The sequence below is a fragment of the Gymnodraco acuticeps genome, unplaced genomic scaffold, assembly GCF_902827175.1.
Source record: "Gymnodraco acuticeps unplaced genomic scaffold, fGymAcu1.1, whole genome shotgun sequence".
Taxonomy (NCBI): Eukaryota; Metazoa; Chordata; class Actinopteri; order Perciformes; family Bathydraconidae; genus Gymnodraco; species Gymnodraco acuticeps.
Window position 1 is genome coordinate 735555 of NW_022991705.1, and position 72089 is coordinate 807643.

General features: G+C 43.9%; 2 protein-coding genes across 25 annotated transcripts; both read right to left on the bottom strand.

Annotated features, from left to right (window-relative positions):
• Positions 1 to 6810: 6810 nt before the first annotated feature.
• On the bottom strand, positions 6811 to 21093 carry LOC117534610. 4 transcript variants are annotated; one of them, XM_034198851.1, is made up of 5 exons: positions 21067 to 21093; positions 10536 to 11560; positions 10243 to 10395; positions 9641 to 9733; positions 6811 to 7574 (listed from the first exon to the last, which is right to left on the bottom strand). In XM_034198851.1, the coding sequence occupies exons 2-5, from the start codon at positions 11109 to 11111 to the stop codon at positions 7461 to 7463; spliced, it is 936 nt and encodes a 311-aa protein (XP_034054742.1). In that variant the 5' UTR covers positions 11112 to 11560; positions 21067 to 21093; the 3' UTR covers positions 6811 to 7460. The 4 variants fall into 4 exon arrangements, with proteins under 4 accessions (XP_034054742.1, XP_034054741.1, XP_034054740.1 ...); XM_034198850.1 differs by lacking the exon at positions 21067 to 21093 and adding an exon at positions 20735 to 20940; XM_034198849.1 differs by lacking the exon at positions 21067 to 21093 and adding an exon at positions 11811 to 13483.
• A 3288-nt stretch (positions 21094 to 24381) lies between these two features.
• Positions 24382 to 36164, bottom strand: LOC117534612. 21 transcript variants are annotated; one of them, XR_004567259.1, is made up of 10 exons: positions 36034 to 36164; positions 34182 to 34339; positions 33825 to 34101; positions 33218 to 33360; positions 32981 to 33098; positions 32817 to 32864; positions 31679 to 31729; positions 31553 to 31597; positions 26067 to 26134; positions 24382 to 24534 (listed from the first exon to the last, which is right to left on the bottom strand). XR_004567259.1 is itself a non-coding variant. In XM_034198854.1 (9 exons), exons 2-8 carry the CDS (start codon positions 34308 to 34310, stop codon positions 31563 to 31565), a joined length of 801 nt encoding a protein of 266 aa, XP_034054745.1. In that variant the 5' UTR covers positions 34311 to 34339; positions 36034 to 36164; the 3' UTR covers positions 26072 to 26564; positions 31553 to 31562. The 21 variants fall into 21 exon arrangements, 9 of the variants coding, with proteins under 9 accessions (XP_034054751.1, XP_034054745.1, XP_034054750.1 ...); XR_004567260.1 differs by lacking the exon at positions 24382 to 24534 and adding an exon at positions 26252 to 26564 and having other exon boundaries at positions 26066 to 26134; XR_004567261.1 differs by lacking the exons at positions 24382 to 24534; positions 26067 to 26134 and adding exons at positions 27384 to 27836; positions 27994 to 28093 and having other exon boundaries at positions 31417 to 31597.
• Between the last annotated feature and the right edge of the window lie 35925 nt (positions 36165 to 72089).

Below are 72089 nucleotides of genomic sequence, written 5' to 3' on the forward strand. Positions count from 1 at the left end.
TCTCTCTCACTCACACACACACTCACACACATACACACACACACACGTGCAAGCATTGTGCCTGCCCTGTCAACTGAGCGGTCCTAGCGCCCTTCGCATACAGCGGCACACAAACACACGCAGCCAGACACACTACATTGCGCGCAAACAGAATTTGTTTTTCCTTTACACAGGAGTCCGGGACACGCTCCTTTTGGCTCAAATACGGGGCGTCCCGGCTAATACGGGACGGTTGGCAACCCTAGTGCGCAGTGACCAGAATGTGCACAGGGGAGTCTCCCACTGCAGCCAGTTGGCGGAGTTTTGGCACAATTCTGTTGTTCATACTGACGTTAACACTGTCTGTGCACACGGTGAACAACTCTGTCGTCCAGTGATCTAAGCCTCTGCCTCCTGTAAAGCTTCACAGGTCCGTCGGTTATGTCCTGCGCGGCACCCAGTTCAATCAGTCATAGATAGAAAGTCCAAAGATTTTTAGCAGGGAGCGAAACGGCAACGTAGCTGCTTAATGACATGTCAAGTAGTTTACTCCATGAGTGTTGACAAGAAACACGTGTAGACGAAATATGTGTTTTTGTTTTGATGTTTTGAGGTACGCAAAGGCGCGTAGTGACACAAGTGACGTTACGCAATTCAGATTTTTGCCACGCATGCATACCTGCGTACCAGTTATGTGCCCCCCTGATTATATCACTAACCGTTGAAGATAATTAAATTAATATATTATAGCAGGAAGTTTAATACAGTGTAATTTTTGGTATATTCATTTTAATGTCCCCTGATATATAAGAAGTGTGTTTTTATATATTCATGTGTGTACTTAATTACTTTGTATTTAATAGTAGCAGTTTATATGAACAAGAAGCTGGAAAGATGAGAAGTGAAAACTTCCCTGTCAGGAGAAGGAGACAGAGAGGAAATACCCTTATATAGACATATGCTATAGGCAGCAGAGTAGGATGTGTGTGTGTGTTGCAGTAGCCATCTGGCTGTATCATAACTGCTCAATTATACTGATGCTTGTGTTTTTATTGATTTCTTTCTGTTTGATTCTTTCATGTTGTGAGTATTAAATTGCCACAACTTTGTGAGTAGTTGGCTTAAATGTGTTTAAATTACTTATGTGAAATAAAGGAGCAGGTTGGCATGACAGGAGACTGGGGATGTGGGGAGAGGACACATTCTTATCTAAACACAGAATGCCAAGTAGCTAGAACATACATGTCTAAAATATATGTGTGTGTTTAATTACTGTTACAACCCGGCTCCTGGGCTGCAACATAAAGCGGGGAGGCGAGACGAGGGTTATGATATAATGTTCATTTATACAAAACAAACAAACAACCAAACAAAAAGAACCAGCAACAGGTCCCTGACGCTGGCACAGGTAAAGTGCCCAGAGGAGACAGAGCGACGTAACGGCTGGGCTCCTCCTATATCCTTTTCCTTTCCAGGTGCAGCTCATCAGGCAGGTATCCTCCCACCGGTGCGACTCATCAGCCATGAACCTGTGAACACCCACAAAGCACACCCACATCCAGACGGCACCCCACGTGGTGTGGAGGGGTCGTCACATTACTTTGTATCAATAATAATAGGGAGTTGGAAATATGAGTAAAACCATTATTTAAAGTAAAAGGTGAGCAGGGGAATGCCCTTATTTGAAGATAGCTCAGATCTCTGAAATGAGTGTGCGTTATCTGTATATGTTATGAAGGGTCCGTGCAGGACCCCCAATGTGTCTATGTTACCTTAAATGGTAAAAGAAGGGAAATGAGTGTGTGTGAAACCTGCTGAAATACCAGATTTGTTTGCTTCAAACTGAGACTGTTTTCGGGTTCTCTGCTGGCACGCGCTGATTCGCTGTGACACAGCATCTTTTGCATCTCCCAATGAGATGACCTGAAAAGATGACCAGCTGACCCAACCCCTCCTGTTTTATTCTTGTATATCTCCTGTTGAGTCCTGGCTCTCTTTCCTCCAGCTGCCAAGACGAGTATGTAAGAGTTCCCAGCGGAGGACAGGGCCGGAGTAATCCGGATTACTTCGTGATGATATTGTATTTGTATCTTTTACCATTAAATCAGCATATTTGTCTTAACCTTACCAATGGTTGCTGTGAATTCTTCCTCTGTTAATCTGACCCATTCACAAAAGGACGCGTGGAGGCAGAGGGGGGCCTTAGAGCCCCCACCAAAGAATGACTCTGTCACAACACCGTGTCACATTAGACAAAAGCACATCTGATTTGTTTGACTGATAACGTTAACTTACCTGGACAAGTTGAAGATCCAAAACCTTGTTTATTCTGTCCTCGATCAAGGAGTAGGTGCCATATTTGGCACAATGGCCAGGGGCCTCATTTATAACGCCGTGCGTAGGATTCACGTGGGAAGGTTACTTACGTAGTAGAAATCCAAAAAATAGGTACAGAAATGTTCCGACATTTTCCGATTCACCAAACATTGCGTACCGGCGAGGAAAGTGCGTACAGCACTTCCTACGCCGGTTTCCCTTTATAAATCACAACCGACTCGAAATGCGGTGCAGCTTTTGCGGGCTTCACGTAACGCCCATATTTACCTATAAATAGTCAAAGAAACGCCCATTCATTCATTCTGACTGACTTTATGAAGAAGATCGCAGGAAATGACGACAGAACAGCTAAAAAAGACATCTCACCGTGTCAGATTTGGGTTATTTTGGGGAGGTGGAGATAAATCATATTGTTTGGTGGATGCAGTTTGAACCAGAGTAGCAGCATGGAGGTCGGATCGTCACCAAAATAATTAAATAAGAATGATCGGGGAATCCCTCCGGAGTGGAGTCATGACGACTGGATCTGAATTATGTTTTTGTATTTGGTGGTTTGTATTCCAGCTGTCGATTCAAACATATTTTTATATTTTCTTTTTTACATTGGAAAAACCTTGATATAAAATACATTAGTTTTGCATAACATAACATGTTTTAAATTAATTTTAAAATGTTCCAACTTGTTTTACAATTGGTTGATGTTGAGACGAGACACCTCTTCTGTTCAGGGTCAAATTGACCCGTTCACTTAGAATCAAGCCAAATGAAACATGAGGATTTGTATTGAAAGTGTTTTATTGTAACAGCAATTAAGAGTGTGTGTGTGTGTGTGTGTGTGTGTGTGTGTGTGTGTGTGTGTGTGTGTGTGTGTGTGTGTGTGTGTGTGTGTGTGTGTGTGTGTGTGTGTGTGTGTGTGTGTGTGTGTGTGTGTGTGTGTGTGTGTGTGTGTGGTTGTGGTGTCTGCACACAAACTTGGAGGATTGAGGGACCCTGTTCTTGATCACCAGCATTTCGGCAGGGAGTTCCGTTCTTTTCTTTCGTACAGTTCCAACCATTGTTAGCTTTCTCTTCAGGAGCTCCTGACCCAGGTTGTAGGACGTGAATAAATTGTCACAAGTTATGTTGTGACCCCTGAGACCATGTGCCATGTCGAGCACAACCATCATGCCCTGATTCCTCTCTGGGGCTCCTCCAACTGGCTTTCCAGTGTAAACCTGCAGGTTTAATGCATAGCTGGAGTTTGCATCACATGCTGCCCATATTTTCAAGCCATATTTTGCCGGTTTCGAAGGCATGTATTGCTTGAATGGGCAACGACCTCTGAATGCCACCAGCCTTTCATCCACTGTGACATTAGGTACTGGGTTGTAGAGAAGTGGAAGCCGCTCTACCCACTTGTCCCACACTGTCCTTATAGCTGCCAGCTTCTCTCTCTCACGTCTGCCAGCTCTTGTGTCACGATTATCAAATCGGATCACTCTTGAGAAAATGTGGAAAGTCCCCAGAGACATTGTGGCTCGAAATATATTCCTGCCTGTGTCTGCGTCCCACAGGCTGGCTGTCGATTCATCCTTGGATTTGTAGACCCCAGCCAAGATGAGGAGACCCAAATACGCATGTAAATGCATTTCATCCAGCTCCTTCCACTCCTCCCCATATACACGTCTCCCTTCCAGATTGGTCATACCCAGAACGATCTTCAGCACTGTGTTCGAAATTACCAGCTCAAAAGCAGACTTGATGTCTGTGACACGAGAGACTGCCATCCTGGTGGGCCCTGGCACTGCCTTCATTATGTTTGCTGCCGATAGTGTTGCCTGGCGTCCATTAGGGGATGAGGACCACTGAATTTCACCATTTTTGGACATGAATGTCTCATCTGGGCAAATATCAGTTTCCTCATCTGATTGATCATAATCAGAATCTTCATCGTTTACCTCAAGGTAGTCTTCATCCTCGGAAACGTTCTCCTCTATCTCGCTGTCGTGATCCTCCTCAAGGATGTATTCCATATAGCCCAGGGCTGTCCTCTCTTCACTTGCGTTGCTCATTTTGTCTGATAGTATTGTGAGTATACTGTACGTTAAGTGCATGTGGGAGGAGCTTACCCATTACACATTTGAGACTTGAACCATCTGACCCCTGTTAGAAATTAAAATCAATGTTTTGATGGGATAATGTACCTTAAATGTACCTTCAGTTTAAATGCTGTTTTATACTGAAAAACCAGAAAATTCTTGTGCACAACCAGTTGTTAAGCTTTTATTCTGAAAATCCTTCATCTCCGGTTAGCAGTTAGCATGTGGCTAGTTTACCATTTCTTATAGAGGTTAATTTAGTAGCGAAATGACATGGAGTGATGCACACCGAAACCTACTGATTTTAACACTGCAACTATAGACGTATTATTATTGCTGAATATTAAATGAAGGTACAGTTTATTTGAAAAAAGTTATTGTTTACAGACGTGGGTAAGATGTGACAACATCCGGAATGACCAGAAACCAAACCAGCCGTGAAGTATTTTCTGTATTTTTTTGAATATTAACTACAACGTTTAGAATGTGTTAAAGGAAAAGTGATGAAAGACAATATGAGGAGAAGAGGCGTGTTTAAGTATATATTGAATGTACAATGCCTGAATCCTCTGTTTAACGTAACAACGGACATTAAGATGTGGAGGGCCGGCCCGCAGGGAGGAGCCTGCAGAGGATATATAACAGCTGCACCTGAGCGGTTCGGCCTCTTTTCCCTCTGCTAGTGAGAGCCAGAGACAGCTGCTTTTCTGTCGGAAAATATCCTGTTTGTGACTTTACCATGCTTTTTATTAATTAAAGTACCAATTTGAAAACATCTCAGAGACTCCATTTAGTCTCCTTTTTAAGCTTCTCTTTCCTGGACGCGAGAATAACCATCACAGTTAACACCCCCACTTTCACTAACAGGTGCAGTGTGTATTTGTGTGGGTATTGTTAGAGATTTAAAGGGATATCTGGTCCGCTTTTCAAATCTCCGCGCGTTCCTATCAAGCTGGTTATAATACAGGAAGAAATCCAGAGCTACCAAGTAAACAATAATCTACTTTAATGGTAATATGACAATACAATACAATCAATACAGTACAAATTCAATACAGTTAATCTTTGGGATCCCAAATTTACCTGCACGTGAGCCAGCCAGAGGAAAGAGGCTGAACACCGCGTGTGTGTCTGTGTTTATACTCTTTAACAATGGGAGGAGTTATCAGATCCTCCCCTTTGGACCTCCTTGATTGGCAGCCCCAAATATCACTAACACCTCAAATCTTAGGTTTCCCCAATCACTGTAGCAAGATCTAAGGTGAATGCAAATCAAGACATGCTCTCCCCTTCCTCCATCTTCCTTTGTCCTCAAAAACACATGTCAACAGTTCCCAAATCCAGCTCACAGTTTTACCCAAATTATTCCCATTTTAAGCTTATCCATAGTTTGCTAACATGAATAAATACAAATATTTCACTACAGTATTTGTGTCTGTCTATCTGTCTTTTTGTGTGTGGAAAATGATGATATATATATATATATATACTGTATATCGCATTTGAACCCTCTGACCCCTTCTAGCCTCCACTTTCACTGGTGTGTGTGTGTGTGTGTGTGTGTGTGTGTGTGTGTGTGTGTGTGTGTGTGTGTGTGTGTGTGTGTGTGTGTGTGTGTGTGTGTGTGTATTTCTGACCCCTTTTAGCCTCCACTTTCACTGCCCGAATACCATCTCTGTGATATAGACATGTAGGGGGGGTTCCAAATGCATGACATGAACCATTTTCATTTTACTTGTTTATTACACTAATTAAGGTAAGTAGAAGAAGTTTCATACAAAAAAAATACTTGAAAGTATTTTTCGTAGATTTTCAAACTTTCAAACGGGTCAATTTGACCCTGAATGTAACAGGAGGATTAAAGGAAATACAACTAATGTGTTGTGTTACATCAGCTGTACAATTTACCACATATGGTGTCTTAGCTTCCATACCTCCTGTGTTTTACGAGCGACTTATCAAGTCTTGGCAAACGGCATAAAACACGATTAAACGTGATAGTATATAAAACCATGCTCGTATCTACACGGATAAAAGTATTTCGTTCAACCAATTTAAAAAATGTAGGGTAATGGTTCACATCTATACTCTATAGCTTGAGCCAATGAAAAATAAATAACTTGCCTCAAACAATATTTCTTATGTCCATGGAAACTATTATATAAGACTTGGCACAAAGTATATTTTCTTGTTGAAGGAAGTCAATTAATTTAAATTCTATATTTAATCCAAACAAACAAATATAGATTTTATCAAACAGTTTTTTCTCGTTAAAATTAACTAAATATTATTTGTTTTATCCAATCAAAAATGTATACATTTTGTTAAACTATAATTTTCTCATTTAATCTAATCCAAAAATATATAGATTACATCAATAATTCTCATTACACATTGTGATATTTAATAACGGGTTTATTACTTATAAAACAAACATATTTACAGGGTATCTGCATTGTTCAAATAAAATGTAACAATTTAAAATACATAGAAAAACTGTACCGCAGTTGTATGCCTAAAGGCATAAAAATGAAAAATAATTCTTGCCAGAAAACAGTCAAGCTTCTCAAGGGTCAGATTGGAACTTTGAAGAGCTGGCAGCCAAACATATTGACCTTTGAAACCAAATGCGTACGCAACTTGCGTACTCTACCAGCCAGAGCAGAGCCCATCAGTGCCACAGGGTAATTGCTATGACAGTTTTTATATTTTCAAACAGTTGAACTTCAGAATGACGAACCATAACTAGCCACACAACAGGTGTGTAACCTTTTCATTCTCCAGGACAGTCACATACGTTTTCTGTGACTTGTTATTGTCTTTATCATTTTCCATTACTGGAAAACTTGGACGTGTAGGAAACCTGAACTAAGCTCTATTGTAGAGCTGGTCATAGAGCTTCTTGACCTTGGTGGCCATGCCTTTCGGGTCCAGCTCCATGAAGACTTTCTGGATATATTCAAATGTCAATTTTAATGTCTTGGGATATTCCAGATTGAGAGCATAAAGGAAGCCCAGGAGAATGGCGACAGCATTTGCAACAGACGCCAACTTATTCACAACCTCTTATCCCTCAAGAATGATGCCAATGTCTTCGGTTGCGGCTTGTGCATCTCTGATGACGAAGATTGCGATGGTTTCCCGCTGAAGAATTTGTCCAGCCTCATCCTTCTCCGACACCTGGAAAATAATTTAGGAAAAAAGAATCTGAAATCAATATAGCTCGGGTTTCCCCCCAGATGAATAGCCTAACTGTTAAGACATATCGTGGACGTCCTGGAAGGCCATAATTGGCTGTAAGAAGGAATTGTATCGTGATGCATAGCTTTGGCTCTTGTCTGTAGCTATTGTCTGAGCCAACACATCCTCACTCCCAGGTCGGCCTATGTTGACGTTATGTCAAGTCCCCTGTCGGCTTTTTCCAACGCAAGGGGGGGGCCTTAGAGTCCATTTTCAACGCAAGGGGGGGGCCCTTAGCGTCCATTTTCAACTTTCCGGGATGTCCATATGCTTCTATGGACGCTCATGGAAGCACGGCATTCGTTTGTGTCGACTGCCCTTAAAGGCAATGAGAGCGTCCATTCTCATTGGATAACGGAGAATTGTACACCCGGAAGTAAGTATTCCCATTACTGACGATTGATTTTACAGTGATATCTGCACTACTCGTCGACTAAAAAACACCAGATTATCCTTGTTAATTACACAACATTGATTGGTTTAAATTGTGTGCAATGCTTTTGTATTTTTCCCTTTCGATTCGGAGAAACAAATCTTTTTTCGGAGTAAAGGATGGCAGAAGACACTACACTACCCAGAATCCCCAGCTATCGTTTGGACCCACGCCATGTGCTCTGTTTAACAAACCCCGTGATAGTCCTCAAGCTCTGTGATTGGAGAGTGTGCTCCGAGGGTTACCGAGCCTCGAACAGCACTTGAAATGGGATGGAACCACGGCAGACTGTTCAAAACTGGATTTGAACGGGTCCACCGCGTCCCCCCCTCCCCCACCCCGTCCCCAGAACTACACATGCTGGCTATTCTGTTTCTCAACATGTTCTCTATATGGCACGTCTCTACTGGGAGTTGTAGTTTTAAAAGACGTTTTCGTATTTCCCATAATAAGAAGTTGCCAGTATTAAACTGTGTACATCCCTGGAGGTTTAGGGGATAGGAAACACTCACATTTAACATATAATTAATAAATGGGTGAAAATTGCTCGTGCCCATAATGGGCAGCATTAATATACACACATGCCAGCTAAGGTCAGAAGAGCTTTATTTAACAGCTGGTCTTATGTTTGTGACCCCTCCTCTTGTTCATTGATAACATTACATTACATTACATTAATTGATAAGCCTGAAACATGCACTTGTCTGAAACATGACGCGGTGGACCCGTTCAAATCCAGTTTTGAACAGTCTGCCGTGGTTCCATCCCATTTCAAGTGCTGTTCGAGGCTCGGTAACCCTCGGAGCACACTCTCCAATCACAGAGCTTGAGGACTATCACGGGGTTTGTCAAACAGAGCACATGGCGTGGGTCCAAATGATAGCTGGGGATTCTGGGTAGTGTAGTGTCTTCTGCCATCCTTTACTCCGAAAAAAGATTTGTTTCTCCGAATCGAAGGGGAAAAATACAAAAGCATTGCACACAATTTAAACCAATCAATGTTGTGTAATTAACAAGGATAATCTGGTGTTTTTTAGTCGACGAGTAGTGCAGATATCACTGTAAAATTAATCGTCAGTAAGGGGAATACTTACTTCCGGGTGTACAATTCTCCGTTATCCAATGAGAATGGACGCTCTCATTGCCTTTAAGGGCAGTCGACACAAACGAATGCCGTGCTTCCATGAGCGTCCATAGAAGCATATGGACATCCCGGAAAGTTGAAAATGGACGCTAAGGGCCCCCCCCTTGTGTTGAAAATGGACGCTAAGGGCCCCCCCCTTGCGTTGGAAAAAGCCGGCAGGGGACTTGACATAACGTCAACATAGGCCGACCTGGGAGTGAGGATGTGTTGTCTGAGCACGTCTTTAAACACTACTAGGACTGCCTATTGGTTACTCGCTGTGTTGGTGACATTTGAATTTGACTTGTACTCCTATTACACTTGTTGTTAGTCACTCTGGATAAGAGCACCTGCTAAATAACTAAAATGTTATGTAAAATGTAACACACATCATATAAAATGGACAGCCTTAGCTAGAATTTTAACACCTCAACAGTAATCTTGCCTCACCAGGAATTCTTTGATCAGGTCCTCCACCGATTCTCCCATGTTGAGGATGAGACATTTGAGAGCAATCTCCCTCTTTGTAGTGATGTCAGTATCCTGCATGAAGACAGTCACAATAATTAATGTTAATTGTTCAGTTCGTCCATTCAATCAGTGCGAGTGTGCCACGGTTTCTTAATGTGGGATTGAGAGCTAGTGTATGAAGGAATGAATGCATGGGAATGAGCTTTAGGTGATAAATGAGTAAGGATGCATTTAGACAGTAGAGACATGAAAAAAGAGCATAGTTTGGCGTGAAGGTAGGGCTGGACACTTTCATATCAGTCGATAAAATAATGATTACAATATCAGTCAATTAGTGTGTCAACCATATTAAGGCCATGAAAAAACAGCCAAGAATTCCCATTACGCCAAAATGAATGTCTAAACATGTAGATGAACATGAAGAATGAATGTGCCAAGTCTATGAAACCTCTGGCTAAAAGGTTGCTGTGTCGGATCAGTGACCAATGCTATAAATAATTGATTATGTATTGAAAGATATATCTATTGTTATTGAGGCATATATGTAAGTGAGCAGTAAAGTAAAAAACATCTGTACATACCGTTTCCACAAATGGCAGGAGCTTTGTCTTCTCCCGGATAGCTCCACCCTTCTTTCTGACGACTTGAATCAGTTCACTGCACTTCTCGTCAAGTTTCTGCATGAACCTTGCTTCAAGGGGTATTGTGGTTACTCTGATGAATTCTTCATTCACCTAGGGAATATAGGTAGTATAGCTATATATATCAAAAACAGACAAAGGATATGTGCCTCATGCAAAAGCATGTGATTTAGCTTTACGTACATTTGATTACACACACATATACATACATACTATGAGTAAAGTTAGTGTACCTCTTGAACTTCGAAGAGTGCTGGCCATCTCTCGATCATTTCGTGCAAAGATGTTTTCTTGTCGACAATTTCTTGCCTCTGAAATGCGAACGTCCGAGCCATCTTCTGTCTTATTGTTTGGACATTGTTCCTTTTCTTTACCTCAGACAAGAGGGCCACTCTCTCTTGCTCCATGGACTCTGGTGTCTCGTTGAAAGGCAGAGATGGGTAATGGTTAGACTCAGCTCGCCTAGGTTTCTTTATGTTCTTTGCTGGGTGGGCATCCGTCAGCAACTTTCTTTTCAGAGTATTCACAGTCAGCTCGTCAGATGATGAACTGTGTGATTTCAGGTATGTGCGATAGTTGTACATCTTCGTCTTGAGTCTCTGTTTCCATCCGTAACTGTGGTTGAAGGACCCAGGTTCTTTCAGACAGGGGTATGTCTGTGTGAGTGCCTCTGCCACTTCACTGAAGTCTGCATCGCTAGGATAGGATTTGTATGAATAGACTTTGTCAGCGAGCGTTTCCAGTATGTTGGAAAGCATTTTAGAGCTGGGAGTGAGTAACCTGGCTTCTCTGGTACTCTGCATTTCCATCCCTAAGTTGTGTTTCTGTTGAATGAGAGAAAGTAGGGATGAGGAACACCTTGGGCCACTGCTCCTTTCTGTAGGTGTCCGAAGAAGGGCTGCTTACGGGTAATGTGTCACCCGAGCATGCAGATGAAGACATACTGGAATCATCTTGGCGTTGAAAATTAGCCTTATCCACTGGCTCTAAGAATAAAGTCACACTGGGTACTACATTAATAACTTTCAAAGTGGCAAGATCCTTGAGTTCTGAAGTTGAAGTTAAGTTAACCCAAGTGCCGAAATCAGGGTCATTGTATTGAAGCCGTATTTCATTAGTTAGACCACAGGAATTCGTTATTTCTTGGATGACTTTGTCAACCGAGGAGGGGATGCCATTAGGAAGCTCCAGCTTGATGCGACTGTCCTCTTCTAAAATCACCAGGAGCCGCGTGACGCCCGCCATGTTTGGAGATCCTCTGAGTGGGAGGGAAAGAAAGCAGGGTGGGGTTTGGAGAGAGAGAAAGAGATATTAGAGATGTGCTTTGTTCATGGTTGACTAATGATTGTGTGCTATGAACAAATAGTTTTACGTGCAACATTAGCTTTGTTGAATTTAAATGATATGATCATTCATGTTAATTACAATGAAAACAAAATTAACCTGCATAATTCATCACATCCACTTTGCTTCTGACCCACCCCAAACAGATATTACTTTATGCTAACCTTAACCTTGAATATATCGCTTGAGTGTAATAAGCCGCATGGCCCCAACTGTGTAGTCTGCTAGGGGGTAAGGATCGGTCAGTTGAGATGCCTCAAAAACTTCAATCTCCTTTGAAGGCGAGATTTCGAGTTGATAGGCTCTGTAGTGTTCCATGTACCAAGAGCTTAGTTTCCGAACAATGAAGACCAATTCCTTTTTGAGAACCACCATCTGGATGATTTCCGTGAATGCAGGCATCCCTCTGATTGATCCACGAGCAAGGATCATTCCAAGTCTGTAGTTAAATCTGTTATAGATGACATTTTCGGCCAAAGAAACTTCCTTCACATTTGGGTTCTTGTGTTTGACAGCCTGTGCAATATCATCTTTCAGGACGTCAATGCTAACAGTTGAGAACTTTTTCACTTCCAGTAGAGGCTTAGGAAATCTACATGAGTAGAGCTGGTGTGCCATGGATAACTGGTGTCTCTCTGCCAAGGACAACAACAAGTTTTTAAAGCAGCTAGTGTGTCTACAACTCTCTTAAAAAAGCTATGCTTGGCTTCAAATCTTAAAGTCCAGAGAGAAACTAGAGGACCAAACTGATAGATTAGCTGTGGGTAGTGTTCCAAGAAGTGATGCTTAGGAAGCAAGTTGGAGTCTGGGAAAACCTCCTTAAACCGTACTCTATGCTCAGAGATTTTGAAATTCAAATAAGCTATCGTTTCGTCAGTGTGCACCGGTGTGACAACAAGGTCAACTATGTCCTTCAAGTCAGTGAGGAGATTCCAGGCAGGTTCATCAGCAGGCACTTCTGTCCCAGGAGGAGCGGCAAAAACCTGATCAAACTCCAATTCTCGTGAGAATTGCCACCAACTGTTCTCCTTGTTGCATAGGTAAGAGGCACAGGATGGGGACAGTTTGTTTTATCTGTCCACTTGAAGGGGAACGTTTTTATAGAGTCATTCAAAAATTCCAAAGTAAAGTACTTCTTCGAGGTGAACACAGAGAGACAAAGAGCTATTTCACGAGGAACAATTCCTTCAAATAGATCATGAACGATGTCTGGAGGAAAGCCAGTTGTGACATTAAAATGAGCAAGTTTTTCCGACAAAACACACCTCCTCTTAACACCAAAACAATTGGCCAATGATTCTTCCTCAAGTGTTTTAAGATGTCTTGCGTGACCCTCCTCTGTCCTCAAAGAGAATGCTCCACTTCCTACGTCCCTCGTTTGAAAATCTAATTTCCGAGCTGTACAAAACCTACAAACATAAGCACTCGAAAAACTCTCCACAAAACCAGCAAGACTATGAGCACCTAGGTTGTCAGCAGCAACACATTGCACTGTTCCCTTTACAGATTTTCCTAACTTGGCCACAAATATTCCATGTTGCTCTAAAATAATGATGTCATTAATCAAAGGTTCAAGAACTGCCTTGTATCCATACAACTTTACATCATCACTTTTGATCAATGCAGCCAAGTAGATTGATGACAATGAAGAGTGTGAACCAGGTGGAAGATTGCCTAAAATCCAGTATATGGCACAGATTTTATGTATTTTGCGCGAAGTCCCAAGGGGATTACAAACCTCAAAATCATCTATGTACAGAATTAATGAAACTGCACACTCATTTGATAAAAGACTGTTTTCTTTAAAGTTCGCACCATCCCAGAGACATCTGTATACCTGCCTCTCACTTAGGGTGGCCATCTGTCCGGTTTTAGGTCGGACAGTCCGGTTTTCAATGTCTGTGCCCGTCTGCCGGCGCAGCCTTGAGCCGGACGCTCATTTGTCCTCCTTTTGAGGTCATCCCTATTTTATACTTTTAGGCAATTATACAAAGAAATACAAAAAATAAGTGATGTGTAAGTATACAGTATACCCCCGTAAGACTTGTGGTCTTACAAATTATTGGCTGAATGCGATGTCAAATAAATATCTTGTATTTCATTGGTTAATAAATGTAAACAATTAGCCATGTGCTTCTCGACGTCACATTCACGCCAGGGCACTGTGGCACAGAGTGATGTTAGCGCTAGCCGACTAGCTCATGAGCCAACTCCACCTAGTTAGCGGTAGGGTTAAACCGCAGAAATGCCGAAACGAAAGACTTCATTTCATCCTGAATGGTCGAAAGCATGGCCGTATCCACCATTGAGGTCACCGAGATTTTTTTTCGAGCTGTGTATATAACTAAACTTGTGAAATAATTGCACTAAAGTTAAACGGTGTTATTTGTAGTACTTCCATTTACTGACGATGGGGGCGCTGCATAACTACGTAGCCTCGATTAAAGCAAACAGAAGAAGACGACATGTATCAACAAACCACCGCAGCTAGGACTTGTACTGGATCAGCGGAGGAGTGATGAGGTATCTAGATATCTGAGTCCAGTGGGCTGCTTGTGTTTCTGTTCATCAGGATATCATATGACCAGCAGATCCTGTGTGAACGCTCTACGTTAGTCACTGGACGTCCGACAACATGCACACTAACTTATATTGCAGATATGGGCTATACTTTGGTTTAAATTGCGTGAATAAACTAGCTAGAGAGCTAAAGTTAATTACATTCATCCAATGTCAGAAGGATTACCTTTTAACAAACATTGTAATGCTTTTCTTTCATTTCAATTTGAGTAAAACATTGGAGATATAACATTGTGTTGTTTTCTTTTTACACTGACTCAGATAATGAAAAGACTACGTCAGTCGAAGCTCAGCTTTGGTAAGGATGAGACAGGACAGGCAGAGAGAGAGAAAGTGATGGAAGTCAGGGAGGAACTGGAGTCACACAAAATAATGTAGGCTTACTAACCCCATCTATCCATCTATCCATCTATCTAGAACAGGGGTGTCCAACCAGTCGATCGCGGGGAGATTCCCAGTCGATCGCGAGATGTGTCTAAAAATAGAACAACAATATTCAGTTTTATCGTTAATGTCCTATAACATAATCTTCCTGTGCCAGAATAATGCACTTGAACGCATCAAAGCTTTGTGATTGGCCGGCGTGATCCCATGTGTGGGGGGGCGTGGCTGGTGGGCAGTTGGCAGTGGCAGTAGCAAAAAAGCCCAAAATATATAATTTTCACTCCGAGTGGGAGGATGATTATTTTTGTATCTATTCCAATTCAAAGTCCATCTGTCTCATCTACAATGCGAGCGTGGCTTTATCGAAGAAGGGTCATTTAGGAGCGGCATTTCAAAACAGTGCACAAACGCTACGAGACGGAACTCCCTCCTAATTCTGCCTTACGCTCCCAAAAGGGGAGGGGCCTGAAAGGACAGCTAAATGCACAGCAGTCCATTTCCACCAGGCCCAACAACAAGAGCAAGGCTGCTACCAGAGCATCTTATCGTGTCAGTCACGTTCTTGAGAAACACATGAAGTTGTGAAAGAAGCATTCTTGGAGGCTGCCGAGTAGGGCTGTCCCGAATACCATTTTTCGGGCTCCGGATATTCGGTAGTAATCAGCAGTGAATATTTGAATATTCGGTGCGGAGAGATTTTTTTTTTTTTTTAAATAACTTTTTTTTTTCATAACACGCTCCGAGACACCTGACAACACGCTGTTAAGCAGAAGCGCAGTAAGAGCATACTATTACGATTTATATTTATTTATTGTCTCAGTACTCGCATACATTAAAACTAAATGTGTCCTCTGCATTTAACCCAGCCGCAATGCAGCGCCCGGGGACCAAATCTGGTTCCAAATTCCGTATATAACGTTTTACAACCTGAAGATACAAAACATATATTTCTGTTATAACAACAATACTTTTAATAACATAGCCGTAACAATAGGCCTAACAAAGTAATACTTGTTACCGATACAGTAAACAGTATTTAGGCAAGGCAAGGCAAGGCAAGTTTATTTATATAGCACTTTTCAACACAAGGCAATTCAAAGTGCTTTACAAAAAATGAAAGAGATTAAGAAAATGGCATTTAAAATCAGTCATTAAAAAGAAAAGCTAATAAAATAAACATTAAAAGAAAAAATACATGGATAAAAGTTACAGTGCAATTAAACATTAAAAGAAAAAAGTACATGGATAAAAGTTACAGTGCAGTCTAAGATATGAATAGTTCAATTAAAAGCAGCGACAAAAAGAAAAGTCTTCAGCCTGGATTTAAAAGTAGTCAGAGTTGTAGCGGACCTGCAGGTTTCTGGGAGTTTGTTCCAGATATTTGGAGCATAATAACTGAACGCTGCTTTACCATGTTTAGTTCTGACTCTGGGGACAGAAAGCTGACCAGTCCCTGAAGACCTGAGAGATCTGGATGGTTCATAATTTAGCAGGAGGTCAGAAATGTATTTTGGGCCTAAACCATTCAGTGCTTTATAAACCAGCAGCAGTATTTTGAAATCTATTCTTTGACACACAGGAAGCCAGTGTAAAGACTTCAGAACTGGAGTGATGTGATCCACTTTCTTAGTGTTAGTGAGGACTCGAGCAGCAGCGTTCTGAATTAGCTGCAGCTTCCTAATAGATTTTTTAGTGAGACCTGTGAAGACACCATTGCAGTAGTCGAGTCTACTGAAGATAAAAGCATGGACAAGTTTTTCCAAATCCTGCTGTGACATTAGTCTTTTAATCCTAGATATATTCTTTAGGTGATAGTAGGCTGATTTAGTAACTGTTTTAATGTGACTGTTGAAACTCAGGTCAGAGTCCATGACTACACCTAGATTTCTGGCTTTATCTGTTGTTTTGAACATTGCACACTGAAGCTCAGCGCTAACTTTTATACGTTCTGCCTTGGCTCCAAAAACCATTACCTCAGTTTTATCTTTGTTTAATTGGAGAAAGTTCTGACACATCCAGTCATTGATTTGTTCAATGCACTTACTCAGTGTTTGAATTGGAGCATAGTCTCCTGGTGAAATTGTTACGTAAATTTGTGTGTCATCTGCATAGCTATGGTAACTTATTTTGTTGTTCTTCATTATCTGAGCCAGTGGTAGCATGTAGATGTTAAAGAGAAGAGGCCCCAAGATGGAGCCTTGAGGAACCCCACATGTCATATTTGTCAACTCAGATGTGTATTTACCTATAGAAACAAAGTTGTTTCTGTCCTTTAAGTAGGATTCAAACCAATTCAGAACTGTTTCCGAAAGTCCCACCCAGTTTTCCAGTCGGTCTAGTAATATGCTGTGGTCAACAGTGTCAAACGCAGCACTGAGATCTAATAATACTAACACTGAAGTTCTGCCACTGTCTGTGTTTAAGTGGATGTCATTAAAGACCTTTACAAGAGCAGTCTCAGTGCTGTGGTTTGGACGAAAGCCTGACTGGAACACATCAAAACAGTTATTTAAATGCAAGAAATTACTCAACTGTTGAAAAACAACTTTTTCAATGATTTTACCTAGAAATGGGAGGTTTGATATGGGCCTGTAATTGTTCATTACTGAAGCATCTAGATTATTCTTTTTTAAGAGCGGTTTAATGACTGCAGTTTTCAGGGCCTGTGGAAAAATACCTGAGTGAAGAGATTTGTTTACTATATGAAGTAGATCTGAGGCCATGCAAGGCAAAACATCTTTGAAAAATCCTGTTGGAATAATATCAAGGCAGCAAGAGGAGGATTTCAGAAGTTGAATAATGTCCTCTAGGTTTTTATCATTAATCTGATGGAATTGTGTCATGATGTCTGAATTGATGTTAAGTGGAGATAGGGACAACACATTTGCTGTTCCTGATGCAGAGGCACTGACTGCTTGTCTGATTTTCTGAATTTTGTCAGTGAAAAAGGAGGCAAAATCATTGCACGCCCTGGTGGATAGAAATTCAGAGGCTACTGACACTGGGGGGTTAGTTAGTCTGTCGACGGTAGCAAACAAGGCACGTGCGTTGTTTTTGTTTTTGGTAATGATGTCAGAGAAGAACGATTGTCGTGCGTTTTTCAATTCCAAATTATAAAGGCCAAGTCTCTCTTTATAGATTTCAAAGTGAACCTGGAGATTTGTTTTTCGCCACCTGCGTTCAGCTTTTCGACATTCTCTTTTTTCTGTTTTCACGGTCATGGCCTTTCTCCATGGAGATATTTTCTTGCCAGACACTTCCTTTACCTTAGTTGGAGCAATGGCATCTATAACATTTTTAATTTTTGAATTAAAATGATCTACTAGCTCATTTACTGAGATGTTGGCAGGGGCAAGTGTGGAAGAGAAATTCTGAGTAAACATTTCCCTAGTATTTTCAGTTAAATATCGCTTTGTGGTTACCTCTTTTTGAACATTTTTGTGAACAGAAATAGAGCTCTCAAAGAAAACACAGGAATGGTCAGAGAGTGCAACATCTGTCACCACAACCTTAGAGATATTCAGACCCTTTGAGATAATTAAGTCCAGAGTGTGCCCCTTATTGTGCGTGGGCTCCGTCACATGCTGAGTCAGTCCATAGCTATCAAGAACACAAAACAGTTCTTTAGCCCCTCTGTCCTGGGGGTTGTCAACATGGATGTTAAAATCACCAACAATGACTAGACGGTCAAAGTCAATACACACTATAGACAGCAGTTCAGTAAAGTCATCAAAAAAGCTTGCACAGTATTTGGGTGGTCTATAGATATTTAGGAACAGAGCTCGAGAGGAGCATTTCAGCCGAAGGGCCACATATTCAAAAGAATCAAAGTTTCCATACGATGTCTTCCTGCATTGAAGGGAATCATTGAACAGAATAGCAACTCCACCCCCTTTCTTATGCATTCTTTCCTGACTCATAAAACTAAAGTTGGGAGGGGTTGATTCGATAAGAACAGCTGCACTGTTATTTTGTTCAATCCAAGTTTCTGTTAAAAACATAAAATCGAGATTGTGCTCAGTGATTAAATCATTGATTAAAAATGTTTTTCCTGCCAAAGACCTGACATTTAATAAAGCTAGTTTAAGTTTGTTAAACACACTATCAGTCATGTTTTTTGTAACAAGCTGTGGCTGACATGGAATCACTGCTAAATTAGATACACTCACACAAACGTTTGAGCGCTTCCTGTTTCTATGATTCACCGCTCTTAATCTATTACCTATCAACACAGATATCGGCAAAGCTACTGGCAGGCAGGGCCCCGACATGTCCTGGAAAGAGTTGAGAGTGCCATACGCCCTTGAGCCTGGACCCATCACATATCAGTAAGAGTTTGTTGTGTTTTGTACACACACATCCTTATCAGGCTTCGGAGACTGCAGAAGCCCCCTCGAAGGGAGGGGAGGTGGTCGACGTAGGCACGGTGATGGAGACGGGCTAGATGGTGCGGGGGTAGAGGACATGCTGTCAGGGGGGGGAGGTGGTTGACGTAGGCGCGGTGATGAGGACGGGGGAGATGGTGCGCGTCTCCGCGGTGATTTTGGTGGGCGTCGTTGAGGAGCGGGGGTAAAAGACATGGTGCCAGCCCTGCGTATCGCCTTCGTTTGGTCTTTGAACTCCAGGAAGGAATCGGTGCCAACCCTCTGTATCTCCTTTGTGTGTTCATCGATCTCCAGGAGGGTGGGCGAGGGTGAAAGGGTGAACGGAGTATCCTCAAAGGCGTTGACAGGGGGGGGAGGCAGTGGAGATTCCTCCATGTGTCTCATATGTCTCCCATAATCAGAACATTCCTCAGGCGGGTGCAGTGATAATTCTTCAGGGTTTTCTGCGTGATGTGTTGTGTCTTTCTCGTGTTTTGATTCCTCTTGCCGCTTGTCCTTGGCAGAGGGAACAGATTGATGACGCAGGCAGTTGAATATGTTAGAGATAAACAATTTCACTCCTGACTTGTTCAGGCAAACTCCATTTGCCTTGAAAAGATGTCTGCGATCCCAGAAAAAGTTAAAATTGTCAATAAAATGAACAGAATGGTCAGTACAGGCCGTTGAAAGCCAGGTGTTCAGTGCAAACAATCTGCTGAATCTCTCCACTCCTCTTCTGACTGGCGGTAGAGGGCCACTGATGAACACCTCTGCATTTAGAGAGCTGGCAGTTTCCAACAAACATTTAAAGTCTTCTTTCAGCACTTCTGACTGTTGTTTCACAACATCATTTGTTCCAATGTGCAGTACCACATTCTTCACAATCGGATGTTCAGCCCCAATATGCAGGATCTTCTCAGCCAAGTCAGAGACCACATCCTTGGGAAAACAGAGTACTTTGGTGTTGTTCTTATTACACAGACCTTTTACATCTCTTACAGCAGAGTCACCCACAATCAGAGTTTCAGGCCCAGTCGTTAGCTTTCCCTCTAGCCTTTTACTTTTAGAGTAGCTATTGGTCCTTACCCTGCTGCGTGAAGAGGACAGGTTATCCAGGTCATCAGATCTCCGGTTCTCGGTCAGCGGAGCGTATCTGTTCTGGATTGGCACACTTGGTGGTTTAGGAGGATTGTTTGTAATTCTCCCTTTAGCAGCTGTCCACTGCTGTTTCCTAGTATGAATAGGGGTTGAAGAGGCGCTCTTCCTGGGTGATAACAATGCAGGCCAGCCGGTCGCATCACAGATTTCGGAGCTCTGGGCTCTGCCTGTTATCCGTCCTCCCAAATCCCATGGAAGTGATTTACTCTTAGGCTTTGCACCCAGAGAGTTCTTCATTTAAATAAATGAAGAACGAAAAATAAATGAACGAACTGTATGCCAATAATTGCCTTAGCCCCAGATGTTCCCACATTGCTCCTATTATTTTCACTATTCGGATAAAATTGAAAAACTAATATAAAAAAAAAATTCGGTTGCGTGCTTGCAACTATTTTCCAAGCAAAGCAAGAGCACGATTTTATCATGTGTAACGTTACTGTTTAAACGGCGGATAAAGCAGCTTCATCATGGCAACTTGACAACAGCTAAGCTAAGCTAGGCTACTACTTAAGTAGTAGCATCCAGGTGACTTTTCAGAGTTGTTGTGCCACCGTGGTAGGCCAGTTTCTTGTCGCATATTTGGCACACTGCCTTCTTCTTACCGTCGTCCAATTTAAAATGGTCCCACACAGCTGAAGTCTTCGGCATTTTGTGTTCAGGTGTGTGAAACGAGGTGAAGCGAGGTGAAGCGTGCCGTTTGTGTTCGTGACTGTGTGTGAACGCGATGTCAGGAGCACAGGCTGAGATTGTATTCTTTCACACACACATACAGGTTTTGGGCCGAGGGCGACACCGTACTTCCGGTATCCACCATTTCACACGAGGTGCAAGCAGAATATCATAGTCTATTGCCTTAATCAATATCTAGTCAACTCTAAAATACCACATATATGCAATGGCATGATATTATTATTGTGACAAGTGGGGTATTCACCTGGTGTTTCCAGAAGATAGACGTAGATGCTGCCAAAATCGACCGAAGGCCACTTTCGAGAGTCGTTTTTCCATACATCTGCAGGCAGTCTGTAAGGGCAATCGGACAACCCACACAGCTCTAGTTTACGCTGGTAACGACCTAGAGCACACCCCTCAAGTCCAGAGATGTAATCCGAAGACATGCAGCGATTTCTTCGGTCGTTAATTCAGAAAAAAAACCTAGTGCGCTCTGCCTGGCTACGTTAGCTAGCTGTTTATATTAGCACCTCCAGGATATTAGCACCTCCAGGAAAATGGCGTATTTCTATATAGATATATGGCGCGCGTTGCATTGTGGGTAGCTTGTGACGTCACTGTGTGTGAAAGAATATATTTCCGCATTTTAACAGTGCAATTCAAAAGTATAAATATAGTATAAGAATATGGCAATTCGCCTTTATTGATAGCATACATTTAGGAAGAAAAAAATATTTAAAAAAAGAATATCCGAATAATGAAATTGAAACCCGAATAGTTGGCCAACGAACGAATATTTTAATAGTCGAATATTCGGGTACAGCCCTACTGCCGAGGCGCTTTTTGGGGACAGTAACAATAACAGTAGCATTTCAACAGATTTTTGACATAATAAAAACTCAAGTTAGATACCGTTATTAATCAGCTGTAAGTTTTAGTTTGTTTGAACTTATTCATTATAATTATTGTACAAAATGGTATAAGAATGCAAACTTAAATTGATTATAGTCTATTATCAATTCAGGTTAAGAAACTAGTGTTGCTTGCATCCTATTTTAAAGGCATTTATGTTTATATTCTACTAAAATGCATCAAAAAAGGGTTTGATTCTATTAATTTTGTCTTTTTTATTGCACTTTGGCAGCAGATTCCTGTGTAGCTTATTACATTATTATTATTATTATTATTAGTAAGCCTAATTTATACTTTTGTGAATAAACTCCAACTCTGTATCAACAACACTGTTGTGCAACTTAAGTTCAATACTTGGATTTGTACTTGGATTAGAAAGAGGTAAGATAAAGGATCTGCAGTATTTTATGAAGTATTAATCGTACAAAGGTCAGTTTTATACAAGTAGAAGTGTGTATTTACCTGGTAGTAGGCTGTCAGTGATGGCTACGCCTCTCTATTTGGACTGGTAGATCTCGGCAGACCGGCAACTTTAAAAGTAGCTCTCGGTTCAAAAAAGGTTGGGCACCCCTGATCTAGAACAATAGTCTTTATTTACAATATAGACAATAGGCATAATTGTAAAACAACATACATCTATTGCAGTTATAATGTCAGAATAACATACAATTGTATAAAACACAATTTGCTTACATCTTTGTTCTCTTTTGAGAATCAAACACAACTGATTTAAAGTAAAAAAATAATGCAAACAAACAAGTGAATTGAACTAAATAGCTGAATTGCTTTTAATTCACTGGCAGGAGTGACAAGTGAGGAGGAGCAACAAGTGAACAACGAGGGAGAGATTGAACAAAGAGAAAGAGTAGAGGACAGAGAGAGTAATGAAGATAGAAGAGAGGGTGCAGGTTATGGAAAGGAGAGAGACGTGGAAAATGAATGTTGACATTTTAGCCTCTTCTGCATATTCAGATCATTAATAGTAACAACTGATTCTTATGATGTATTACACTTTCAAAAATAATTTATGCTGACATTGTCAGCCCACTGACATGGTTTGAAATCAATATATTATCCAATGTGTGACCCCCCCACAGGACTTAAAAAGCACCTAACTAGATCATGAAAATCCCCAAAATCTCAGGGGGTATCCCCCGAACCCCCCTAACATATTTGAACCTCGGTATTTAGGAAATCCTGGATACAGCCCTGACAGTGAGGAGCGGTATCTCAAACTGTTTTCCAAAGCAGAAGTCCCACTTGTGAATCTGAGGATTCAGTACCTACATCTTCTCCAGCCCATACATAACGTGTGTTCTCAATGATGACCTCAGCATGGAGAAATGAGAGAAATCGTCTGGATGTGGACAGTGTCAAGGCAGAGCTGCACATTTGTGTCAACTTCACATTTGAGTGCACAGACATGTACCAGAGACTCCTTACAAACAAAAGACTCTTGGAAGCAGCCAGGAAAGGGCAAAAGTATCGAAAATAGACATTCAACTTGTGGTTAGTACACTAGTCTCATTGTGTTTTGAGTGTGAAGGATTCAGTGAAGCCAGGATAAAAACTAAAAGATAATCCCAAAGTGTCCTCCTTTTTGGTGTTATGGAAATGGCCACCCTACTCTCACTTGACACTGATTGAAGTTTCTCTTTTAAATTAACTGCATTGCTGAGGATAGTCTCACAATTCAAAACCTGCTGCAACGTTTTTAGTACAGGAATATATTGAAAAGACCTTCTGTTCTTTCGGTCAATTACATATTCTACTGGTTCCACTACACAGAACTTACTTTTATAATATTTGTTGCGCCTCCATGCAGTAGATAATGGGCCTTCTTTTCCAATAACAAGTTGAATAGGATGTGAGGTACAGAGTTCTGTCGCTAACTCTTGGACAAGTGATTCATCTACCCGACAGTTATGATCCACAAAAAACTGTGTGATAGTCTCCTGAGTGACCGGCACAGACACAGTCCCAATGAGATATTGCAGTTCCTCAAGGAGTATATTTACAGCTGCACTTGACACCAGGTAGCTATGTTCCAATTTCAGTAAAACTGAGGCTAATTTTAGCTCAACATCTTTTCTCAAATCTCTAGGTTCTTCAAAAGTTGGTTCTTCAAATTGTAAATCCTCATTTAACTCAGTGTCACTGTTAACTGACTCCAAAGCAGAAGGATTGAAGAGTGATCTGTGAACTATTCCAGGTTTTAAATCTCTAACACTTTGTGTTTTCTCCATTTATGAGTGTGGAAACTTCCATATATGTAGGTTTGATATGAACAATCAACATAAATACAAGGAACTAATTCATTATTTTTCAAATGTTGGCCAATGTGGTGAAAAAAGTCTGTTTCAGTAGTAAGTTGATTTTCGTCACAAAGATGGCACTTAAAATGTGAGATATCTGCTCTTGAGGATTGCTGAGAAGGGTGTTGTGTACAAAGATGCTTCAGTAGTGCATTCCATGTTTTACATGAAAATGGGCAGTTTTCATATAGGCAGGGATAAGAATGGTGCCTTCCATAATGTTGATGATCTAGTCTATAATGTTTTAGCAGTTCAGATCTTCTGGTACATGAATAGCCACAGTCCTTGCATCTCCACATCCATCAAATAACCAATAACTCCCCCCCCCCCCCCCCCCCCCCCAACACCATTGAAAAATGAAATCCCCAAAAAAGCAAAAATCCCCAAAAAGTTTCTACTGTATGTCCAACCGTAACAGCAGCGATGAGAGGGTTGAGGCTGAATATATAGATGTTTCCACTCGAGGAAATCAATATCCTAGATAGGAGTAAGAGGAGTCTGAAAGAGGGAGAAAAAAAGAGAGATTAACTCATAGTCTTCAAAAACATCACCAATATAAATGATCAAATCAATGGCAGAATATGATTTAACTAATGCAATCAATATAGTTGTTGAAGACCTTTGTGTGCGTTCATCTAGCTATATTTTGTATCTACGATTGTACACACCTATAGTAAGGTTAACTTAACAGTGTTTTTCGATTGGAAATTTCATATCTTGTTTGTCAAATTGCTGGGTGCGCCATTGTCTTTATCATTTTGAGATGCTCAGATCAGAGCAGACTCTTCTCACCTCCCATCTTAGTTGTTAATATTATTAGCAGGGTGGGCAATTATTTTTCCTGGGGGGCAAAATGAGAAACCCAGATTGTTGCAGGGTGCCAAACAAATGAAACACAGGAGTAACCGCTAAGTTTATCACTAAATTAAATTAATAAAACATACTGTGCACTTATTTTTCAGGATGTATTATATTGGAAATCACACCACCCAGCATCTTATTAAGATAATTACATTATATGCAGGAGTCTTTGAACCAACTGCAAAACATTTTCCATTAACAAAACAAAAAATCTCTCAGCATGCCAAAAGATAAAAACATGCACTGCAGGTCCAAAAAGCGAGGTTGAAAAATAAAACTTGAAGTTGAATTAGAACCACCATGCGGGCCGGGCCGGGACCGCATGGTGGTATGCTAGCTGCTTGCTTGCTAGCTAATAGCTAATTAACGTTACCACTGTAAAATAAGTCACGGATAAAATGAGTTAATTTATGTAACGATTTACCAACGTCGACATCACATATTGTTACCAAGTCCAAGTGTATAGTTAAACTAAACTAAGTTTAAGACTTACCAACATGGACATCACGTAATGTTAGCAAGTGTAACGTTAAACTAAAATAAGTTTAACATTTACCAATGTCGACATCAAATAATGTTACCAAGTACGTTTGCAGAGAAATGGCAAAATATATAGCACGGAAAAATAAAACTTGAAGTTGAATTAGAACCACCATGCGCACAGAATGTGCACAGGGGAGTCTCCCACTGCAGCCAGTTGGCGGAGTTTTGGCACAATTCTGTTGTTCATACCGACATTAACACTGTCTGTGCACACGGTGAACAACTCTGTCGTCTAGTGATCTAAGCCTCTGCCTCTTGTAAAGCTTCACAGTTCCGTCGGTTATGTCTTGCGCGGCTCGGCTAGCACCCAGTTCAATCAGTCATAGATAGAAAGTCTGAAGATTTTTAGCAGGGAGCGAAACGGCAACGTAGCTGCTTAATGACATGTCTAGTACTTTACTCCATTGAGTGTTGACAAGAAACACGTGTAGACGAAATATGTGCTTTGTTTTGAGGTACGCAAAGGCGCGTAGTGACACAAGTGACGTTACGCAATTCAGATTTTTGCCACGCATGCATACCTGCGTACCAGTTATGTGCACCCCTGATTATGCAGTCATATCACTAACCGTGTCACATCAGACGAAAGCACATCTGATTTGTGTGACTGATAACGTTAACTTACAAGTTACAAGTTGAAGATCCAAAACGATCAAGGAGTAGGTGCCATAATTGGCACAGTGGCCAGGAGAGTCTGACCTATGAGTGTCAAAAACAGTTTAATTCAGACGTTAAAGCCCTAAAAACAATGCAATGCAGTTATTGTACAGTTCTTTGGATAAAGCTAAATGAATGTAATTTAAATATTGTTTTGACCTCTTTTCTATATCAATAATAAAAGCTGAAGTGTGGAGAGGATTAGCCCACTCCTTCAGTTCTCGGATGATCCCAGCCTGCTCATTTTGCCAGGCCTGCACGATAGTAGGGATTGTGTACAGGCGTTGATGGCGGAAGAAGGTGCTGGCACTGATGCACTGAAGCCCAAACAGTTTCAGCATCCTTATTGTCTGGGTAGCCATGTAATCTGAAAAGTGGATGGCCCCACTCAGTAACAGGTTGCAGGCTGGCATGTTACTGTGCAGCATTGGCTGGTTCTCCAAAAACGCTCATACCCACATGTTGCACAGACCTAAGGCAAGGCAAGGCAAGGCAAGTTTATTTATATAGCACTTTTCAACACAAGGCAATTCAAAGTGCTTTACAAAAAATGAAAGAGATTAAGAAAATGGCATTTAAAATCAGTCATTAAAAAGAAAAGCTAATAAAATAAACATTAAAAGAAAAAATACATGGATAAAAGTTACAGTGCAGTCTAAGATATGAATAGTTCAATTAAAAGCAGCGACAAAAAGAAAAGTCTTCAGCCTGGATTTAAAAGTAGTCAGAGTTGTAGCGGACCTGCAGGTTTCTGGGAGTTTGTTCCAGATATTTGGAGCATAATAACTGAACGCTGCTTTACCATGTTTAGTTCTGACTCTGGGGACAGAAAGCGGACCAGTCCCTGAAGACCTGAGAGATCTGGATGGTTCATAATTTAGCAGGAGGTCAGAAATGTATTTTGGGCCTAAACCATTCAGTGCTTTATAAACCAGCAGCAGTATTTTGAAATCTATTCTAAGAGATGTGAAAAGCAGAAAATTGCCAGTACAACTCTTACAGCCCGTCCACACGGCGGCGTGCGTTGAAGCGTCAACGCAGCTTCCCATTCACTTTGAATGGGGTGACGTCACGCTTTGCCGAACTGCATTGTGGTTCCGTGGTGGCGCTTTGCCTCCATTGCTCGCTTCAAAAGTTGAGAAAAGTTCACCTTTTCAAGCTTCGACGGAAGTGTCAGCCAATCAAATCATATGTGACCCGCTCCATGAGTGTGTGTGTGTGGCGTGTGTGGGGCACTAGCCAGCATCCAGCCACAATAGTGTGTGTGTGTGTGTGTGTGTGTGTGTGTGTGTGTGTGTGTGTGTGTGTGTGTGTGGCACTAGCCAGCGTCCAGCCACAATAGCGTGTGTATGTGTCTGTGCGTGCGTGTGTGGGGCACTAGCCAGCGTCCGGCCACAATAGAGTGTGTGTGTGGGGCACTAGCCAGCGTCCAGCCAGAATAGAGTGTGTGTGCGTGCGTGTGTGGAGCACTAGCCAGCGTCCAGCCACAATAGCGCACGTGTGTGTGTGTGTGTGTGTGCGTGCGTGCGTGCGTGGGGCACTAGCCAGCGTCCAGCCACAATAGCGTGTATGTGTCTGTGCGTGCGTGTGTGGGGCACTAGCCAGCGTCCAGCCACAATAGCGTGTGTATGTGTCTGTGCGTGCGTGTGTGGGGCACTAGCCAGCGTCCAGCCACAATATGTGTTAAACTTAATCACTTTCCAGGCACAGCCAGTTGGAGGTCCTTAACGGGTTTCAGCTCCTCCTTCAACAAATACAAATAAGTTAGATTTCGGTTACCCAGCTGTTGGTATGAAATTACCTCCAAGGCATAACTGGAAAAGACAGACAAGTCAATACATGTATCGACAGAATGCTAGATTGAAAAGTCTAAATGGCTATAATGTGAGTGTTGGCCATACCGACAGTGGTTGTCGGCGGGGCAGCCTAAGAAGAGGCTGGAGTTTTCCTGCTAAAAGTGCCTTTGCCTCCTCCGTCCAAAACGCAAAGCGCTGTCCATGCCTTTGAAATAATCAAGTATGATACTTTCAACAAGACCAAAAAGACCTCATGAAAGACGATACAAGAAGTGAGGATACCCGGCCCGGAGGAAGCCCGGGGTCCCCTTCTGGAGCCAGGCCCAGAAGGAGGACTCGTCGGCGAGCGTCTGGTGGCCGGGCTTGCCACGGAGCCCGGCCGGGCCCAGCCCGAAAAGGCAACGTGGGCAACACCTCCGCTTCTCCGTCCCGCGGGCCCACCACCTACGGGAAACATCAATGGGGTCGGGTGCGCTGCCAGAAGGGTGGCAGTGAAAGCGGAGGGTCTCGACGGACCAGACCCGGGCGACAGAAGCTGGCTTTGGGGACGTGGAACGTCACCTCTCTGGGGGGGAAGGAGCCGGAGCTTGTGCGGGAGGTGGAGCGTTACCAGTTGGATCTGGTTGGGCTCACCTCTACGCACAGCGTCGGCTCTGGAACCTTACTTCTGGATAGGGGTTGGACTCTATTCTTCTCCGGAGTTGCTCAAGGTGTGAGGCGCCGGGCGGGTGTGGGGATACTCACAAGTCCCCGGTTAGGTGCTTCGTTGTTGGAGTTTACCCCAGTGGACGAGAGGGTCGCCTCCCTACGCCTGCGGGTTATGGGGGGGAAAACTCTGACTGTTGTGTGTGCTTATGCACCCAACAGCAGTTCAGAGTATACGGCCTTCTTGGAGACCCTGGAAAGAGTCCTGTATGGGGCTCCTGAAGGGGACTCTTTAATCTTGCTGGGAGACTTCAACGCACATGTGGGCAATGATGGAGACACTTGGAGGGGCGTGATTGGGAGGAACGGCCCCCCTGATCTGAACCGGAGTGGTGGTTTGTTACTGGACTTCTGTGCTAGTCATGGATTGGCCATAACAAACACCATGTTCGAACATAAGGATGCTCATAAGTGTACGTGGTACCAGAGCACCCTAGGCAGAAGGTCCATGATCGATTTCGTTATCGTATCATCGGACCTGAGGCCGTATGTTTTGGACACTCGGGTAAAGAGAGGGGCGGAGTTGTCAACTGATCACCATCTGGTGGTGAGTTGGGTCGAGTGGCGAGGGAAGCCTCTGGATAGACCTGGTAAGCCTAAACGTGTAGTTCGGGTGAACTGGGAACGTCTGGAGGAGGCCCAAGTTCAGGAGGCCTTCAACTCACACCTCCGGCGGAGCTTTTCGGGCATTCCTGTGGAGGTTGGGGACATTGAACCAGAGTGGTCGGTGTTCAAAGCCTCTATTGCCGAAGCCGCGGCGGGGAGCTGTGGTCTCAAGGTCCTAGGTGCCTCAAGGGGCGGTAACCCTCGAACCTCCTGGTGGACACCGGTGGTCAGGGAAGCCGTCCGACTGAAGAAGGAGGCCTTCAGGGATTTGTTATCCCGGGGGACTCCCGAGGCAGTTGCAAGGTACCGACAGGCCCGAAGGGCAGCAGCCTCATCCGTGGCCGAGGCAAAGAAGCGGGTGTGGGAGAAGTTCGGAGAAGACATGGAGAAGGACTTTCGGGCGGCACCAAAGTTGTTCTGGAAAACTGTCCGACACCTCAGGAGGGGGAAGCAGGGGACCATCCAAGCTGTGTACAGTAAGGATGGGACGTTGTTGACCTCAACTGATGGAGTGTTAGGGCGTTGGAAGGAACACTTTGAGGAACTCCTGAACCCGACAACTCCGCCCTCTATGTTAGAGGCAGAGCTGGAGTATGACGGGGGATCAACACCAATCTCCCGGGGGGAGGTCACTGAGGTCGTCAAACAACTCCACAGTGGCAAAGCCCCGGGGGTGGATGAGATCCGCCCGGAAATGCTGAAGGCTCTGGGTGTTGAGGGACTGTCATGGTTGACACGTCTCATCAACGTTGCGTGGAAGTCGGAAACAGTACCGAAGGAGTGGCAGACCGGGGTGGTGGTTCCCCTATTTAAAAAGGGGGATCAGAGGGTGTGTGCCAATTACAGAGGCATCACACTACTCAGCCTCCCCGGGAAAGTTTACTCTAAGGTACTCGAAAGGAGGGTCAGGCCGATTGTCGAACCTCAGATTGAGGAGGAACAATGCGGATTCCGTCCTGGTCGTGGAACGACGGATCAGCTTTTTACTCTCGCAAGGATCCTGGAGGGGGCCTGGGAGTACGTTTATCCGGTCTACATGTGTTTTGTAGACTTGGAGAAGGCGTATGACCGAGTTCCCAGGGAGTTACTGTGGGAGGTGCTGCGGGAGTATGGGGTGAGGGGGTCTCTACTCAGGGCCATCCAATCTCTGTACTCCCAAAGCGAGAGCTGTGTCCGGGTCCTCGGCAGTAAGTCGGACCCATTTCCGGTGAGGGTTGGCCTCCGCCAGGGCTGCGCTTTGTCACCAATCCTGTTTGTAATATACATGGATCGGATTTCGAGGCGTAGTCATGGGGGAGGGGGTCTGCAGTTCGGTGGACTAAGGATTGCACCACTGCTTTTTGCAGATGATGTGGTTCTAATGGCTTCATCGGTCTGCGACCTTCAGCACTCACTGGATCGGTTCGCAACCGAGTGTGAAGCGGCTGGGATGAGGATCAGCACCTCCAAATCTGAGGCCATGGTTCTCAGCAGGAAACCGATGGACTGTCCACTCCAGGTAGGGAATGAGTCCTTACCCCAAGTGAAGGAGTTCAAGTATCTCGGGGTCTTGTTCTCGAGTGAGGGAACAATGGAGCGTGAGATGGGCCGGAGAATCGGAGCAGCGGGAGCGGTACTGCAGTCGCTTTACCGCACCGTTGTGACGAAAAGGGAGCTGAGCCAGAAGGCAAAGCTCTCGGTCTTCCGGGCCATTTTCGTTCCTACCCTCACCTATGGTCATGAAGGATGGGTCATGACCGAAAGAACGAGATCGCGGATACAAGCGGCCGAGATGGGTTTTCTCCGCAGGGTGGCTGGTGTCTCCCTTAGGGATAAGGTGAGAAGTTCGGTCATCAGGGAGGGACTCGGAGTTGAGCCGCTCCTCCTTCGCGTCGAAAGGAGCCAGTTGAGGTGGTTCGGGCACCTAGTTAGGATGCCACCTGGGCGCCTCCCTAGGGAGGTGTTCCAGGCACGTCCAGCTGGGAAGAGACCAAGGGGTAGACCTAGGACCAGGTGGAGGGATTATATCTCTTCGCTGGCCTGGGAGCGCCTTGGGATCCCCCAGTCAGAGCTGGTTGATGTCGCCAGGGAAAAGAAAGTTTGGGGCTCTCTGCTGGAACTGCTACCCCCGCGACCCGATCACGGATAAGCGGGAGAAGATGGATGGATGGATACTTTCAACATAGTGTCATCATGAAGAAGAAGAACAACTATTTCCCTGTTAAACAATTATCCTACCCTTCAATGCAGAACCTCTCCATTAGCTGCAAACACCACCACTGGATGGCACTTCACTATATAATACACATGTAATGTCGGTGAATTTGAATCCAACTTCTGTGTTTCTACCAAAGTTACAGGAATGAATACTTACTTCCAAGAAGTCAAATGGAGCGCCAGTGCAGATGCAGAGTGCGTACTGTGAAATACAGAGGAAGGGTATGATGTCAGTGACTTTAAACTACCAGAAAAACATTGTGTAGAAATTGCGGACATTTACCATCAGCATGAGGACACCACAGTGGTTTCCAGTAGTTTGTTGTGGGAAGCCCTGAAAAACACAAAACTGATTGTCATATGTTTTATCAGTGTGTTAGAAATACAAATAAAAGTAACATGTTCATGTGGTGGTCTATAAATGTGACTGACAGAGTGATCATTATGAAAACTGCAAGCATGTACATTAGTATGACACTCTGTCGACATAACACTTAAAACAATTATGTCAAAGTCACTGCCAGTTTTCTCGGTCCAAGTTCCTTTATCAAGACCATGTGCAATTTGTCTGAAAAGCAAATGAATGCACATAGTTACATATCTGCTGTGGTAACCCTAGCTTAAACTACGCCAAACCTTAACTGGGCTTATATCAAAACATGTAGCGATAGAACAAGGCTTATATAGAAATGTGAAGCCATAGAACAAGGCTTATATAGAAATGTGAAGCCATAGAACAAGGCTTATATAGAAATGTGAAGCCATAGAACAAGGCTCCTCATGAAACATGCCACTATTAAACTTGAACAGAAACAGTCAAACCAACTTGAAAAATATTGTTAGGCCACAGAACAGGGCAACATGTTAATCTTAATTCTGGACCTACATATGGTTCTGTATGCGTCATCTCCAAAACCACCAGGAAGAATAGAGTAAAAAAAAAAAGGATTTCCCTTTCTGCTATCAATAACACCTGCAACAAAAACATGTCTAAATGATCTCACTGCAAACACATTGGGAATATAACTTTGATATAGCGTAAATTCTATGTATCTCAATTTATCAATTTGTACTCAACACATAGCAGGTAGTGATCAGCGTGATCCTGTTGTCTGCTCCATGCAGGAAACAAAATGGCATCCTTAGCCAATGTTGTCCTGGTAGCATTGAAATATAAATACATAAATACCATACCTAATTTATAATTTCATGCAATTCAAATGTGTAAAAAAGTTATAGTACTGCACTGGAACTCACCAGGAGGCTAACATTTGTGGTTTTCCAGGTGGGCACAGTAAACATGTCCACAATGTGAACACCTTTTCCCTGTTCAGAGTATTGAGCATTACCTCAAATCAACCAACACAGAATGTGTAGCCTACCTCAAAAAGTGTAAGTTTATGAGACTATATAGAAATTACATGTCTCTGGGCAGCCTCCCCCATTATCTTCAGACAGGCATTTCCAATCTAAGAGTAATTAAATGAAATAAAATGTTAGTCGCATGAGAAACTGAACTTCAATGTCATTTTCCTTTGACTTTCAATCTAAGTGAGTGAAATTACAGCAACATGTGTGTACTCACATTGGCATCCATGCACCGAGCTAAACCCAAAGTCAAAGTCCTCACGGGTGACACAGACATCTCCATCTCTGACTATTAGTTCTCCTGCAGGTTGACTGCTGTCAAGGACGTATTTCAGCTAAAAAGCAATTCAATATTCAGTTATCCAACAGTTGAGTAACCCACTATCATCCTCATTGCACTGCGTGTTGGCATAAGCCATCCGTCAATATGATGTTGATTGGATTTGTCAATTACCAGTTTGTCCTGAAGAGGACCCAAGTCCTTTCTCCATTTCTCTCCTCTGCAAGCATATGAATGTTGCATTCCTTCATTCGTTTTCAGATACTGGTGGTCATGGAGAAAAGCCAGCTTAGTCAGCTCCACTAACATGGAACAGTCTGCAAAAAGAATGGAAAATTACCAAGCTAGTACCACCATGTTTTTAAAGCTCGGTTGGATGCTACAAAATCAGATGCTGTTGGTACCTGTACATGTGGTTAAATATGTAAATTGTAATCCCTGTACATGTTGCTGTATGATGTCCTGTTGTTTATGTTTTTATGTCTTCTTGTGGAACCTACTGCTGCAGGTCTCCCTTGAAAAAGAGATCATTGATCTCAATGGGATTTTACCTGGATAAATAAAGGTTTTGAATTTAATTAGTCAGTCCACGATCTGAAAACACAAAAAGCATTTGTCTTTTGTGAATGATAGTCATTTCAATTGTTAGTTCTCCTGGACTTGGCCGGTTCAGGTTCCTGTATTTGTTATTCTATATAAGAAAAACAATCTTCGGATGTTAATTGCACCACAGCGGGTTTGATCAAGTAACAGGATTAAGAGGTTAAATTGAGACTCTTACTTTCCAATCTGTAATACGGCCTTAGCCGTGAGACATTCAGCTGCTTCTTGGTTCCGTTGCCTTTCACCACAGTGGCCACACCTTTGGAAGTGACAAGGGCAACCGCAAATGGTCCTTGGTGATGGCTAGCAAGACCTTCTTTACGGGACCGTTTCATGGGTTTTTTGGAGATGAGCACCTCATCACCACTGTTTATGGAGCAAATGCGTACGTTTCGCTTACGTTTTCCATAAGACTTTTGCTGTCTTGCCTGGGCATTTTCTATGTTGTTAAGAACCTACAAAATCAGAGTGAATTGAAGTTAACATTCTCTCATATTAGCCTTTCAATGTCGGTTGGATTTGAAAGGGCACTGACCTTTTTATTCAACTCCTTCATTTGGCTCACCACAGTGTCGATGTCCTCCTCTGGATCTCCTATGTCAAATGTATCTCCCATGGGACAGGCATTCATCACCTCAGGTAAGCGTGGATGCCGGTTGAACATAAATACAAAGGAGTATGCTTTGTGGAAGCCTGGATACAAATAAGATGAGCATTTACCAAGGTAAAGGTCACTATTACCATCAGGTAAAACAAAAAACATGTAATGAACAACCAGGAGGAAAACACCATGAAACACTTATTGCAAAGCTGTGTTTATGCCATACACAACTGCAGGCAGGTGGATGTCACAGTCATTGTGATTATTGTTGACATATTTTCTAAGAGCCCGTTTTACATTTTGATTTGTTCGTTCATCTTAAACATTGAAACATTGTGACAGAATAATATTTAATGATATTTTTCTTACAAAAGTCTGGAGACATGTACGAATTACATTAAAAAAACCTGGCCGTTTGTCTGAGGGTGATACGCACTGGACACAGAATGTTGGATCCCAAGAACCTCAAATATGTTCTCATTTAACTGTAGATAGTTCAAACAGGAATAGTTACAGAGGTTCTGACATTGATAACTGTTATATGTGGACAAAATAAAACTAACAGGAGCAAAGTTTTTACACTAGCCAGCTCATGCCTGTAGCACGCATTAGATAGGTTTCTCAAGATGTAGCCCCTCAGTGAATTATTGGGAAGCCCCTACACCAGGGATCACCAACTACATTTGTCCAAGGGCCAAAATGTATCCAATAGACACTATCGCCAGCGATTTTTATATAGCCCAGAATTTTGAAGTGGGGGGGGGTGCTAGTGGAGCACGCTCAGGTACTGTGGACCGCATAAAGCTTAGCAGACTCTTCACGCTAACGAAGGATCACTTCTAGGCAGGGTTGGGAGGGTTACTTTGTAAATGTAATCAGTTACTGAATACATGCTCTGAAAGTAATCAGAATACAGTTACAGTTACGTGTCTTAAAAATGTATTCAGATTACTTTTAGAATACTTTTGGATTACTTTCTTTTTCCATAACAGATGGGTATGTTTTGGTGAACAGGAGACACGTATTTTACTGTTTTAATGGCTTATCAAGAACTCAAACACAACATCTTGGTGTCATTCTGGACAGCTCCCTCTCATCTGCACCCCACATAAAAAACATCACCCAGACTGCATTCTTTGTACTGTCTTAAAACTTTTCCTTGGAATATGTTATGAATTGTAAGGTGTCCTTGGGTGCTTTGAAAGGCGCCCCTAAATAGAATGCATTATCATTATTATGTATTATCTGAAACGATGTAATAACTTTCAAAACTTTTTCCAGTCACTTTCCCCATGCATTCAGCAGCAGCAGGCCATTCACTTTGATTTGATCCCGTTATAAATGTCATCATCTCGACAATAAAGAAATGCTACATAAACGTTATCTTGCACATTTTATCGAACCATCTCCGTTTCTAACTTTCAATATAGTTTAAAAGAGATCTCTCTCTCTCTCATCTGCGTGCGGGGGCGGGGCCTCACAGGCACTTTACATCTCTCTCTCGCTCACAGACATGCAGCGCCGTGCAGTGTGCACACAGTTCTGCCGGTAATGAATATTACATTTTGTGAGGAAACTTTTCCACCAATAATTCCAAAAAGTATTCCAAAATGTATTCACTTCAGGTTTACGAAAGTAACTGTAATCAGATTACTCGTTTTTCAAATGTAACGCCAGCTGAATACAGTTAGCCTACTTGATTTTTGTATTCTGATTACGTAACGCCGTTACATGTATTCCGTTACAACCCAACGTTGCTTCTAGGCTACTGTCCCGCAGCTCCTACCTGTCTGTAGGACTCTGTCGCAGCAGGGCTACTGCTGTGGTGCGGACCGCATTAACCAGACTCTTCACAACGAAGGATCAATTCTTGTTCAAGGCAGGGAAGGTTTCGCAGTACGCAGTCTACTGACCCGCAGCTGCTGCCTCTCTGTTGGACTCCGGTACTGCACCTTACTCACGAGACGTTGTTAAAAAAAAAAATGGGTGGGAGGCGAACGCAGTAACCACTCCGCCAATGCCACAGTCACCCCCGTCGTGCGGGCCGGATGTGGCCCGCGGGCCGCCAGTTGGTGATCACTGCCCTACACGGTTAAGTATTGCTTAGATAATTAAGCCAGAAGCAGGTAGCTGATTGACGAACTCCTTGCCTTGGTCAGTGATGATTTTTCTGACAATGCCGAAAGTGTACATCGTTTTCACTACAGCTGCTTCAGCTGCAGTCTTTGATGTGAGCGGCTCAGCTGCAACCCACTTGGTGTACAAGTCCGTCATGGTCATCACATATTTGTTCTGATTGGCCGTTTCACGAAGCGGGCCAATAAGGTCCAAACCGACTACCTCCCAAGCAGCTTTAACCTGATAAAAATATTTCCTGTTAACTTCATGAATGAAATGCATTAGCCTTCCTTCAAATCCAAGCATGAACTACTGTACCTTTATATAATGCAGAACTGGTGGCTGGGTTTTCATAGGGTCATCTAACTGGCAGCGATGACAACATCTCACCTGACACAAGAGTTAATAACACAATAACACTATATATATATATCAAATGCTTCAGGACCATTTCAAATGTATATATATAACATGCTTCAGGACAAAGTACAACCATAACTTACCCAGTTAGTAACATCAGTTGTAAGAGTTGACCAGTAGTAGCCAGCAATGACTGTTTCTGGTGCCTCTCAAACCATTGTGGCACTCTGTGAGGGCAGACAGCTTTTCCTCCTCGGACAAGATTACCAAACCCATGTATTGCTAGTTGGAACCAATATAGAACAACGGGCCATCAACAAAAAAAAGAGCTTAGTAACTTAAACATTTTTATTTAACTATTATGTCAAATTCACAATAACAAGGCACATACACTTCAATGTTCATCACATCAATTCATAAAAGTGAGGGCATTTTGAACAGAAACACAAAAAAAGGGGTCATTCAGGAATAAAATTATTATATTATAAAAAATAATAAATTATATTATAATATTGAATTAAATATTTTTGTATAGTATTATTTCATTTAGAAAGGCAATACAATACAATACAAATACAATACAAAACTTGGGACAGAGCTAAGTAACTGATGACATTAAAAGTAACTGCACAGTAAGTCACAACACAAAATAACAGGAGAATGAGAATGAATTACCTTTTACTGTAAAGTTCGATGACGCACGGCGCATTTCATCTCGCTCATTTTTAGAGAGGTCTGTGTGAAATTCACCTTCAGACATGTATTCACTCAAATTGTTGTAAAACACAAAAGTCTTCATTCTGTCAGATGCAATGCAAATCGCCGTTTGTCACATGTAAAAACTTGCGCATTCGCATTGCATATTTGCCAGCCGTTTCTAGACGGTCTAGATGCCAAGTGTCCTATTTGGGTTGCCATCCGGAGTTCTCCAATATGGTGGACCATCTCGCACATGCGCACTGCAGATCGGGTAGTGACAACTGTGTATACATTGAAAAGATAATACATTTGCAACATAGGTAGTCCAAATGTTTGGAAATGCATGTGTCTATAATAAGAAGATGAATCCACGAGGACATCCATCCAGGACTTATGATCCAGGACCACAGCAACAGGCACAGCCACGACTCAAGATCCAGGGCTCGCGATCCAGGACTCAGGACCACAGCAACAGGATCAGCCATGACTCCGGATCCCGCCATATATAGACACCAGAAAGACATTTGGGGAAGCTGGGTTATTCAGAACGTGATAGTACACAGGTACAGACAGAGAGAAGGAAGAAGTAAGGTGTCCCCCGACAAACTAAGCCTATAGCAGCAAGACTAGGGGCTGAATCTAATCTAATTTTGAGTTGTATACACTGTTGGAAAGAGGAGATTCCTAGCTTTCTAATGATATCAGGATTGTTTTTGTACTCCAAATATTAAGTATGAGGGAATATTTCTGTCTTTACTCCTAGATATTTAACCTTTTGCCCTTTGACGTTTATGACCAACCCTGGCTCTGTTATCTCCCGTAAGGAATGTGCTAATGCAGTCATATGTTGATATTTCTCAGTCTATGACCGGTCAACTCTGGGTCACAAATGGTTTATGGGTGAGAACGCTGGCTTCGAGGCCATTAAGGGTCAGACGCTAGTGATTCAGTGGGCCCAGCTGTTTAGATTATCTGCCCCAATATGTTGTTTAACTCTCTGTAAACTAGTTAAAAGGTCTATCGAGAGAGAGGCTGGGCAGAATTGATGTGGCAACCCACCGTGCAGTCAGAACCTCTGGCTGCTGTGACTTGTGATGTGAAATTCTCCGGCCGATACTTGTAATAAACTACCAGTGTTTGACATCAAAGCTCCAACGTGTCTCTCTGAGTCCTGACTCTCCATTGCTGCAGAAGTTTCCCTTACATTAACCAAAATATGTCACATTATATAATGACTGTCACCAAGACATCATTTTGAGAAAAAGGCCTTTAAAGTTTCCTCTTCTCTAGAATCCATCGATCTGATTGATTATTAGCGGAGCAAATTATCAAACTACTACTACGGAGGAAAGATATTTTCGTTTGGATTACTCGTCTGGGGGAAGCTCGCGAATGTGTGTGTGTGTGTAATTTTGCGTTTGTGTGTATTGTGTTTGTTTCCCGGGGAAAACACTCACGAGAAACACCGACTGTTGTTATGCCTGCTGTGACATCAAGTTACTCCGTTCTCCGCTTGTAATTATGCCGTTACAAGCTTCAAAGTTGTATTTATCATCTGAATTTGCCGAAACAAGTTTAATATTCTGAAAGCCAAGACTTTGTTTATTTGAAATCAGATGAAAACAAATTGTAACGGACCCTGCCGTGTTATCTATGATTACTATACGCCTTACATTAATAATTTCAGCCGGAGGGAGGGGAAGCTGCGCTACGGAACAGCAGAGTGGCGAGGGAGAGCTGTCATCTTCCCTTTATAAGCTTCAAAAATGTATTTATCGTGTGATTTTGGAAATAAAAGTTTCATATTCTGAAAGCCAAGACTTTGTTTGTTTAAAGGTCCCATGTCATGCTTTTCTGGTTATTACCGTCCCCTTGTGTGTTATGAAGGTTTTTATGCATGTAAACGGTCTGCAGAGTCCAAAACCCTTAAAGTACACCTTGTAGGGCCGGGGTCACCAACCTTTTTTAGGGTGAGGGCTACTTAAAAAAATTAAACAAGTCGGGGGCTACTTTTACTCTTTTTTTTATTTTTGCAGTGTATATATTTAGCACATTTTAACATTATATGCTTACCTTTAACCTTTGTGTGCTGTTTGGGTCTGTGGGACCCATTTGCAGTATTTACAAAAATAACATGCATGCAATTTAAATATTTTAACCTGCTTTATTTGGGGGTGGACCTCACACCCTGTAGGGGGGTCCGGGGGCATGCCCCCCGGGAAGATGTTTTTTAAAATGTTGACGTTAAATGCATCAATCTGGAGCACTTTGAGCACAAAATTAATTTCTGGATACAGCTCTCAACACTCAGATGAAAGGGAGATTTATACTTTTCAATAATCCAAACATCTTTAGAATATGATCACAACCAATAACAAATCATTTAAACTGGTTTATTCTTATCTTATGTTACCTAGTTAGCATTCTTTCTTTTTATGTATGCATATTTTACTAATCACTCCCCTTTTAAACTGTTTTTTGTTTTTTTTACTGTCCTATAGTACACATTGGAATGATTTCTTACTTTATCTATATTAAATAGAGAAAGGTGTGGTCTCCCTAGCTCGCTCGCTCGCTCTCTGTCTCGCTCGCTCACAGAGGCTATGTGCTCCTCCGTGGCGATGACGGCTTGCGTTAAAAAATAATAAACATATTTGTAAAGTGGGGAGACACAAACGGGATTTCGAAAAGTGCGGGGGACATGTCCCCCCTGTCCCCAGTGGAAATTACGCCATGCGTGTGTGTGCGTCAAGTGCAATAAATATATATGCAAGTTGCAACTGTGAAGAATTGAAGATTATATCACCTGATATATAAGGAGTGTGTTACATTTGAATGGCAGAAAGTCTTGTTGCAATTTCCAGATATTAAAAGAGGCCCCTTGAGTTTCTCTGTTGATTATCAATAGTCTGTGCAAATAACAGGGGAAGCCAAAGGGGGATTTTCCTCAGATATAATACAGTTACATTCTTGTTGGTTAATGAGGCATGTCCGGCAGACCCAGAAGAGGCCTTGAGAATTGAGTCACACAGTTAAGGTCTGAATTATCAATAAATGTATTCAGTCCAGTAGTGTTAATTTCGTCAGCTATTTTTTAATTTAGTTTTAGTCTTAGTCCTGTGTTACATTTTCTTTCTAGTTTTAGTCATATTTAGTCACCTTCATCCTGTTTTTATTTAGTCAAGATTTAGTCGACTAAAAGTCTGAGCATTTTAGTCATATTTTAGTCTACTTTTTGTCAATGAAAACTGTTGAGTCTTTTTTAGTCATCAGATTATATAGAACATTTCAGTCAAACTTGTCTAGTCAAAACTAATAATTTGTCATATTAGTCAAACTTATTTCACAATAAGATTATATCTTGTCCTTATTTGATGAAAAACACAGGTTGAATGATTAAGAAAGCAGCTTTGCAGAGAGTATCTGGTTTGTGGTGTTTTTACCAGCTGTGTTATGGCCACATTGCTTCCCTTCTGATAAAACAATGCATTCGCTTTTTTTCTCCGCCTCATTGCAGCGAAAAAGGGCCCAAATATCACGTAGTTTCTTTCTCCCAAGCAGTGGTGGCTTTAGACTTTTTCGTTGTCAGTCATTTTGACGGACAGGATCGTAACATTTCCGTCATAATCCATTATTATCCGTCGAGCGCACAATTTATCAATCACTCGCACTGACGGGGGGATATACGGTTAACGCGAGTGCGACCACTGCTCCCAAGCCCTGTTGTTACCATTTTATTTTCTGTTAAATATGGTTAGTTAAACCATGAGTTAGACCCGAGTCTTCCTGACAGTTCATATTTTGCCGCTGCCCGGTGTAATTCAAATCTACCGCCGCGCGCAGCACAGACACACAGCTGCTGTCGCAATGATGAAGAAGAGGACGATGATGAAGAATATGACGATGAAGACGAAGAGGATGGAGACAAAGACTGCGGTCGAGGGGAGGACGATCCAGCGAGAGAGACTTTTCTCTCAAAGAACGGACGGCTGAATTGGTCCTCTTTGCCCTACGAGGGGATCTCCGGGGGTCTCCTCCGGGGGCCCCACCGCGCACGCACGAGACATTGAGTCCGCTTTCCGCCTGTTTGTCACCCCGGCCATCGAGCGAGTCGTCCTCGACATGACGAACCTGGAGGGCGCGCGGAGATACGGAGATTGTACACAGGGCTGTTGATCTTGGCGGGCGTGTACAAGTCCCGGAGAGCGGCAGGGCCGTTTTCCGCGCCACCATGCCCCTCAAACTCTTTCACCTGTTCTCCCGGATGCTGAGGTTCGACGACCGCGCCACCAGAGCCGAGAGGCGCGCCGGGGACATACTGGCAGCCGTGCGCCGGGTCTGGGACATGTGGACGGAGCGGCTCCCGTACCTCTACGAGCCCGGGCCCGAGGTCACGGTGGACAAGCAACTGGTTCCGTTCAGAGGTAGGTAGGTAGGTAGGTGACGCGTCCGTCCCTCCGTGTATCTATCCATCTATCTATCTATCTTTCCATTTATCCCTCTCTCTAGCCATCTATCCGTCTACTACATCTACAGATGTAGAGCTTCATTTCAGACGCCTACCCTTGCGGGTCCGTGATCTGCACGGGGTGGGCCCCTGCTGAAAAGGAAAACCCCCCCGCAGGACTTGATACGCCCCCTTGATAAATACATTTTATTTTAATGAAACCAGCTGCAATGGATCATGGATCCACCAGGGGGAGCCGTGAAAAGCTGCCACACTGGAACTCATGTGAAATAAACAGCTGATAGATCTACAGGTATCTGATATAGCGGATATTTGTTAAGATCCATATGTCATGGATAGGATCATATTCTGTGCTAAATAAGAGACATGTAATCATTTACAAAACATCACCATGTTTTTATTTAACAAAATAATGTTGTTTAATTCACGTAGGTGTAAGTACAAAACCATCGCTATGTTTTTTCATCAGGAAATGCAGCCCGGCTCAAACAAACAATTTTCAATCATCATCCTCACGATCATTTAATGTATCATATGTTCGCGAATTGAAATGAATGCACTAATACATGTAGTTTAATCCACGTGAGTTTACAACAACAAAAATAATCGCTTCGTTTTTATATCACATCCGACCGGAGGAAAATGCAGCACGGCTCTCACTACCGATAATCCTAATCCCACGGGCAAACAATAATATGTACAGTGTTATAGTTTACTGTATTATTAGTGTCTAATATTACTGCTATAACAATCACACATTGAGTTGTTAAAATCAGATCGTTTTTTTTTTAAACAGTCTGAATGAAACGGCAGCTCTCAGGTGATCAGGTGTGTGTTTACCAGTGTTGGGACTAACGCGTTACAAACTAACGCATTACTGTAACGCAACTACCTTTTGCGGTAACTAATAACGTTACTAGTTACCTATTTCCATTCAGTAACGCCGTTATAGTTACTGTGATTTAAATGGGTGCGTTACTGCGTTACATTATGTGATGGAACTGAACCGAATCTCCCTGCGGATGTAGTCACAGAAGTCACGGTTCGGTACGGTTCGGTACGGTACGGTTCGGTACAACAAGAAAAAGCAAAAAAAGTCCCAAATGCATAATTCCAGGTTTGTTGTTATTTATGTTTGAACAGTAGTGCAAGTTTCAGTTTAAAAATAAAGAACTCTGACATTTTGAATAATTAACTGTATTAAACAGTTAAAAACAAACCACAAACAGTACCACACACACACTCTGATGGCCATATTATCTATAATGGCTGATGTCAAACAAAAAGGTTTCATCAAGCTGTAAAACTAAAAAGAATGTCTTGAAAATATGACATCATAAATAATAAGCAAGTGTTTCAAGAGCGCAAAGTCGTTGAAAAACATATGCCAAAAGCTTCCGTTATTTATTTTGGTCTCTCGGCTCTCATTTCTATTGGTTTCTTAAAAACAGAGGGGATCAGCTGTTGAACTGCTGCTGTCTTTTGCAGGGCTCCGGTAAATCTGGGTGATGCCTTCTGATATGATTTAGCATGTTTGGCGTGTGTTCCCATTAGCATACCGCACCACTGTAGAACAACGCCGACACACCGTCCTCGTCCGATCCACCACTCGCTCACTTCATCGTTATTGTAGTCCACAGGGAACCCGAAATGTTCCCACACAGCTGATTTAAAAGAAGCAGGTGGGTTCTAGCTCCTGTGTTATCTGAAATCGCCATACTAACTTTTCTTCTTCTTGTATTTTGTTCGTTTTGTTGTTGTGTTTCTTCTTGTTCTTCATTTGTTGTTTAAGGCTTTATATATACAGTCTATGGTTTAAGGGCGGCTGGCAAACAGCTTTTAGGCGCAATACCGCCCCCTGGATTATATATAGTGTAGTGGATACTGCCCTGAATGACAGACTTTTTTCCCACTCGTAAAAAAAAGGCGTATTCGCCGTGTGACTGCGTGTGCCGAACCGTGACGTCTGAACTGTGACGGTACGGGACGAATACGGATACCGTTACACCCCTAACAGACACACAAACACTTGCTAACACACACACAAGGGCCCTTTCTCATTTCATCAAATCCCCCTCCTCGACTCCTCAGTCCTCCGGTAGTGACCCGGAAATGAATTTTAGCGCGCCATGTTGAAGGACATCTAATTTCTCTAAATGCACTTCGAGGACCGAGGATCGAGCGTCGAGGAGGCTCTCTGGAGGAGCTATAACCGAGGATACACTGATGGGTCCTCCACGGCTCCTTCGTGGACGCATTTTCGGGAACAGAGATGTTTCAAAGAGTCGTGACGCACTGCCGGACTTATCTCAGCCAATGACAGCTCTGCATGCATCCCCTGGATATTATTTTATTAACTGCTCTCATCGCAACGTGATGTTTACAGAGAGAACAGCTGTGAGGTCCGTGCAGAAAGCAGAGCAGTGTGTATATTATATATCACTCAGTATAACAGGCCTACATTACTCTCTGTATTTGCTGTAGTTTAGTAGATATCTACAAACAAAGAGTCGATATTTTTCTAAAACCATTTAGTGCTTCACATAATAAAATACACAACGGCTGTAGCCTGATTATATGCTTTAGGAGCTGTAAGTGCGTATGGTACAGTGTGTGTGTGTGTGTGTGTTGTACAGTGTGTAAGTGTGTGTGTTGTACAGTGCGTAGATGCAGCGGACAGACAGGTCTCAGTTGGTTTGATGTCCTCTGCTTACTTTTAATACTTGTAAATAAAACTTTTGGCCCGTAATTTATTTCCCTAATTTTAGCGACACGGTAACGCTCACCACCAGCACACACACTATGGCAGATGCAAGTATCAGCGAGAACAGCAGCGCATTTACAACTTGGAGATATAACCACTATTTTCAATTTGTGGGGATAAAGGACGCACACAATATTATGGTCAAATGTAAACTGTGTGCAGGACAAAAAGCATTGTCCACATCGAATAACAGCAATGCCAATCTCCTGAAGCACCTAACTAATGTACATGAGGCTATAAAACTAGTCGCCAAAGACCCCACCGTCTCAACCACCGGCAGTGACCCAGATGGAGCAACACCATCTAAACAGCCTACAAACGATTTTTTTTAAATCGCCACATGTCACCCAGAGTCAACTAAACAGATCTCCTCCCTGTGCCGAGGCGAGCAAGAGGTGTCAGATCTGCCCGTCCAAAAAGGACCGTAAGACGTACGCGGTGTGCTGCGGGTGCGGCAGATACGTCTGCAAAAGCTGCGCGCTCGCCTACTGCCCCCGGCATAAGAGTAGTCGGCGGGGCCTCCAACGGCACAGGACATGGGGTTGGCAGGACCCCCGGCAGAAGAGTAGTCGGCGGGGCCTCCAACGGCACAGGACACAGGGTTGGCAGGACCCCCGGCAGAAGAGTAGTCGGCGGGGCCTCCAACGGGACAGGACACAGAGTTGGCAGGACCCCCGGCAGGAGAGTAGTCGGCGGGGCCTCCAACGGCACAGGACATAGAGTTGGCAGGACCCCCAGCGGAACCTCCAACGACACTTGAGTAGGGACTTGAGTGGGAACTCGAGAGAGGGCTTGAGAGGGAACTCGAGAGGAAACTTGAGAGTTGACTTGAGAGGAATCTCGAGAGGGAACTTGATTGGAGACTCGAGAGGTGACTTGAGAGGGAACTCGAGAGGTGACTTGAGAGAAGACTCGAGAGGGAATTTGAGAGGGGACTCGAGAGGGAACTGGAGAGGGAACTGGAGAGGAGACTTGAGAGGGGACTCGAGAAGAGACTCGAGAGGGGACTTGAGTCGGTCGGTACGCCGACAGGACACGGGGAGCTGGCGTCGGCTGGAGAGCCAGCAGGAGACGAGGTGCTGGAGTCGGCCGGTACGCCGAAAAGACTCGGGGTGCTGGTGCTGGCTGGAGAGCCAACAGGAGACGAGGTGCTGGAGTAGGCCGGTACACCGACAGGACTCGGGGAGCTGGCGTCGGCCGATGAGTCAACAGGTGACGAGGAGCTGGAGTCGGGACCATGACTGCTGGGGCCGGTACTTGAGCCGGAACCATGGCTGCTGGGCCCGGTACTTGAGCCGGAACCATGGCTGTATGGGCCATCTCTGGTGCAGGGACCATGGCTGCATGGGCCGATTCTGGAGCCGGAAACATGGCTGTAAGATCCAGTTCTGGAGCCGGAAAAATGGCTGTACGGTCCGGAGCTGAAGCCTGGATCATGGCTGTGTGGGCCGGTTTTGGAGCCGGAAACATGGCTGTAAGGTCCGGTTCTGGAGCAGGGAACATGGCTGCTGGGGACGGCACTGGAGCCGGAACCATGGCTGCTGGGCAAGGAACCGGAACACGGATCCATGGCTGTGTGGGATGGTACTGGAGCACGGAACCATGGCTGCTGGGGCCGGAACCATGGCTGCTGGGGCCAGAACTGGGACCGGAATCATGGCTCTTGGGGCTCGGGCTGCTAGCCTGGACTTGCGACTCCTTCTCTTAGAAGCCGCCTGAAGGCTCCGTGGACCTCCAAAAGCCAGACGAGTTCCAGAAAACGATTCCTGGACAGGAGCAGGAACTGGGGCAGAAGCATGGGTTGACCCCAGAAGGAACACACCGAGACGTCTGCAGTCAGCAGGCTGGAAATCACACATCCAGAGGAAGTTCAACATCCAGCCAGGTACGAATTTCACCAAGTCTGGTTTCTCCATAGCCAACCGGTGCGCCTCTACCAGAGCGGCCTCCCTCTGCCGATCACTGGACTCTCCACTCCACCAATCACAGCAGCAAGCCAAACAAAAGGAAAAATGCTGTAGCTCCACCTGATCTGCTGGGTCCATTTCTGGTCAGTTCGTTCTGTTACGATCTCAGGCACTTAGGATGTTGGACCCAATTGCAGACAGGGAGACAGAGGTAAAGTATTGGTAAGATACTTTATTTTTCCAATAAAACACGATGAACAAAAAAAAGGTCACTAACTAATCTCAGGGCGAGATGACAAAAAATGAGACCAAAAGGAAAATCGCTCACGTAGTGAGGAACAAAACTATTCTTGAGCATAAAAGAGCATAGACCTGACCATGGCAAGAGACAAGACTAACTGACACTGAACACTGGGAGACAGGGGAATTTAAACACAGGCTGACACTGATGAGCACAGGCTGACACTGATGACACACAAGGAGTGACAGGTGAAAACAATCAGGAAATTAGACACACCAGGGAAACTAGTGACGGACATGAAAACACAGGGAAAAGAGACCAGACAATATACAGGGAGGAAAACATGACAAGGAGAACGGAAAAACACCCACACCTAGACATAGAAACGTGACCTGACATAATAATCCTGACAGCCTGTGCGTCTCAACACCCCCGCAGCAACCCTATATCCACCAGTTAAAGGAAATACAACTAATGTGTTGTGTTATATCAGCTGTACAATTTACCACATATGGTGTTCTTAGCTTCCATACCTCCTGTGTTTTGCGAGCGACTTATCAAGTCTTGGCAAACGCCATAAAACCCGATTAAACATGATAGTATATAAAACCATGCTCGTATCGTCGGGTTACGTATTGTAACCCTTGTTATATTAGGACAGGCGGAGCCCTCTACTGGACTCTATGGGTATTGCCTTATCATGCAAGCATTCACCTACTGAGATTTCTATGGATGTAGCCGGCCCCGGGGCGGGCCTACCTGAATGCATGCGCATCTCACTTCCGTATAAAAGGAGGCCTCGCCTCCTGACCATCATCCTACACCACTCTTCAGCGAGCGGTATAGGACAGACAGTGCCTCCAAGGTAGAGGGCTCCGCCTGTGCTAATATAACAAGGGTTACAATACGTAACCCGACGTTATATCTCTCACAGGCTCCGCCCTCTACTGGACTCTATGGGTACAGTGGGTGGAGCCCCGATGTATGCACGCACTGTCGTCCAGCACACCGTTCCACCTCACTGTCCCTGACCGGCTTTAGCAGCCACTGCGCCTCACTCACCTCTCCCTCGGTTGTAACCGTGGAGAAGTCTGGGCTCTGGCCGATAGAGCACACCCTGACGCGCTTGCCTCGCGAAAAAACGTGTGCTCGAAAAAAACAGTGCTGAGGGCTCCCCTGCATCCACCTATAGGCAGACAGGGAAAAAAACCCAGCCCTGTATGGGTTCACTATGCACTCTCCCTCCTGAGTCCCTAAAGAACACGGGGAGAATGCAAGTGCCCCCTATGTCCCCACACTCAAACACTGACCCCGTGCAGAGTGTGTAGGGACTATAGTATGGAGGGCTCTCCCCCTCCTGCCCCCAGGCAGGCGAGGGGAGCCCTCCAGCCCTGAAAAGGGCCCAGAGCACCCCACGTCCCCCGCGACCCTCCAGGGGTTCGGAGAAACGTAAGGGCATTTTATGCCCGGGGAGAGGGTCAGATGCCCACTGACCAACAGCCCCCCCCCCTCCTCACCAGTCCTGTGTTGCCCCAGCAAGCACAGACGTTGAGAAAGAGCCAGACATATCCAAGAGATAACACTTTATGAAGAGGCCTGGTGTTGACCAAGACGCCGCCGTGCATAAGGCTGTTGATGCAGCCACAGCCCGTGTGGAGTGCGCACGGACCCCCGTGGGACAGGCTCTCCCTGCCTGCTCGTAGGCGTGTGCAATGCCTTCGCAAAGCCAGCCTGCCAGGCGTTTCTTGGACAGAGCTTTTCCAGTCACCCCGCCCCCGAAGCACACAAACAGCTGTTCAGTGCGTCTCAGGGTAGCTGTGCGCTCTACATAACATGCTAACACGCGCACCGGGCAGAGGAGGTGTAATTTAGCTTCCCTGACCCCACCATGAGGTGGAAGACTAAATCGCCCCAACTGAATAACCCTTGACCTGAACGCACTCCTTAGGTTCTTGGGCACAAAGGAGGGGTTCGGTCTGAGTGTCGCGCCGCTCCGGTCACCCCGAATCAGTAAACGGCTCGGGTGCACCGACAGAGCGGTTAACTCGGACACTCTTTTGGCTGACGTTAAGGCAAGTAGCAATGCTGTCTTCCACGACAGTGCTTTCAGGGAGGAGAGCTCCAGAGGCTAAAATGGTTCTGTGACCAAAGCCTCGAGCACCAGCGGCAGGTCCCACTGCGGGGTGGAGGCGCGCACTACTGGGCGCAGCCTCCTGACCCCCTGTAAAAAACCGCAACCTCAGTGGATGAGAAAAGGCTGACCTGCCGTTGAATCCCTCATGACAGGACGAGATGGCTGCTGCATACACCTTTATAGTAGAATGAGCTAGTCCTCTGTCCACCAATAACTGTAAGAAGGAAAAAATAGAGCCCAACTCACAAGATAAGGGTTCCACTTTCCGCTCCTCACACCATCGCTGGAATCCCAGCCACTTTGGCCTGTAACAGGCTGTGGTGGATCCCGCTCTAGCTGTCTGGATAGACTGAATAACGCTATCAGACAATCCACCCTGTCTCAGCCTGTCCCTCTCAGGAGCCAAGCCTGGAGAGGACGGCCCAGAGTGGGTAACGCCCCGATTGCACCTGCCTCTTGAGACATTGCCTCCCAGAACTGGGGAATCGCCCAGGGCTGGCCCACCTTCATCTGCGTCATTTCTGAGTACCACGGAGCCCCGACGCGATCCGGTGCTACCAGGATGACTGCCAAACGTTCTCGCCTCACTCTCCCCAGGAGAGGGAGAATGAGACGCAACGGTGGAAAGGCGTAGAGCAGCTTCCTTGGCCATGGCTCGTGTGCAAACGCGTCCACCCCCAAAGGCGGGTCGTCGCTCAGTGCCATGGAAAACCACAGGGCACAGTGGCCGTTGCGCCGGCTGGCGAACAGATCCACTTCCGCTCTCCCGAACTGGGCCCAGATCTGCTTCACCCAGAGGTGGTGAAGCAGATCTGGGCCCAGTTCGCCTGGCAGGGGGCCGCCCCTCGACATGAGGTCGGCTCCCCTGTCCTCCAGTCCCGGGATACGAAGGGCTCTCAGAGCCAACTCTGATGCCCACAATCACAGCCTCTCCGCTGTGGCCAACAAGGCGGCGGAGCGGACTCCGCTCTGCCTGTTGATATAAGCCACTGTGGTGCTGTTGTCGCTCCTGACCAATTTGACATGTCTCCCTTGATTTAGGGGCATGAAATGCTGGAGGACTAACACTACCGCCCGTAGCTCTAGGAGGTTGCTGTGTCATGTTTCCGTTAGAGACCAGCGCCCACCTATAGCCCTCTTCAGGCAGGTCCCTCCCCATCCTGTTCCCATGAACACTGTGATGTAGGAGGTTACCCATCCCAGTGGAGACCCCCTCCGGAGGCGCCCGGGAGACCCCCAGAACCGGAGGTTGCCCTCCACTGAGGGGGGGATGGTCACCAGCCGCTGTTTGTGCCTCTTGGGATCCAAACGCAGGCTGGAGAACCACCTCTGCAGGTGGCGCATATGCAGTAACCCCTGCGGGACCACAATGTGAGCAGCCGTCATGAGATTCAAAGTCTGCATGACAGTTAAAACTGTCACTGTCGACCCCTGTCGCAGCCTGTGAACCGCCCGGAGAAGGGACGCACTTCTGCTCTCTGACAGGGTGGCGCGTAGCGCGCCTGCATCGAACACCACTCCCAACTACAACGCCTGTTGGTGAGGTATGGGGGTGCTCTTTTTTCAATTGATCGCAAAGCCTAATTTGGTTAGGTGTGTGATCAATTGTGTTGTGCAAAGCATTGCCTGTTCCCGGGACCCGGCCATGACTATGAGGTCGTCTGGGTAAAAGAAAACTCTCATGCCGTGGGCGCGCAGCGGTTGAAGCGCAGTGGCCACACATTCACTGAACGTGCGTGGGGATAGGGAGTAGCCGAACGGTACTCTGTTGTACTCGTAGGCTATCCCCTGGAAGGCAAAACGCAGACACTTTCTGTGCTCCGGAGCAATTTCCACATGAAAGTATGCGTCTTTCAGGTCGATGGTGGTCAACCAATCGCCCGGTTTGCACTAGCCCCATTAACTGTTTTTATAGTTAACATGCAGAATTTTCTACAGGCAATGTAGCGATTCGGGCTGCCGAGATCTAGAATAGATCTGAATTCCCCTGTCTTCCTGAGAACCAGGAAGTACATGGAATAAAGACCATTTTCTCTGTGCTGAGGGTGCACAACAGACACAGCCTGTTTCTGTACCAGAGCCTGAATCTCTGCTGAGCGGAAACCAATCTCCTCCGAGAAAGACAGATTTCCTCTCGCATGCCCATAAAAGGAGGTGGGACTTTGCAAAACTGGAGTGAATAGCCCCGTTTCGGCGTCCTGTCCAACCACTTTGTTAGTACACAGCTGAGTTTCAATTCCCCATAACATTGTGTTAATGGAAAGCCCTCAGCTGTGGGGCCGCAGCTACTGTGGTACTCTCCGGTGACCCTGTTCCGCCGCAAAACTCCCCGTGAAGGGAAGATTTGTCCATGGAGGGTCGACACAGAAAGGGCCGATTATTTACTGAGGTCCCTGAACGCACCGCCGCACGCTCCACCATAATGCTGTTTTTACCACTACGGTAAACAGCATTTAATCGGAGTCTTTATAGGCGTAGTGTGTTCTACTGAGGTCCTGAACGCACCGCCACGCGCTCTTGTGTGAGTGCGGGCTCCGCCATAATGCAGCCTTTACCACTATGGAAAACTGCATTAATTGGAGTCTTTGCACTAGGCGTAGTGTGTTCTCTGACGGCAATACGCCGGCCATAATGTCCCTGCACCCGCATAGCGCTCTCCTTTAGATAGCACTCCCTGCGGTTCATCCCTCTCATCTGCGCATGCCCACTAGCCACCTTCTTTACAGGAGCTACAGCATGTGAATTCTTTTTGAATTGGACATTTCTCCTGACACTCTCCTGACTAAAAGACAGGATAACCTTCATGTTTGAAAAACTGACAAGGTGATCTGATATCAACTTCTGGCAGCGAATGGGTAATTTGTACGGTTAACATTGTGTGTAAGTGTAGCATTTGTGGAAACAAATGATCTGTATCAGATTTTGATACAGATCAACCTCATTCTTGTTAGAAAACGTAGTGATCTGTGCATTATACCGGGAGGAGGCGAGACTCGCCCTCTCGTCCCGGGCGGAGAGATTTTCTCTACGGTCAGATCCGTGAAGAGGTGGAGGGCGCCGCGGGCACGAGATCTCCGTGCCGGCACCTCTCCTCTCTCCCGTCTCACCGTCGCGCCGCGCTCCCCCGTGGAGGAGAGCGCTATGCGGTTACTCTTCTCTCTGTCTTTGAACGCACCGCGGCCCGCCCTCAGGGGAGGGGGGCCGCCCGTGCCGTCACAATGCCGTCTCTTTGAAACGGGACATTATGGGAAAAAGTGGAATTGTGGAGAGAGATTACTCTTACTCTGGGATAAATGCACTCGTTCTCACTGAATGCATTTTTCCCACACACACACATCACTCTAGTACTAGAGTTTACAAACGTAAACCACCGTTCCCCTGCGGAGGTCCCTGAACGTATTAATGCTGTATTTCCCATTCAACGGTGAAATGCATTAATCAGAGCTATTATACCAGGCAAGGTGTGTTTTCTGACAACAGCACGCCGGCAATAGCGTCTCTTGAACCCACACAGTGCTTTGACAGCACACGGTTTATTCCACTCACGTGCACACGCCCACCTGCTGGCTCCCTATACTGGGGTTTACAACGGGGGCGGGGAGTGTAGGACAGTGTTTCTTCCGCTGGGGATGGGCAAGAATCAGCCACGCTGCGATTACTCCATATCCAGGAACCGGGCCTGGGGCAAGGCTCGTGGACCAAGCTACTTATTCGGCCTTGCGGCCCAATAATCGCTCTGACCTGGTGAGGCGGGGGCATCTCTAGCAATGAGCGAGTAGCCCACACACCCGCCACCATGATCATCATCCAGGGAGCATGAAGGAAATGGCGAATGTGAAAATGGCACCACCTCGGCCATATCCTGGTCCCCAAACACTCGAAGCAGAGGTGGTGGGGGTCGGCGCCCGCTATCTTTCTTTCTCTTTCTTCCTTTCTCTCAAAAAATATGTCTCGGACTCAGTGCTAGGCTATCACCTCCGCTCGCTGAAGAGTAAAGGATGATGGTCAGGAGGCGAGGCCTCCTTTTATACGGAAGTGAGATGCGCACGCATTCAGGTAGGCCCGCCCCGGGGCCGGCTACGTCCATAGAAATCTCAGTAGGTGAATGCTTGCATGATAAGGTAGTACCCACAGAGTCCAGTAGAGGGCGGAGCCTGTGAGAGATATAACTACAACCTATAGAAATGCAAAACGGCGTCAGTTTAGATGTAATTCTGTCCTTCTGCTTACCGCATCATTTATGAGAAAACATTTCATAACATTAACACAACATATTCGAGGTGGTTTTCAATAACATATCCGTATTTATTTATTTATCCAAGTTATGTTTTTGTGTGCGTTTGTTAAATCATTTTAAGATTGGCTTTAATCAATGTTTGAAAATGAATTCTTCATATATGATAAATGAGAGGTAACATTTTATTTATGGTATTATTTCCACATATTTCTCTCCATTCTTCCTTCTGCCAACGGTGTCGCAGTTTCTCGTCTCCCGTTTTTGTGCTTAGTGCGTACGCATGGGTTAGAGTTTGCGTGGAGCACCGCACATTTTCCCGTCAAGTTAGTATTTTAGAAATCGCAAACATTGCGTAGAAACTGGCGTACGCCATCTTTTGAGCGTATATCCCTTTATAAATGAGGCCCCAGGCCTTAAACGGCATGTACACATTTTTGCAGACCACCATCTCCAACATTGATGTAAACTGGGGGTGGAAGCTGGGGGTGGTGGTGGGGCAGGCAAGCAGCAGCAACATGAAACACAGCAGCAGGAACATGAACGCAGCAATAGCAAGTGAACACAGCAGTGGCAGCAGGCAAGCAGGCAAGCAGCAGCGACAGCAATAGCAGCAGCAAGCAATGCATGGAGAGAGATCTGCAGGTTAAATAGAGCGGCATATTAAGGAGACTCTGTTTGGTTGGTTGTAGAGTGGCAAGGGGCGTTATGTATGAATGCAGCATAAGTGCTCGAGTTGACTGCCTGAACTAGCTCGCAGGCTTCGCCTCATTTCAGTCAGACAACTCACGTGTTCCTTTAACATGTTTATTAGAAGCAGCATATAGTTGAGTTTGGCGACTAGGCTCGGGCATCATCACTCCATAGATATACATAGCACGATGAGTGATGATTAAATAACTAACCCCCAAAACTGCATGGAGATTAGATACTATCCCCCAAAACTGCGTAGCCCGAGCCTGACGCTGGTGATGTAAGACTGATAAGTAGAGGGCCTGGCGAGCTGCCATGTGGCCATTCCCCCTAAGCACAGCGGCTTTAAGGGGAATATACTACTAAGTGAGACTGCTATGTGTAGGCCTGAGGAATAGCCCAGAGCCCATTCTTCCCTGAGCACAGCGGCTTGGAGAGGAATATACTACCTATATACACTACCTAGTGAAACTGCTATGTGAAGGCCCGGGAACAGCCCGAAAAGCCATCCCCATTAAGCACCACGGCTTTGAGGGGAATATACTACCTAGTGACTGCTATGTGAAGGCCCGGGAACAGCCCGAAAAGCCATCCCCCTTAAGCACCACGGATTTAAGGGGAATATACTACCTAGTGAAACTGCTATGTGAAGGCCCGGGAACAGCCCGAAAAGCCATCCCCCCTTAAGCACCGCGGCTTTGAGGGGAATATACTACCTATCAAGACTGCTGTATCTAGGTCTTTGAGGCAACGACAATGAGCTTTCCCCCCCAAGCATGCAGCTATGAGGGGAATATACTATAATGAAATAAATATAATCTAACCCAGCAACCACCTGGTATGCAATAACAGAATTCTACAGATATACATATTTGAACGTTTACTCATCATCGAGTAGTGCAAGAGCTCATGGTTGTTTGTGCTGAAAGGATCTCATTCATGTGAGGCATGATATAGCGCTGGTGGGCAGAAGATGACCGACGGCCCAGGATACTCAGGGTTGAGGTAGGCGGATATAGAGCTGCGGTTGTGGCTGTGCAGATTCTTAAACAGTGGGAATAGCGATCTGCGGGCAGATCGCAGCTTAGGCAGAGATCGCGCAGCTTGGAGGAGAACCCTCGTCGTTGGGTTTGCAGCCATCGAATAAACATGGGTGCCGACCCATGTGTCAGAGGGCAATGATGCGAGAAGTTCAGCATGGAAGATAAAGGACAAAGAAAACAGTGTTAGTTTTAGCAATGATTATTCGGGGTTCCTTGACTCCCCAGACAGAACTGTCAGACATTGAATGTTTCAAAACTGTGTATATTTGATCTCCAACGTTAATTCAGTAAGGGTGATATTATGCTGAGGATTAAAAGGTGAGAGGTCTGTGTATATTCGGCACCTGAGAAACCAATAGAAAGCTGTAACAACTGCATCTGACGTTTATCAATGTATAGTGAAACCCCTTTGCCAGTCTTTGTCATTGCGTGGAGGACGTGCCTTCTTAAGGCCCTTGAGGAGCAAATTAATGAACTCTAGCGTGGCTTAATACTTAGCACTTGAAGATTGCAGGATTCGAATGAAAATACAATTATATATAATGCATGAACGACTATTATATCTATTGCACAAGTACACAGAGGAGGGACAGAAGAAGATAAAGTACCAAGCTGAATTGTATGCTTTGAATCATGCTCTTGGTTGGAGGCAGAATATGGGAAATCCTTGAGGGGCTTGACGTGTAGATCCAGAGTCATTTGGTTGAACGAAGGGCATGGCAAGCTGGTGGGGCAAACCACTCATTGTGAAATCCCCCGAACCAGCAGAAGGTGCAGCATCTGTAAGTAACTAGAGAGGATCTGAGGACACCGCAAGGTCATTATAAAAGAATGAACATAACATTCCACTCGTCGCAGAGGGGCTAAGGACCAAAGATCTGAGCAATAACCATCTCTAAGATTGCATTCATGCCGAATAGTCCGCATCTTTACACCAGACGCAAGTGTATTACATCGTTTCATTTGCAGAAGGTTGGGTTTGCGTTCACCCAGGCAACTTCAAATAGACTATGAACTGTAAACTAAAGTCATTGTACGGAGATGCTTTTTCAACAATTGGCGGGACATCAAGCGGATAAAATGAAGATCCCAGCAATTCCTACAGTAGCCTGCATCATGGAGCATTGGCAGGTTATTTTCATACTGCTGTTAATCTGGAGAGTGCATCAGCAAACTCTGCGGCCAGCGCATAGGATTATAAATCAGACAACGTGCATTAAAAACATTATAACACAAAATGTGACGTTATGCAGTGAGGAGGTTTCACCGATGACAGGTGGCTCTGATGAGATTGTACCACTGCCTTTTCTCTGTACACAGGGGACCAGTGAGGTAAGCAGTCACCAGAATGAATGCATGACCCTATAGGTTACTGGATGTTACACACAGCATAGATAGCAAAACAAGCGATGACGCACAAATAGTTGTTTCCCATGTTTTGATGCGGACTGCGTCACACCAGCAATGAACCTCTCTGGAGTTTACTAGCGAGCGACCCGAGACCACCTCTTTTAGCGGAGCAGAGGTATCGGACTGCTTCCACACCAATCCAACGAACCGCATCAAGGGGTTAACGCTACAGGGACCGATTCAATAGTACTAACCAAGCAGGTGTGAACGTGACCTAAGACTATGGTGCCTTAAGGTTTGGACAGAAAGGCTAGCGCTTGTTCCTTATAAATATAAAACATCTCTTTTAGAGAGACTACCAGTGGGAGACCATAATTGAAGGCAGTAATCAGTATTGAATGTATTACAAGTCTAATATAAAGTAGAGCACTTTGAACATTTGGAAAGGCGCTAAATAAATAACATGAATTGTAATTATGGCTGTTCTGATGCGGGACAGCTTGTCTGGTGGCAGTGAAGCTTGCATCAGCACACTATCGAGAATGATACCGATAATTCTAGACGTGTGGAAGGGCTTCCAGTTCCTGTTCTGAAAGAGGTAGGCCTAGCTGTTGAAAAGTTTTATCTGGGAAAGTTAACTAGGAAATGGTTAAAAGATGGACACCAAGGGGTGCTTGCAGGTGTTGCAGAGAATCCAGCATACTGCTTCTGATGAGGTGTCAAAGAAACGTGGGCTACTATGAAAACCAAATGCACATTTGATTGTAAAACTTTAAAATATATATGCCACAGAAGGCATATGGGATGTCTGCTTTCCCTGCCATGTCATCTACAGAGCAAAGAAACGGGAAAATCTTTAGTAGTTATTAATACTCTTAACAGAATAATCGTGAGGAACTAACGGCTCAAGAAACGTTGCTAAAATAATTCCTCCTAGCACTAGGCTAGGGGCCTGTCGTGTTTTTAAACGTTTAAATAGCAGCACGTGTAATACTCCTGGCTCCTTCAGTGCAAACTTCAGTCTTGAGTGCAGGTTTCAACAGACATGGGTCCCTGGGAGCCAGCCTAACCTGCTAAGAAACCTTGATTTAAGCCTGTGATAAGGTCATTTGACGAACATCTGTGATTAGAAAGAGCTTGGAAACGATTTGCAGCATGTGGCCTCCTGAGGCACACCCAGCGAGGGGCAGAATATTGCAGGTAGAGCTTAATTCCTGTAAGGAAAAACTCTTCTTTGGTAGGTGATTAAATGTACATGGCCGCTTGGCAGAGAATGATTCATGGTATTCATAGAAAAGACACTGTAGGAGAGATTGAAGTCTAAAATGATGGTCAAAAATGTATCGAGCTTCCCTTCATATTCCCGTGATGGAAATTATGAATTAATTTCCATTTTTAATTTCATTGATTTATAGTAGTATAAATACTTATACACATACAACTTCTGTATAATTGCCTCAAATATGACTTACTGCAGGCCAAATATTTCCATAATAAAACATTGCTTATGCAGAATAGTATTATATACCTGCCAAGATGCGATTCCTAAGGAATTGCTGCTGCAGGGGGCAGGAAGCTAGAACTCGTGGCTGGATCTGGGACTCCAATTCCCAGAATCCTCGGGAGTGTGACGTCAGTGGCACAAGTGGTTGAACGTGGAAGTAGAAACATTTGTTTACATGCAGGCAGAGGAAATCGAGTTTGTTCACGGGAATATATTGTGCAATTAAAGGCTTCAAGCGCTGATTTTACTTCGAGAAGGTAGGACAGGGAGGCAGGTACTTTGGGAATGCCGGGGTCAGCTTGCTCCTGCCTTTTTTGGTGTTTAATTACCCGCCGACCGAGAGACTCTTAGCTGACACACAAGAAAGGGGTTGTTACCGGAGCTGGCGTAGAACTCGGGACTTCCTCTGGCCCAAAGGATATTAAAAGCTACTCCAGATGAGTACGGAAGGGACACCTGAATGTGTGTCGTGCGGGAGCTGTGGCTCGTTCCAGCGGCGTCTGAACCATGCTCTGAGCTAGCCTGTGTTTCGGGAATGAGGCATTTCTTACGGCTTCTTGCGTATGATGATTCGGTTCCAGAGTCGGAGATTGCAATAGACATTTGCAAGGACAGCACCGGCAGGCAAGCAGCAGCAACATGAAACACAGCAGCAGGAACATGAACGCAGCAATAGCAAGTAAACACAGCAGTGGCAGCAGATAAGCAGCAGCGACGTAGAGCTAGCTGCGGCAATAGCAGCAGCAAGCAATGCATGGAGAGAGATCTGCAGGTTAAATAGAGCGGCATATTAAGGAGACTCTGTTTGGTTGGTTGTAGAGTGGCAAGGGGCGTTATGTATGAATGCAGCATAAGTGCTCGAGTTGACTGCCTGAACTAGCTCGCAGGCTTCGCCTCATTTCTGTCATCAGATTATTTAATACGATTTGTTAAAACATTGTTGTTTCTTTTGTTGTGAAATATTATTTATTTTATTTAAATAAAAAGCAATGTTAATTTTGTTCACAATTTGTTAAGTTAATTTAATAATATTAATATTTTTTATTCATCTTTATTGTCTTCATTGTTAGTTTCCACATGCCTAAAACAACCTCAAGCTAAATCTAAAAGTTGATGGCTAAATAAGAGCGTTTGAGAAATTGTGCAAGGCATAATAGTCCTAATAGTCGATTAATCGTTTCATTAACCTATTAAGCCCTAAGCCTGTTTTTCAGGTCTCAGGCTCGAAAATGACATTCCCAGAACAAATGACCATATCTTCCCTTCTAAAAGGGTTAAATTAATAATCTTTTTTCTCAAAGTAATGATAAACCTGTGAGTTGGATGTAGAAAAGTCAGAATCAATATAGATGTTTTTTTATTTTAAAGAAAATTCAGATTGAACATGGTAAAAAACTGTAAATTATAGGGTCCGTCCAAAAGATATTTTGTACTTATAGTGAAAACTAACCTTGGATGATGGGTTAGTAGACTAAAAGCTTTAGGAATCCAAAGTACATCATATATTAAGTAACCCTGTATTAAGATTGATGCAAAACAAGTGATATTTGACCTTTTTAGACAGATTTAGCAAAAAAAACCCTCTTCTGGGGCCATTTGGGTGGATTTTCCTTATCTCTGGCCCCTCTTCTTCGATTTTGACATGTGACATTTCTTTCTGACCGTTAGAGCCTATAGAATCGAAGTGAAATCTCCCCGCACACACTCATGTTAAAAAAAAGATGGCGTTTCGCGTACCCAGGTTTTGCGAGTGAAGCTGTCTCTAGGTCTGACATCTCAAAACCGAAAAGCAGATTTATTGCTCATGGATTATCAGAAATCATTCAAAGTGACACAGACACATTGGATTAACCTATGGATTAACTTCAGCATCGCTTTTATCGTTTTAATGCCATTGAAGACCACTTTTGACCAGACTACCACACAGGTGAGCCATTTTGCCGTTTTTAGCTAACTAGCTCCATATGTTTTGATGTGTGTTCTTGTTATTATCTCCGATAATTCGTATCATTGAGTGATAATGAGGGTACCCATCGATTCTGTGTCCCCTCACAATGTGAAACGATGGGTTGAGATGTGCAGCAAAGATAAATAATAAGGTTTTGTGAGTGAATTTCGGTGCAGTCATCTGTTAGCATTTTTCGCTCATTGCTAATTCAGAGGCTCAGCGTTAGCATTGTGGTTTTTTTATTTTTGTTTTATTAAAATGATCCGTTAGATGAGTTTCTTTCCGTTACATGGATATAAAACATTCATAGTTTAGCGGCTGTTTAATTTCGTCAAATTAAATTGCATGCCAAAATGTCTTGTTTTACAGTATATTAAAAATATTCCTTCAAACAGGTGGTGAAAAGTTTGATGCAGGACACCAGCACAGACACTGAGGTTCCTGACATTGAGGGAGATACTGAAGTCGAGGAGATTGGGACAGAGGAGCCACACTCTTCTGGAGCCATGCCAACAGCTGAAATTGCAATGCAAACCGAAGTAGAGGTAAACAAAAGAATAAAGAACAAATCATCATGATGTAGTTGTTGTTCACATATATATACTAGTACCAATATCAGCCTTTTTGAATGGACACATGCCCTCTAATTTTACTGCTGTTGTAATACACAATCAAGATTGTTCATCTTGTAAATGTTCAATTTGTTATTTTCCAATTTTATTACAGCTGCAAAACCGTGCCACTCAAACGTACGAGAGAGATTTTCCATCTCGGAAAAAAGCATCAAGGGGAACCTGTACTTTGGGCCTCAAATCTGGTTCGGACTTCGGACAACAGACTGCACTCCTCACCACAACGATCGGGACATCGTACCAGCCTCCTCCCATAGATCTCGATGAAGACAGTGATCATTCCGAAGATCAGTCTGATGATGAGTCAGATGATGATCCTGACTGGCATTTTTCATGTGAAGATGCAACAACAGACCAGGATGATGGAGACACAGATGATGACAATACTGTGTAAGTACATGTAGATGTTCAGCAAATATCGTGTTATGTCTTATATATTGAGATCTTATTGGGATATAAACCCCATGGGGTAATATCAGATATTTAACGGCGCTGATATTTCTACTTATATTATAGCTACATTCACGGGATTTATGACAGATAATACACTGATGACATTCGGTGTGATATCACACCTCAGTGAAGACCCCTCTTGTATTATCTCAAACAAGTGTATTATGTAGCTATTATAAAGAGCGATGAGAGTCAGACGGCATATATGAATACTGGTATGTGTAACTGTCCAGTGTCCAGTCTCATTTCCGATGATGCCCTATTTCCACGTTTACAAATTTCAAATCTTATTTCAGGAAGAAAGAACTTTATGCAGATGCCTCGCCTCTGGAAGACCAAAAGTTCCTGGTCTATGGCAGTTGCCTGCTGAAGTTGCTGGCCATCTGCTCTGTGTGTTTCGCCACTTGTCGGGTCCAGCTCAAGCGCGTCATTGGGAGCACGGTGGTGTTTGAACAGTTGTGTGCACATGGCCACTCTAAGGTATGGGACTCCCAACCATGCTATGGAACAATGCCTGCAGGAAACCTTCAGATTGCTTCAGCCATTTTGTTTGGAGGGAACAGCTCTGTGAAGATTCTGAATTTGTTTCGATACATGAATATCCCAGCCATATCTCTGCGAACATATTCCCTGCTCCAAACCTCGTACCTGATTCCTGCTGTTGAAAATGTGTGGAAAAGAAAACAACAACATCACCTGGCAGCGTTGAAGGATCAGCCAGCTAAGTTAGGAGGAGACGGTCGCTGTTGTTCGCCTGGTCACACTGCAAAGTATGGCAGCTACACCTTGATGGACCTGACTAACTCCAAAGTGCTTGACACACAGCTAATACAGGTTAGTTAGATTTGGTTCAATCACTCTGTAATAACCTGATATCTGTGTATAATCATGCTCTGGTTCTATATCCATCCAGAGCAATGAAGTCAGCAGCTCAAACGCCATGGAGTTGGAGGGACTGAAGAGGGGTCTTCAAAAGCTGAAGGATGAAGGTGTCACCATAGCATCAATCACCACAGATCGGCATGGTTCTGTTAAGAAATATATGAGGGAGAAGGAGCCTTCAATTGAACACTGGTTTGATGTATGGCATGTAGCTAAAGGTAAGGTGCTATTTTACATAAAAACATACTGAAATAAACATGTGCTTTAAGTAAGCAAGATAAACGGTGTACTATTTTATATAATACTGTAGGGATCCGAAAAAAGCTTGATGCCAAAGGGAAGAGGAAGATCCTGAACATACTTCTGATGTGGTCCAAGTCCATCAGTCACCACGTCTATTGGGTGGCATCAACCAGCCAAGGTGACGGACCATTGGTTGTTGAGAAGTGGCTGTCGCTGCTCAACCATGTCATCAATGTCCATACTGGCCCTGTGCAATGATCTTGATATTCCCGAAACTGTGACACAGAGGAAGAAGCGTAGAAACATGGAATACTTTGTAGTCGAGGCATCATGTGGAGCAATGTGAAACATTAAACATAAATAAACTGGTGTACAAAACTCACATACCTGCATTTCAATCGACAGCATAAAAGGACACGTGAGCTGGGTTTTGTTGCTCAGATTAGCTATTGATGATCACGTTGATAAATCAAATACAACAAATAGCCAATCACACAAAAAACATGTTGCTGTGACTGTGAGCATTAAACAATTAACATTAAACTAAACAAACACAACAGTACGTTATTGTCCTAATAAAATAAAAACATACATTTTGTCCACCGAGATAATACAGGCACCTTACCCTCAAGAGATCCTCACGTGCTATGAGAATCTCCCAAAATCCATTGCCGTAACAAAGCTAATGCAGGCACACGTTTGTGACACCAGATGGCGCAATTGTGTATCTGCATGTGGGGAGTCTTGCAGTAGAAAATGTTACTGTCGCGCCGCCACTGTGGGCTAAGTATGGAGTCAGATTTGGGTGAATATTCTTGCGCGCAAAACAAGCTACTCACGAGTGGAAAATGTGCTTTTACACGCGCATGAAATGACCCCTGCGCGCAGATTAAACCCCCGCGTGTCAGCCTCACTTGCTTGCGGAGTCTGTCTACGCGCACGTGAAAAGTTTCTGACACTTTGGGGCGGAGCCACTAGACTTTGATTGACAGCTGCCAGGAAGCCCGGAGTTGCCAGGTTTGATAAATGCCTGCAAGATCAGTTGGACGAGACTGAATGGTAAAGTTGTCCATAAAAAACTATTATATTCGTAATTGATATTCGTAAAGTATACAGCTACACAGCTATATATATATATATATAAATTAATTTGATATAAAAAAAATTACACATTAATTCTAGGAGTGCAATACTTTTACAAACACTATAGTAATAATATGCATTCATTATGACAACATCATACTATTACTATAGGAGTGTTCTATAGTGTGTTCAAAAAACAACTACAGAAACACTATATATTATACTATAGTTATACTATTTAAAATAATATAGGAATACTACAAAGATCTAGATACATAGTATTACTATTGAAATATTATAGGGCTACTATAGCTAATAAAATGGCACTACATAAAAAAACTATAGTAATACAATAGCTGGTGAAAAATTGTTATGGAAATCTTAGACCTAGTCAATACTGTGGAGATACACGAGTCAGAATGATCAAACAATAAATGGTGAAACAAACAGAGTTGTCTTTCTGGTTATTTATTTGAATATATTCAAAGACACAGGTCTCACAGAGTATAGGATAGTCTGCAGGAGTGTGTGCAATAGTAACAAAATAGCAAAGCTTATATACAGGAAAGGGCGGGAAGCTCAGAAATCTGCTTTCACACGGTCTCATATTGTTATTAGACACCTGTCCTTGAGCTGTAGATAGTATAACGCATGCCTATTCAAATGGCGGCCCGCGGGCCAGATGCGGCCCAGAACCAACTCCCGAGTGGCCCAGCCTCCCGTGGCCAAATTCCTACACTAGTACAGACCATGAACGCAACACTCCGCATTGCATAGAAACCACCAAACCACAACGCAACACGTTTTTTGAAAGTGCATCTAGTCGTGCTAGTAACGGTGGTCCTATGATAGCAACTCTAAAACATGTCTCTCTCAACTCTGAAGCGTAAACAGAGATAAACGGTCATTGATCTTGTGGAGCAGATGCGCGCATTCCAAGTCAAGCTGGATCGACTTGAGTACGGGTCGGATGCTGCATTTTCCGACGCTCCTCAAACACATCACATCCCCGGCACAAATCACGGATGTGATGACAGATTTCATTGCGAGGTTGAAAGAGAACTTTGCCGGTCGATTGGATGGACTTGCTCTGCCCACAGAGGTGATGGGCTTTGCCAGAGACCGCTTCACTGTTGCAATAGAGGGGGACGTATCAACCAGAGCAAAGGAAGTGGTCCCTTCCATCGACGAGGGGAAATTTACACTGGAACTTATTGACATGCATTAATCCGTAACCATGGCACAAGAGCAGCGCACTGACGGGCCAGCGAAGTTTTGGAGTGATGTCAAAAAACAGCAGTTCCCTAACGTTCAGAAAGTAGCGATCTGTGTGCTCAGTATGTTTGGATCAACATACAAATGTGAATCAAGCTTTTCACACATGAACTCAATAAAAAGTACCACTCGTGAGTCGCTGACTGACAGCAGTCTTGGATTGCATTGACATCCTATGAGCCAAAAATCACTGCTCTTGTTCAAAACAAAAAATGTCACTTCTCCCATTGAGAAAGTCAGCGATGACAAATCACAAATTAGGTGATAGTAAGCACCTAGTTTACTATAGTAGACGTGTAGTGTAGTATTCATTCATATGTTAGTTACCCTTATCCCTTGTTATGGGTTTGTGCACTGAAAGGTTTGACAGTTCTTTTTGTATTCATTTAAATGCACTTTGTAATGTGTCTGGTCAAATGTGACCAAAACGTATGATTTTTTTGTTATTACTTGAAAAGTGAAAAAATAGTAGGCCTATTGCTAGAGTACTACCTCTTTTTGTTACATTGGAGCTCTTTAACTGTTTGTTAATGCACTTTTTGATGTGCATGTATGTATCCAATTGTATTTTGTATGTGAGGACATTTATTAAGACTTCTATTATTGTATTCAGTTAAATGCACTTTGTGATGTGCCTGGTTCAAAAAAACATAACCTGAATATTTGACTTCTAAAGCAAACAAATGTAATGCTACAACTGTGCACTTTTTTTTCCCGAATGCACTTTGAGATGCCTCAGATTCTGTTAAATTAATGCAAATTTGTTGTGTTTTTATGCACTTTTTGACGTACCTTTGTTAGATGAACAATGAATACAAACGGCATATTTTTCATCGCAGTAATATGTGTTGGTTTAAAATGTGTCATTACCCGCTTTTTACAGGCCGCTGAATGTCTGGCCCAGCTGAATTTTGTAGTTATAAAATCTGGCCCAACTGAATGTGTAATTGAATAGCCCTGGTATAACGGTTCTCAGAATATGGAAGTTCTTGTGTGACTTTGTGTGAAGAGGAGTAGTCTCAACATAGTCTGCCAAATCAGCTCTGTGGCCTTGAAGCGTTTGGGAATAAAAACCCTCATTAGAGTATTCAGAAAGAACAGCACATCTCAGGAAATGGTATAGGTGTTTAAGACAATGTGTTGAGAAGCATTTGGTTTAAGCATATAAGGTAAGATAAAAATGTCCACTACATTCTCCCCTTTTGATCATACTTGATCAATAAAAAAACAAATGACAGGATAGACTGATATAACACATCAATGAATACACTCCATTGCTGGTTTAAGTAAACACATCACTGTGAAGTAAAAACTTCTTTGCAGCAATGTTGAGCGCATCATCAAATGAGGGAAACTGGATTCACCTGTCAATACACTGATATTTATTGAGAGACAGACAATTACATACGGCCGGGAGATCATCCTAGTTTCACACTGTCCTTGTGCTCCACCAAGGTAATCTCTGCCCCAAAAGACACAAAACATCTAACCAACACGAGGAGAGGCGGGCTCCCAGAAAGCCCGCGTATACCTAATTAGTAGCAGATGTGAGACAATAGTCTACTTGTCTCAAAGAGATCCAGACAAGCCTCAACCTACACAGGGGTCTTTGACTGACTACAAGCAGATGTTTGCAGTATCACAGATTCTATAAAACAATAAGAAACTCTATAAACAGATCAGATGAAAATATTCTCTTACAATCACAAATATATCATAGAAAACTGACTGTTTTTGTGGAGGACAGACTCCAATATAATGTAAGCATAAGAGGAGGGTACACTCGATTCACATGGATTATATTGTAGTGTTGAAATCAGACTCTTCTGATTCTAGCTCACAAACAGGGGTACGGTGGAATGTACAAGGTATACGATTGTCGTAGCTGTGGCGCAAAGTAGGATTGTCCTGATGTGCTGTGTGCTGACCATGGATACATGAAATATAGGACTAGTCCTAACACAACTATCATGGCAAATATGCAGAGGAACCATTCTATGATTGTCCAGGCTCTCCAGTAGTATCCGCACTTTCCACATTGCTCACGGTTGCGTTGTCGTCTTTCCAGGCGAGCCCTCATCACGAGGCGGGAATGCTCCATGGGGTGTGTGTGTGTGTTCCCTCGGTTGATTTTGTGACACGGACAGTCAGACCCCGCACACCGATAACACAAACGAGGAACCAGAGGCATATGAAACCGCTCAGCTGGCACTTGCTCGTGACACCTTGTGTGTGAAGTGTGAGTTTTGGTGTATGTAGTGCAAGTGTGGTGCTGGTGGTGACTTGGCACGTCACTTGTTGTCGTCTGCTTCTTCCGTTGGTGACTTGGACACGTCACTTGTTGTCGTCTGCTTCTCCGTTGGTGACTTTCCTGTGACTACGACCTTGCAGTGGCTGGCGTGGACCCAAGTGGCTCTCTCGGCGACCTTGACCGCTGTCTGGGTGACGAGAAGTACCTGGTAGGGACCTTGCCAACGATTGGATTTCCAGCTCTTTCTCCGGAAATCCTTGACCAGCACGAAGTCGCCGGGTTGGAGATGGTGAAGTGGACCAGTGGCAGGGGTAGGTAAGGCTGCTAAAGTGGATGACAGGTTAACACAATATGACAACATAGCATCCTCACACAAAGTTGTGGAGGGAAGAGGACATCCTGGAGCCTTGAGTCCAATTTGTGGAGGAGCCCCAAAAAGGATTTCAAATGGGCTGAGTTGGCTCCGTGTTCGTTTCCGCATCCGCATGTACATCAGCACAATGGGCAGAGCTTGTGTCCATTACAGACCTGTGTCTGCACAGCATTTTGCTAGTTTGTTTTTTATTGTGCCGTTCTCTCTTTCCACCCCACCCCCACTCTGTGGATGATACGCACAATGCTTTCTGATGTCCATGCCCAGGTATTCTCCTATCTGGGTAATGGCCTCATTAGCAAAATGTGAACGGTTGTCGCTAGAAATTGTGTCTGGTAGTCCCCATCTAGGAATGATTTCCCTCAGTAGTGCCTTTGCCACAGCATTTGCTGTCTGTGCTTTTACTGGGAAAGCTTCAACCCATTTGGACCACATGTCAACCACCACCAGACAGTGCTTCTTACCCTCTGATGGGCTAAGCTCAATGAAATCCAGCATTAGGTGCTCAAATGGCCTGGTGGGAGGTGGATGTGCTCCGGGTCCTGTAACTTTTACTGGTCTACCAGAATTTTGCATAATGCAAATTAGGCATGCTTCACAGTGCTTTTGAGCTGTTACTGTGAACCCCCTTGTGAACCACTCCTGATTGATAGCCTCTAACATCCCTCCTTTTGACACATGATCCAACCCATGTGTCAACTTAGCAAACTGAGGGAAGAAATGTCTTGGGAGACATGGATTGGAATTTGGACCAACCCGGATGCTGGAGATTGGGTCAAAAACAGCCCCAGCAGCCTTCCACTGAGCCTTCTCAACTGGTGTAGCTAGCTGCTGCATGGAAGTCAGTGATGACATTTTGTCAGTGAAGGAGGAGACAGGGATTATAATACATGAGTGTGCGTGAGGTGCGAGAGGAATCAGAGCAGCTGCCTTTGCGGCTGAGTCAGCAGAATATTACTGTACTGCTTGTGTGTGCGGCACATTTACAGACTGCAACTTCAGATGGGAGCAGAATGGCGTCTAGTAAGCCTGCAACCAGTACATGGTTAAGTACTGGTTTGCCATCAGATTTCAGAAATTGTCTACACTTCCAAATAGCCCCAAAATCGTGTACTACCCCGAAAGCATAACGTGAGTCAGTGTAGATAGTCACAGTTTTGCATTCTGCAAACGTGCAGGCTTCAGTTAGTGCGATGAGCTCTGCTGCTTGTGCTGAGAGGTGGCATGGGAGTGGGCCGGAACGAAGTACAGCAGAATCTGAAACAACAGAAAAAACCCACCCGATTAGTGCCCCCTTGGTCGCGAGAGGCAGACCCATCAACATACAAAATGAGGTCAGCGTTGGTCAGAGGAACGTCTTTTAAGTCCGGTCTAGGTGTGCACACAATGAGAAGTTCGGCAACACAGTCGTGTTCGTCACCGTCTTCAGACAAAGGCATAAGCAGGGTTCTTACACCTTTTCCAAAGTCAAATTCAAGCACTTTTCAAGCATTTTCAAGGTGCATTTTCAAGCTTTTCAAGCATCTTACAGCCGTTGTAAATTACATATTTATATGCACATACTCAAATGATTATTTCCCTACCTCACATTAAATCAGATGTTCTTTATGCTATAAACAACCAAATGTGTGTTTCGTGATAGCATTCTCCACGAGGATGAAAAAAATAAAAAAATAAAACTAAGTTTAATATTTCAAAATGAGTGATCTGTACGTAGACTGGGCATCCCATATAACCTGGCTGAGCCGATCTAAAACAATCAGCCAAATAACTTTTCAATACATTATTGATTACTATTTTTGAGGTACTTTTAGGTTGGCAGTGAACATAAGTCAGAGGTACATGGTGTACTTTTCCGCCACTACATGTATTTAATACCTTTAGTTACTTCACAGATCTGGATGAATGATGTGAAATATAATCAAGTGTTAAATCAGACTTTAGTTCCACCTGGAGTAAATCCACAAGCTACCCTGCAGTATACAAAGTCATTCAAACTAACATTCAACATTCAAACATTCAAATACCTTTACCAGCTTTGAGAACACTTTCATGATCAATCATTATAAAACATCTCATATATGTTATTCTGAAATGGACCAATCTGCAGAACGACTACTTTTACTGTCGCTACTTTCACTATATTTTGATGAGAATACTTGTCTACTTTCACTTGAGGAACATTTTGAATGCAGGACTTTTACTGTAACACTCTGGTACTTCTACTTTTACTCAAGTACAAGATCTGAGTACTTATAATTTCACTACAAGATCTGAGTACTTGTACTTTTACTCAAGTACAATATCTGAGTACTTATTCCACCTCTGGTAGTGTATTAGTCTGAATTGTAGCCACAAAATCACGCAGAGCTGCATAAAAATAGTGCTAGTGGAAAATAATATTTACAAATGGGTACAATGATTTGTAGGTCATTTTGACTACTCAAGACACCTGACTTATACATCTTCAAAGGAAGACTGTGTTCATTCTACAATTACATGGGATTAAAGCAAAATGTAGTTTTACTTGTATAATACTTCAATTTTATATAAAAGACAGTTTGTTTTCATCTGTTTTCAAATAAACAAAGTATTGGCTTTCAGAATATTAAACTTGTTTCGGCAAATTCAGATGATAAATACAACTTTGAAGCTTGTAACGGCATAATTACAAGCAGAGAACGGACTAATGTAACATCACAGCATAACAACAGCCGGTGTTTCTTGTAAGTGTTTCAAACCGGTGACATGAGTGGTTGTTCGAGCGGAAAATAGTTAGGAATGAATTACCTGCAGTATGAACACATACGCAAAAATGACATCATCTGTCGCTTAGTGACAGGTTTTGGCAGAGCAGCCAATGATGCAATACGCTTATCTGAAAGCGTTTTCCCCTCTCCTGAAATGACATGACCCAAAAATGTAACGGTTCTTTGTACATATTGGAGTTTTGACAAACTGGCCTTGTGGCCCTCGGCTGCGAGGTGCATTAACAAGGAAATGGTATCAGCCTCACACTGTTCTGCTGTGGGTGTGCAAATCATGAGATCATCAACATACTGGATGAATGCGGTGCCTTTAGAAACTTGGAGAGAGGCCAACCTTGTACACAATGCCTGGTTGTCCACAGTAGGAGATTCACAGTAGCCTTGACACAATCGTGTGAATGTGTAAGATTTACCATTATATTCAAATGCGAACCAAAATGTACTGTCTTTGTGTACAGGAACACTGAAAAATGCATTTGAGAGATCTATGACAGTAAAAAATGCTGCAGAGGCTGGAACTTGGGAAAGAATCAGATAAGGATTTGGACCAGCGGTGCGCGTGCATGCACAGCTGCATTTACAGCAAGTAAATCCTGGACAAATCTCCACTCGTCAGGAGGTTTGTCTCTGATCTTTTTGACAGGAAACACTGGAGTGCGTACCGGGGAATCGTTACACGGAATAATGACCCCTTGTTTAAGCAGAGAGGTAAACACTGGCCGAATGCCATCAACAGCTTCACGTTTCAATGGGTACTGGGGTTGATTTGGACGGAACGTGGACGTGGAGTGATAACTACAGGCTCCGCAGAGCGGATTAAACCTACGTCATATCTGTGAGCTGCCCAGAGTGAGTATGGCACATCTGAAAGCGCGGCAGGAAGCTCAGAGATATGAGAATTACCCGTAAAGGGGGGAAAAATGGCATCACCAACCTCACCATCCTCAACCAACAGCAATGTGCGTAGAATGGCTACGTTCGTGCAAATTTTCATTTTATACACGTCACGTGACATAGAGTACATGACATATTCTGTGTGTGTAGGTGCCCAATCAGTGACTGACTCCCAATCTTTAACGATTGGACCCAAATCCCTCCATCTATCAGTGGGGCCCCTGGCTAGTGAAATGTGTGGGACCGCCCCTGGGATTTGTGTTCAGCTTGTGTTGTGTGGGTGCGAGTGTAACAGAAACAGCGCTGCGCAGCAAACTCCAATACATAGTTTTAAGCATGAGCTCATCATTCAAACATTCCAGCAGAAAACTCTCATCATAGTATTTATACGGTTCATCAACCACGTTAGCAGTACAATGCAAATAAGAAGTCTCCATGAACACAGTAGGTGGAAAAACACGTTGATCAGTCAAACGCAACAACGCCTGAGAATCAGGATATGTCAGCAGCCATTGATACACATTCACCAGTTCTTTATCATCAAATGCGGGGTTTTGAACCATCGTAAGAGATGGCTGTCAGACTTTAAGACCCTCATTTGTGGAAAAATGAGGTCCAAGCCGAACCGGAGAATCAGATCTCTGCCCAGTAAATGTATTGGGCAGACAGATGATAAAAGAAAACTGATGTGGGAAATGGATGACTGTCATCACCATTATATTTACTCTGAAGTGATACAAAAACTTCTCCTTCACAGTCACCCAGCAGCTCCTATTGAGTGAATAAATCTACCACTAAATTCGCAATCAGGCAAATCTGCTCTTTTTACCACAGAATGTGTAACCCCAGAATCAACCAAAAATGTAACATCAACACCCATGATAGCTAAAGTTAGTGTGGGACATTTCTTAAATGCTGTTTCACTGTCATATTTCAAATATGTACCCTCTTTAACCACAGCCACATGTGTCTCTAAATCTTCCAATTTCTCAATAGCCTGCATGATGTGTGTGTATGTGTCACTTCCCTGGTTAGATGCTGCTGGCTGAATTTATGTCTCGCTCGATTGGGCCCCCTCCTCCCCATCTGGTGTAGGTCAGTCTGATTGTGAATGATCCCGTCCTTGCTGTCCCCCTCTGCCTCCACTGCCAGTGTTCTGTGGCCAGTCCCGAATCCAATGTTCAAGACTGCCACACTTGAAACATCTTTCGTCGTTTGAAGGTCTTGCTTCTCGTCCTCTGCCTCTCCCTCGGTATTGTGAGCAGCCAGCATTCTGCGTAGCTTGCGCTGTGTCTGTGAGTCCGTTGAGGAAGGCATTACTGAGGTGTGTCCCCCAAACACCTGCTTGGTCCCCTAGGGCAGTGGTTCCCAAACTTTTTGTGCCCAAGGCACACCAAAGGACAATTAAAAATCTCAAGGCACACCTATTGTGCAAAATAGCCCTTATAACACGTGTTATCACTCATATCATGTAAAATATCTGTAAATGTGCATAATTATTTACTAATGCCAAATAAAATGTGAC

Excerpts from the sequence above, each read along its gene's own strand:
- LOC117534610 (XM_034198851.1), bottom strand. The coding sequence starts at position 11,111 with ATGGAAATGCAGAGTACCAGAGAAGCCAGGTTACTCACTCCCAGCTCT. Across the intron at positions 10,396-10,535 it reads CACTCTTCGAAGTTCAAGAG|GTGAATGAAGAATTCATCAG; the intron begins GTACACTAACTT and ends TATATTCCCTAG. Across the intron at positions 7,575-9,640 it reads ACCTGATCAAAGAATTCCTG|GTGTCGGAGAAGGATGAGGC; the intron begins GTGAGGCAAGAT and ends ATTATTTTCCAG.
- LOC117534612 (XM_034198854.1), bottom strand. The coding sequence starts at position 34,310 with ATGTTCAACCGGCATCCACGCTTACCTGAGGTGATGAATGCCTGTCCC. Across the intron at positions 33,361-33,824 it reads GCCGTATTACAGATTGGAAA|ACTGTTCCATGTTAGTGGAG; the intron begins GTAAGAGTCTCA and ends TTCTTTTTGCAG. Across the intron at positions 33,099-33,217 it reads GTCCTCTTCAGGACAAACTG|CTGAAATACGTCCTTGACAG; the intron begins GTAATTGACAAA and ends ATTGCTTTTTAG.